This window comes from Poromitra crassiceps, assembly GCF_964638095.1.
Source record: "Poromitra crassiceps genome assembly, chromosome: 25".
NCBI classification, from domain to species: domain Eukaryota; kingdom Metazoa; phylum Chordata; class Actinopteri; order Beryciformes; family Melamphaidae; genus Poromitra; species Poromitra crassiceps.
In genome coordinates, this window is record NC_139649.1 from 129,990 (window position 1) to 202,078 (window position 72,089).

At 44.2% G+C, this 72,089-nt stretch overlaps 1 protein-coding gene across 1 annotated transcript; it reads right to left on the minus strand.

Moving 5' to 3' along the window:
• Positions 1–16,914: 16,914 nt before the first annotated feature.
• Positions 16,915–34,018, minus strand: LOC310798220 (ubiquitin-conjugating enzyme E2 variant 1-like). The gene is made up of 4 exons (XM_083660700.1): positions 33,977–34,018; positions 30,700–30,848; positions 26,002–26,127; positions 16,915–18,353 (listed from the first exon to the last, which is right to left on the minus strand). The coding sequence occupies exons 1-4, from the start codon at positions 33,996–33,998 to the stop codon at positions 18,207–18,209; spliced, it is 444 nt and encodes a 147-aa protein (XP_083516826.1). The 5' UTR covers positions 33,999–34,018; the 3' UTR covers positions 16,915–18,206.
• Positions 34,019–72,089: the final 38,071 nt, after the last annotated feature.

Consider the following 72,089-nt stretch of genomic DNA (forward strand, 5'->3'; position numbering starts at 1 on the left):
AATTCTTTTACATTATTTCATCTGAAGGTTAGGAGTTTACCAAAACACTTTGAGCTGTTAATTGACTATTTTGCCTCTCTACCCTTACATCTTTCTGTTGTGGGTCTTACTGAAACTTGGCTAAATGACTCTAATGTGTCTCTCTACTCCCTGAATGGCTACAATCATGTTTTTAGTCACAGAAAAGAAAGACCGGGTGGTGGTGTATCCCTCTTTGTCAAAGAGTCTATCAGGTACACTCTGCGAAAAGATTTAATCATTGGAAATCCCAATACTGATAGTCATGTTGAATCAATTTTTATTGAGATATTGGGTGCAGCTTGTTTTCCAGGTCACGCTGTCATTGGTTGTGTATATAGACCTCCAAGCAATAATGCAAATTCTTTTGTTGACGATCTTGATAAACTTATGAACATAATTGACAAGGAGAACAAACCCTCTTTTATTTTAGGTGATTTCAATATTAATTTACTGCATACCAATTCAGATACATTTGTGAATCAATTATTTGCAAATGCCTTCTACCCCCTTATATCACAAGCCACCAGAATCACTTTATCTAGCAAGTCATTGATAGACAACATTATTACCAACTGCACAAACAAACATGGTATATCAGGTATACTCTCTACTGATATATCAGACCACCTTCCCATTTTTGTTACTTATCATTCTAGTGAAACTAAGCATGTTGTTTCTAGTGGTCTCTTTAGAAATTTCAAGATGTCTAATGTGGAAAGCTTTGTTGACAAACTTGCTAGTATTGAATGGGACAGCATCATGATGGCTAGTGATGCATCCAAGGCATATGACCTTTTCAGTGACGAATTCTTTGGCACCTCAATGAATCCTTTCCACATGAAAATCGAGCAATCAAACCTAAAGCTCGTAAATCATGGTTGACTAAAGAGTTAAAAAAAGGTATCTCCAAGAAACACAAACTACAGTATATAAAGGTTATTTAACCAATCCCTCTCCATTAAATTACAATAATTATTCCAAATACAGAAACAAACTTAATCATTTGCTGAGAAAATCAAAAAATCAACATTATCAAGAGAAATTTAATTTGTTTAAAAATGACATGAAAAGTACATGGAATGTCATTAATGAAATTATAAATAAGCCCTCTTCTGTAAAATTGCCACAAAACAAGTTTAATATTAATAGTAAAATCATAGAGGACCCCATTGAGATTGCCAAGGAATTCAACAACTATTTTGTTAGCATAGGTCCTGCTTTGGCTTCAAAGATTCCCACTATTCCCTTTAGTTGTTTGAAAGCAGAGTCTGTCTCTCCCTCATCATCATTTACTTTTTCTTCTGTTAGCGAACAAGAAATATGTAATGTTATATCAACTATGAAGTTAACAGGCGCTGGTCATGACAAGCTTAAAATGAAGCTATTGAAACAGTGCCTCCCTGCTATTGTACAACCACTGTGTCACATCTTCAATTGTTCTCTTCAATCAGGTGTTGTTCCAGATCAACTGAAATGGGCCAAGGTCATCCCTCTATTTAAAGCTGACGATCCATCATTATTTTCAAATTACAGACCAATTTCTTTATTACCATGTTTCTCGAAAATTCTTGAAAAAATTGTGTACAATAGACTAATCAAATACTTAAATGATAACAAGTTATTATATGACTATCAATTTGGATTTCGTGAAAAGCATTCCACCGCTATGGCTTTGGTTCAATTAGTTGACAGAATAGCTTCAGCTTTGGACAACAAAGAAACTACATTAGGAGTTTTTATTGATTTGTCCAAAGCCTTTGACACCGTGGACCACAACATATTATTAAACAAGTTACAAGCTCATGGTGTTACCGGAACTGAACTCAATTGGTTTAAAAACTACCTGCTTAACAGGAAACAATGTGTCATTTGGAATGGAGCGAATTCATCATACAGTCCCTTACAGTGTGGTTTTCCACAAGGATCAATTTTAGGTCCTCTTTTTTTTCTTTTATATGTTAATGATTTACATTTGATTTCTAAAGAAGCACTCTTTATTTTGTATGCCGATGATACAAACATCTTTCTCACAGACAAAAATGAGCATAGGTTGATTACTCGTATGAACACTATCTTAGAAAAAATGGATATCTGGTTCAAATGCAATAAGTTATCACTTAATGTTAAAAAGAGTGCTTATATGATCTTCAAACCTAAAAATATAACTCTATCCAATCAACTTTCTCCCATTCTTATAGCCAACAATACACTTGAATATGTTTCTTCTGTTAAGTTTTTAGGTGTAAAGATTGATGATCAACTCAATTGGAAAAAACACATCTCTTATGTGTCCAATAAAGTTGCAAAAAACTGTGGTATTTTACGGAGAGTAAAACATGTTTTGTCAAGAAAAAACTTCATGGACCTATACTATTCTATGATTTATCCCTTCATTTCTTATGGAAATATAGTCTGGGCAAGCACGTACAAAACCAGTCTTTCTCCCATTTTTCTATTACAAAAAAAAATTGTTAGATTGATCACAAACTCTCCCTGGAATGCTCACACTGTCCCATTATTTCAAACTCTGGAGCTGTTAAACATATTTGACATTAATAGATTTCAGATGTGTCTTTTTGTGTTTCAATTTGTCAATAATTTACTTCCCATTTCTTTCGACAGATTCTTTATTAGTAGGTCTCTTATTCACTGTTATCACACCAGATCTGCTGATCTTCTACACAGTCAGTTTTTCAGAACTAACCTTGGCCAATTCTCAATCAAATACAGAGGTCCAATCATGTGGAACAGTCTTTCTGCTGCACTCCGTAGTCACTCCTCATTTCCACTTTTCAAAAAAAAACTTAAACAACTTCTCTTAAAAGAGCACAGTACCTGATTTTTTTAACCCCTGTATCTTATTGATTGATTTAATTTGTTTAGCCGCTGGTGCACCTGTTTGCTTTTTCTTTTCTTTTCCTTCTTTTCTTTTTTTTTTTTTCTCTCTTTTTTTGTATATATATATATTTTTTTTAACTTTTTATATTGTTTTAAATATATTGTCCTGATTGTGTTTTTTTTTCATTATTAGTCTTTAATTTGTTTTTAAATAAGGTGAGACTCTATAAGCCCTTCCGGGTTTCTTTCCCTCACCTGCACAATTTCTTTGTATTAAGATACTTGTACTATCTGTTATTCTTTTTTTTTCTCTCTGTGCAAAAAAATAAACAATCAAGTGTTTACCGTGAATACGAGACCGGAAGTTGTGTACACGACATGCTTTGGCATTCAAGCGGTCACGTCGTGAACATGCGCAGTTGACTAGAAGCCACCGAGGCTAACAATGTAGCTACCACACTAGCTAGCGAGTGGCTAGCTACGACGTTAATGCAGGAAATGCAAAGGCATAATGACAGAGGAAACAAGATGAGACTGTTGAGGTTGAGAATATCAACATGTTCCTCAGACATTATAAAACGACTATGAAAAGCTCTATACAGATAAAATGTCAATATATTTACTTTCCATCAACTCCATGGCGTCCACCATTTTGTGAAGATGTCACAAGACACGTCACAAGTCGTGAGCTTCGAAGCTTTCAGAAAGATTCCACATACCAAGTCGTGAACACCTCAGGGGGCCGTTCAAGTGGATTTATGTCGTATTCACGGTAAACACGAGCGCACCTGAACACAGCATAATAATGACTGCTAATGTCACAAAGCAATATTACAGTAGCAGAATACACAGCCGTGAATCTGTAGTCGGTATCAGCTACAGTCATACAGACTGAGTGCATGAATAAAGACATGTGGAGCTGGACAGAATGCATCAGAGATGGTCTATGGAGGGCCAGGCCTGTTTAGCTGTGATAAGTGAGATAATTTGTGCTAATCACATCCAGTCATTAGAGGAACCATCTGAAAAACAAACGCAGGTCCTTTTCACTGGAGCGTCTTTTCAGCACCTCCACGAAACCCCTCGCACTCCACCGTCCCACAATGAGGCAGCTGCACGCCACTGAATGAGAGTGATTGTCTCTTTTCTTTTAATCAGCAGTGAGAAGTGAGTGAGAAGGAAACCCCCCCCCCCCCCCCCTCTTCAATCTGCATGTTTTTTCAGGGTTAATTATGGTTGGTTGTGGGGAGTAAGACTCGTGATTTATGTTCCAACACATTCTCGATTTTTTTTTTGGCTGGCCAGCTTTGTGTGAACGGTTACGAGCGCTGGAGCGCTGGAGAGCGGGGCCGCTGAGATTTGTCTCGCGTGCCGCGTTGCAGCAGCAAAAGTGACAAAGCCTCAAAGTCAATTTGGAGGTGATTGGTTAACGTCCGCACCGAGGCCCCTCGAGCGAGGAGGTGCGATGGGAGGTCCGCACCGAGGCCCCTCGAGCGAGGAGGTGCGATGGGAGGTCAGTGGAGGAGATGAGGGCTAAAAAGTCCCAGCTATCAGGTGAGCTGAGTGACAGACAGGGAATGGAGGGGGATGCTGGGGGAAGGGGGGGCAGGGGGGGGGGGGGGGTTGTACAACTACATTTTAATCTAGTCAGGCCTCAATCCTGATAAAAGGGATCTGTCCATCTCTCTCTTTTCCATTTTGGGGGTCATCAATCAAACGTGTCACTGGCCTCTGCTCGGGTGGAGGCCGGGGTCTCGGGGGAGTGGCCACGCCGCGCGCTGCAGATGCTGCCCAGAATGGAAACCCGGGGAGGGGGAGGGGGTGATAGTGGAGAGAATGAGGACATGCCGGATGCTGTGGAAGATGCTATTATGAGATCATGGAACTACAGGTGTATTATATTCACCGCCCACAAGTAGCCGGTCTAAAATCTGTGAAGCTCATCTCTACTGCGTAATATGTGGTGCAACCACCAAGCAATACTCCCTCATATGTCACCTTCATATACGCTCGGTGCTTAAAGGAATACTTCACCCAAAAATGAAAATGATGTCATCGTCCAGCGTTATTCAGCCTCATGCCAAATGAAACACAGGTGGAAGGGTGCATCAGAGCCGGTGACTCTGGAAACTGAACAAACTGATAAAGAGGGCTGGCTCTGTGCTGGGGACTACTCTGGAGCCCCTGGAGGTGGCTCTGTGCTGGGGACTACTCTGGAGCTCCTGGAGGTGGCTCTGTGCTGGGGACTACTCTGGAGCCCCTGGAGGTGGCTCTGTGCTGGGGACTGCTCTGAAGCCCCTGGAGGTGGCTCTGTGCTGGGGACTACTCTGGAGCCCCTGGAGGTGGCTCTGTGCTGGGGACCACTCTGGAGCCCCTGGAGGTGGCTCTGTGCTGAGGACCACTCTGGAACCCCTGGAGGTGGCTCTGTGCTGGGTACTACTATGAATCCCCTGAAGGTGGCTCTGTGCTGGGGACCACTCTGGAGCCCCTGGAGGTGGCTCTGTGCTGGGGACTACTCTGGAGCCCCTGGAGGTGGCTCTGTGCTGGGGACTACTCTGAAGCCCCTGGAGGTGGCTCTGTGCTGGGGACCACTCTGGAGCCCCTGGAGGTGGCTCTGTGCTGGGGACCACTCTGAAGCCCCTGGAGGTGGCTCTGTGCTGGGGACCACTCTGGAGCTCCTGGAGGTGGTTGTGGAGAGAAGGGTGTTGCACAAACTGCTCAAAATAATGGAATGACACGAGACACCTCCTACACAACCTACTGGCTGAACAACAGTGTTTTCAGTCAGAGGCTCCAGCTCCCATGCTGCAAAGACCAGTACAGGTCTTTCATGCCCACCACAATAACCACAAGAACTCCCATAGATTTTTGTAATGCTGAAGAAGGTCTCCACTGACTTCAGTTGTCTTGGAGAAGGCTGCTATGGAGTTGTGCTGGCAACCTTCCTGTGTGTTATATGGACAAACTGCACCTGTGTTTCAACTGGCATGATGAGGTTGTGTAGATACTGCGAGAAGTTTCATTTTTGGGCGAACTACTGCTTTAAATATATGACACAAATCCAAATATAGACCAGCGCATAGTCTACATAGCATGTTTGGGACATTCGGAAACATCCTGACCTAGAATGTGTCCACTACATTGCTGCAGCCTGTGAAAAATGTTCACATTAGTGAAATAAGCCCGTTTATCGCCTAAAAGTCCCCGTCCCGGTGTCCTTGGCACCTGGTATTGATAGAGACCTCCGCTGCACCCAGGTGAATTCACTTTCCCCGGGACACTCGCCCGCCGTGGACTTCGCCACGCCAATATAAGGCTGCACATTTCTGGCCCCGGGCGTACATCACTCCCCCAGTCCTGTTCAATATACAATCAACTGATGGTGTCACCGGGGGTGACATTGTCTCTACAAGTGTCATTCGCCGGCCTTGAGAGCACTTACACTAAATGGCTCTTCGCCAAATAGCCCTTCAGCGACGGGCTCGTTCAATTGCACTGTCAAAAGGAGAATTACCTGCCGAAGGGGGCCGGCCCCAAATGGGAGCTCTCTCCACTGATAAAGGACACTGGGAAGCATTTGGCTAATGTCTGCATTAAAGTGGCTCATTTCGCAGGAGCAAGGCATCGAGGGAGGAATCTGCATAAGCCAGGGAGGGTGGAGGGGCGAGGGGGGGAGGGTGCAGAGAGAGTAAGCTCTTTGCACACACTGTCCGTTTTTTTTTTTCCATAATTATGCGTTTTTTTAATCCGTCATCTGAAAACACAGACGGGTCAAACGGTTCGCAGAAGGCTATTATAGAGACTGATGCAGAAAAAATGCAGAAAATCGAACCTGTTTCCGAAAAACTTTAACGACAGACGAAAGTTTCGGAGTCGGTGTGTAAACGTGACACGACATGAGGTCGTATTTATTACAGTATAAAACGTGCGACAAATTTGGATGAGAAATAGGGAGTTGGTGTGCGAAAAGCCTTTAAGTGCCATTGATTTGAGTTAATTGAGAGGCACGTGGCGAGCCGGGGCAGTGAGAGAGAGGGTTCAGTGGGTGTGATAGCAGACAGCTGTAAAGCTATGACGACTATAGACTGGGTGCTCGTTGTGTGGAGTTGGACGCGGGGGGGGGGGGAGGGGGGTTCACTCACCCTTATGTTGTGGAGTTGGACGCGGGGGGGGTTCTCTCACCCTTACACCCCTTTGTCTCCTGGCCATCTGCTGGGGCTTCATAATGGGTGTGTGTGAGGAGAGGAGAGGAGAGGAGAGCGGGGGTGGGGGTTAGCAGAATGGAAGGGGAGGGTGTGGGAGGGGGTTGGGGGGTTACATTCCGTCACCTTGCTGCACGGCCTCTGCTGCAGACGCTCTGACACACCGCCCGCCCGACCGGGCGAGACATTTACAGCCCCGACCCCGACGCTGACCCCCTCGCTCAAATCACTCTCCATTGCCAAAACAGTCACTTGGCTTTTATCGGCCATTTTGCCTGTGAATAGGACGCGAGGAAGTGGTCCAAGTCGGACTAAACTGAAGCCGACGTGATGTGCCTGGGATTACTGAAGAGGCTTTCACACCAGATCAGATCAGATCAGATCAGATCAGAGTACACTTGACCCCAAAGCCTGCTTCATTTGACTAGTGTGACTATGGACACTACCCGGGCATGGATCAATAAACTGTGCCCGGGTCCAATTGAAAAGCTGGTCTGGAGTATGGTTCATGTGTACTCTGGTATGGTTCACATCAGTTAAAACGACTGTAGCAAAACACTTAGCAAACAAACTGGACTAGGGTCAAGTGTACTGGGATCTGGCCCCGCCTCCCTCATGTGAAAGCCTCTTAAGTGTACTTGGGTACGGAGCAACATTACTAATGTGAGAGCTGAGCAGCGGGGGAGTAGCTACAAAGCCATCGCACCCAATATGAAAATAGCCAAAGGGACGTGTGGGGAGTGCAGCAGCGGTAGACTCCCTACCTACCAACACGAGGGTCGCAGATTCAAACCCCCGTGTTACTGTACCTCCGGCTCAATCTGGGCAGCCAGAGTCTATCAGTCTGACGACTCATATGACTCTGGGACAGACGGACGTAGAGCGGACGTCCCGCCCCTTCCGTCATTGTTTCACATGCAGCTATTTTCTATTACTATTCGCCAAAATGTCGTGTGGACCTACAATCGATCAGCTCCAACTCCATTCTCCCATCAATTAGACTGTAAACAAGAACCATGGCGCACGGAAGTGGAAGTCTTAGCACAGACATCCACTATTCGGCCGTCTGTCTCAGAGTCATATTAGTCGTTAGACTGAGAGACTCTGGGTTCCCAGATTGCCTCCAGCTTGGTCGGTCGTCCATACAGGCACATTTGGCCGTGTCTGCGGGTGGGAAGCTGGATTAAGGGGATGTGTCCTGGTTGCTACTAGTCTGACAGTACCCAGATGTCGATAGATACTATCTCCGTCTGGTGCACAACTCTTGAAAAGTGCTTAAGGACCGCCCCCTAAGACCAAAACAAAATGTGTGACAGGCATATGAATTGACCAACCATGGACCTCCTTATTTGCGTGACGCAACCCGTGGGCGGTACATTTTGAACGATGCACCAATGCACACAGAGAGCCGGACTTCCACCACGACACTATTGGAGCCGGGGAATTTCCTCTGGCAAAACCCGGAAATGCTGACGTGTGATTCAGACCCTGCGTCGCTGGAAGCGCGCTGACATAAGACTTTGGGTCTGACCACGTGAGACTAGGTTAGCCTGGGTAAACCCAGCCTTCAACGTGACGTCACAGGCTATGCCTGTAGCGTACGTTTCTTCGGGACTGATAGCACATAGAGGTCACGTGGAGGCTGGGTTTACCCAGGCCAAGACTAGGTTGCTACACTAGCGCCTCCTCTGGTCAGTCGGGGCGCCTGTTGGGGAATAGCATGATCCTCAGACGCTACGTCCTGCTAGTGAAACTACTCGCTGTCAGGTGAAAAGAAGCGGGAGGCGACTGTGCTCATGTGTCGGAGGAAGCATGTGCTAGTCTCCAACTCTCCCCAGATCGGCAGAGGGAGCTGAGCAATGACATCAGGTACAACTGGGGAGAAAACAGGCGGAAATCCGGAAAAAAATCGAATCGAAGCTATCGGAGCGCCGTTGCTGAAATGGATTTACCGTGTCACGCATTTAAATAACATTTGCTATTCTAGTGGATTAGGGAGAGACGGGACAGTATTTCCCATGTAGCCTAGACCCTCTTTTACATTCTGCATGTGCCTCATATAGTGTAAGATAAGATGAAACTTGATCGATCCCCACGGGGAAATTGGGTGGTTAATAAAATATATAAAAAGATATATTTATAAAATAAGCAATAAGAACAGTAAAGAATGATAATTGGATGAGGAACATGGATTACTAACATCATCATGATTGCTTGCTTAATTAAAGATTAGAATGACACTATGTTACATAAATACAAGTATGTATAAGCATAACGCAGCCTAATTAAATGACTGACAATAATGGGAGAACAGAAAATCAGCAAAGTGATATAATGCTTTGTGTGCTCGTGTATCTATTTGACTACAACCATTCTCCTTCTGTTGAATATGCGAGTCGCATTTCTCATTTCCTACGGTGAACATGAGTCTCAAAACCATGTGCTCACCATAAACAATGCAAATCAACAGAGTCAGAATCTGTCTCATTTAGCTAATTGCCACTCTGGCCATGGTGTGTGTCTGACCCTGTGTGTGTGTGTGTGTGTGTGTGTGTGTGTGTGTGTGTGTGTGTGTGTGTGTGTGTGTGTGTGTGTGTGTGTGTGTGTGTGTGTGTGTGTGTGTGTGTGTGTGTGTGTGTGTGTGTGTGTGTGTGTGTGTGTGTGTGTGTGTGTGAGTGTGTAGTATATTGACCCCCAGGAGCAGATGGGCCCGTCCACAGCGCTCCGCTCGGGCCTGAACACACAGCGGGCCGTGCAGGAGAATGGTGGGAGTGTGTGTGTGTGTGTGTATGTATGTGTGTGTGTGTGTGTGTGTGTGTGTGTCAGTGACCATCTGACACCTCCCACAACTGGTCTGCACTCGCCCCCCAGCCGTGCTTTGCTTTCCATCTGAATGTAACAAATGGAGGCAATCAGGCAAAGGAGTTCATTATGGAGCCGGCGTGTGTACACAGATACTTCACGTGATAATCAGGGCCTGTCTCGGCCTGTGTGGGCGGGAACAAACACACCAGGTGATCAGCTTCACTTCCTACATCAGCAACAAAATAACTCACAGAATACAAGGCGGTCAAATGTCAGCGCATAAAAGGAAAAGTCCACACGTAGATTCTCTCACATTGTGATCGATATTTGATGTTCAAGACATTCCAGTTTTCCAGGAGTTCCAATTTCCTTTTTTGGTGTCCCCACTTTCCCTCAATCTTTCTCTACATTTCTCTGAATGACATTACATTACATTACATTACGTCATTTGGCAGACGCTTTTATCCAAAGCGACTTACAATAACACATTTTTTGTCAGCAATAGAACAATCAACTATGGAGCACAGTCTATGACAACTACAGCTTCTGAAGGAACAGTGGTACAAGTTTAGGTTAGTGGTACAAGGTTGGTTAGGTTTTTTTTTTTTTTTTTTTTTTTATATAAGGAAAGAGAGAGACGAAGTTAGATCAAGAAGGGCCCAGATGGAGCCTGAATTTCAACGACTGAATGACTTTCACCCCTTACTCAAAATAGAGAGCCAAAGTGGAACGTCACTTCCTGCTTCAGCACTGTACCAGAGATTTTCATCCGCCATTTATTTTCCCATAGACATTTTGTAAAATGCTTATCAAAAGAGTTTTACTTGTTCAAACCAAACGGTACAGATATATTTAGAAACAGGAGAGATCGCATAACATTTCACTCGGACCAAAATGTAAAAAAAATCGGGTTTAAAGAAAATATTTTTTCGATGTTTTTTGTTTTGGTCTCTCCCGATTCTAAATATAGCTGAACCGTTTGGTTTGACCAAGTACAACTCTTTTTATAAGCATTTTACAAAATCTCTATGGGAAAATAAATTGTGGAAGAAAATCTCTGGTACAGTGCTGAAGCAGGAAGTGACGTTCAATTTGCCTCTCTATACAACCTGTCCTGTGGCTGCATTGCATTCTGGTCTTTTGAGGCTACTACTGTCAGTGGAGAACATTTTGGTCTCTCTGCCTCTTCTAGGATGGGTTTCTCTCTGTATGATTGTTGAGCAGCTCTAGAAAGAAAGAAGCCGTTGCTCTTGGATTCTGAGGGACTGACACCAGAACCATCAGAACCATTTTCAGAGATGGGAAGTAACGAAGTACAAATACTTCGTTACTGTACTTAAGTAGATTTTTCGAGTATCTGTACTTTACTTGAGTATTTAATTTTCTGACGACTTTTTACTTTTACTCGTTACATTTTAACACAAGTATCTGTACTTTTACTTGTGTACATTTTCAAAACAGGTTCGTTACTTTTGTTTAAATGCACGAGAATGTAATTTAAAAACGAGTAGAAACGGGAGAACGGAGCAGAAGTAATAGACGAGTTTCCCAGCGCTGCTGATAAAAGCTCATTCCAGCTCCGCCAATAGTATGACTTGGCAATCCTCCGGGGCGTGGACAAAGAAGAGAAACACGAATTTTCTCTGAGGGGAGACACACGCAGACATTAGGAGCCGTGCAGACAGCCAGCACTTATTAGCGCTCCTCTTTTTGCAATTCATTATCTATAAGTACGCGCTTAGCGCGCATCTCTTTCAAGAAGCATTTCATCGCGTTTAAAAGCTGGTGGTGTTTTTTTTAGCGCAGCGCTCTGGGCGCTGAAAGCTGAGGAAAGTTTAACAGGAAAAGCGCCCTGCTCCTCTTCACTCCTCCCACCTCGAGTCTTCTCCCAGGAGAGGAGGATTTTCATCTCGCTGCTTCCAGAGTTGGCAATAATCTGGCTTTTCCAAGCGTTCTTTTTTAAATAACCGCATGGCCCCTTATGGTGTTGTTCTAACACATACATTCAGTTTGTGCACTGTCAACATTCAGCTAATATGGAATATGGTGGTGTTCTAACACCAGAGACAGTTCTGTCTTAATAATAAACGTTGAATTTGTGAATGTGATCAACCTGTGGACATTCAGTTCCTTATCCATTAGGTATCAGTATCATATCAGTCTCGAGTATTGTGATTCTGCACTTTGTAAGGGACACCTTGTATCCAGCAGTTAAACTTGTCTAACTATTTGCACATTCATATATCATGGAAATATTAATGAGGGAGGACTAGATATGATTTTAATGGGGTTTTTTTGTGTGGAAAAACCATAGCACACTATGGTTTTAGTAGAGTTTTAAGATGTGTAAAACATTTGTAGGGGATCTTTTATCCTCAAATTATATTCTATGATGTGAGGTTCAGTCATTGGGTACATTTCAGAGCCTGTACTTTTTTACTTTTACTTGAGTAAAATAATTGAATCAGTACTTCTACTTTTACCGGAGTAGTTTTTTACACAAGTAACTGTACTTCTACTCAAGTACAGAATGTCAGTACCGTACTTTTCCCATCTCTGACCATTTTCCAGATGTTTTAGATCCTGAAATGTCAAACTCCCACTTATCCACAGGCATAAGAAAGATACACCACTAAACAACAAACATTGACCAAGAAAGGCAAGCTACATGACCAAATTTTTTTTTATACAGTGTTTAAGTGTTTGTTTGTTGTCGTTTATTGGTTGTATTTTTCCTTTAGTGCCCCAAATATTCCTGAACACAGAAGGTAATTGGGAGAGCGAGGACAAGAAACAGAACACAAACTTAGGAGTGGTAGAACAGGGAAACCCAGGGAATGGGTTAGGCAGGAAAAGCAAAGCACCAGTTGTTGGGTATATACAGTATGTTTCTGTATACTTGTGCTAGTTGTTGGTGTTCCTGTGGTAAACCAGCGGAGAGCCAGGTGGGCCCCAAGGATGATTGGGGGCGGTTCACTTACAATGCAATACAATTAATTGTGATGGAGTGGTCGGCCGTGTTCCATCTTCCCTCTCATTCTTTGATACAGTCGCACTAATAGAGCCTGTCCATCACAGCAGATACAATTACACTGATTGAAGGCTTGTCCGCTTCTCTCTGCCTCGGCCGCGCACGCGTCTGTCAGGCCCCTGCTCAGGCTGTGCGATGGGCAGTGTTGGGCAGCAACTAAGTTACTGTAATCTGATTATGTTTCCAGTAACTAAGTAATGTAAGGCATTACAATCTCCAAAACAGTAATCAGATTACAGTTACTAATCCAAAGTAACGCCGAGTTACTTTTTTTTGTTTTTTGGCCTTATTTATGCAGAAAAACAAAAGTAAAAAAGTAGCTGGTCACAAGCCAAAAAAGGTTGGGAACCCGTGAGCTAAGTGGTCCGTGGTCCAGAGACGAGGGTTCAAGACCCACCGTGGGAACAATGGTGGGAAGAACCCTCCTTTGTGAAATAGTTTATTGAACTGCATTTATTTTAATACTTTAATATCTTAAAATTAGAAGTGTAATAAAAAGGATTGTTACGCCTATTTCCATTTATTAGAACACAAATACAAATCCTACAAATACGGTTGCAGCCTCAACAAATACAGATACAGATACAAATCCCAGGATTTCTAACAGTTAGAGAGCACAGGATTTCTAACGGTTAGATCATATATTGGCTGAGAAGAATTTATAATGAAAGGCCAATATATCAGCTAACTGCCACCTCTCATCAGCCATGTTGAATATTTATTCTTGATACATTTTCTACAACATTATACACGTCATCTTAGAAGTCATGATTGATTGACAGATGAATGATTTGTGCCCGGTTCAGCTGTACATCTAGTTGATCTTGGTGTTCCTCTGAAGTCCATAAGAGCTTCTGTGTGTGTGTTGTGTAGGGTCCTGAGGTCTGTAAGAGCTTCTGTGTGTGTGTGTTGTGTAGGGTCCTGAGTGGCACCCAGCTGTATCGCTGGCTGTGATTGATTGGCTAGTTTTTTCTCTCTCAGGCCCGGTCATGTGCCAGCCTTTGTCCTGTGTCCCCGTGGCAGAGCCTCTGTCCTGTGTCCCTGTGGCAGAGCCTCTGTCCTGTGTCCCCGTGGCAGAGCCTCTGTCCTGTGTCCCCGTGGCAGAGCCTCTGTCCTGTGTCCCCGTGGCAGAGCCTTTGTCCTGTGTCCCCATGGCAGAGCCTCTGTCCTGTGTCCCCGTGGCAGAGCTTCTGTCCTGTGTCCCCGTGGCAGAGCCTTTGTCCTGTGTCCCCGTGGCAGAGCCTTTGTCCTGTGTCCCCGTGGCAGAGCCTTTGTCCTGTGTCCCCGTGGCAGAGCCTTTGTCCTGTGTCCCCGTGGCAGAGCCTTTGTCCTGTGTCCCCGTGGCAGAGCCTCTGTCCTGTGTCCCCGTGGCAGAGCCTTTGTCCCCGTGGCAGAGCCTTTGTCCTGTGTCCTCGTGGCAGAGCCTTTGTCCTGTGTCAGAGCCTCTGTCCTGTGTCAGAGCGGAGGCAAGTCGAGGCAAAGGAAAGCAACAGCAGCTGCTGAATGGCCATGCTGCGCCTGGCTCCCCACAGAGCAGCATCTTGCTGTCAGTCTGCCAAGACGGACGACAAGACCGGCTTCCAGCTCAGATCCAGACCTTACTGCTCTCACTGAATGAGATGGATGGGTCTTCTGCTGGGGGCTTGACTTCCTCTCACTTTGGCTTGCAACATGAATAGGTGTGCTCAGATAAATGCATTGCATCTAGACTCCACCGTGTCACGGCCTACTGTAAATAAATGATCTTTTCTCTCAGGTTTGAACGGACATAGGAGCTGGGTATTTATTTAAGTTGACAAGAGCATGTGAGTTTGTTACGTTACCAATTAGGACATTCACAACTACTGCATTTTACTCGTCATCGACTACTTAGGTCTCAAAAACAGTAAAGCAGGGGTTCCCAACCTTTTTAGGCTTGTGACCCACTTTGAGGTCACAAAAATCTAGAGACCCAAGACATTCAAATTCCGCTACACCATCAATATCATCAGTGACATCATCAGTGATGTCACATGTATGCTTCTTTTTCCCTGCAGAATTCTGACTTTAATCTGAGAATTTTGACTTCAATCCCAAAATTCTGACTTTTTTCTAAAGGTTCTGACAGTAACTCGGAATTCTGACTTTAATCTCAGAATTCTGATGTCTGTTTTTATAATTCTGACAATAAACTCAGAATTCTAACTTTATTCTAAGAATCCTGATTTAAAGTCAGATTTTCATCTAAATAATAAAATAAAATAAAACAAAAGTCCATCTATCTGATAGTGACTTAACACAATGTTAATTGAGGCTAATTGGTGGAAGCCTTTGCAGTATGGTGACATTATGTGAGCCAAACACTGTTTGGATCTCACCTGCAATTACCACTCATTGCCATAGGTGTCACCCAAGAGAACTAAACTGCAGAACTAAACTTTAAAAAAAGAAAAAAAAGTGACCCTAATCCTCTTGGGTAGTAGGGGAGAGTGGGGTGAGTTGTGCCAGTGGGGAAGTTGTGCCACCCCTTGTATCTAGAAAACCATAGAAGAAATTGGTCATGTGACCACACATTTTTGAAGAGGCATCCATTTTACTCACTCTGCAAAGAAGGGAGGCAAGAGCTAAGCACATTTAAGTTCAAAAAACTGTTTTTTGCCTCTCAAAGTACATTTTTTATGATCAAGGTTTATTGATTGTTGTGTCTGAACAATTATAGACAAGCTTGAAAACATTTCACACATGTGTTAGTGTTTTAGTAAGCTACAATATGAGGCTATACTGTTAGCATGATGTTAGCTCCAAACCAGCTATATGATACAAGTTTGTTAAAATGGTGGGGATGGGGTGATTTGTGCCAAAAGGCCTGGGTTAAGTTGTGCCAGTGCAGTTGCAGTTGATTTAGTGAAATTTTATTTCATTTTGTTCTTAAATGTTTAAATAGACCTTGTTGAAGAATATTGCAGTATTGGCAAGTGTAGCCTGGCTCTGTGATAGTTGATTTTGTTCATTTTGAACATAATTTTTATTTCTGAAAATGTTAAATATGTAGGTCAACTGCTGCTACCGTTTAGCCTTGTTTAACCCTGTTATAGTACACTGGACTTTAGTGTTATCTTTATTTTGTCTTGCTTTGATATAGCATTACAGTATATGAGATGAAAATGTTCTGTTTTACTTCAGTAATCAATGGCACAATTTACCCCAACGTATTCTCTCCAAAGGCACAACTTACCCCGCACCGGGGGCAAGTTGTGCCAAGAGACCACTTTTTTAAGAATAGCCATATTTTTTTAACAGTTCATTTAAGATCCAAAGGGAGTGTTCCCAGTGGTGCACATCATCCTGAAATATATTTACATATTGTAGTTGGAGGCATTACTGTCATGCCCTCACTTTAAAGACACCTCAAGTAAAAAGTGGCACAACTCACCCCACTCTCCCCTATTCAATTGTGTTTTTTTTTTCTTTTTCAGGTGACCCTATTTGAATTCCACTGGGAACCACTGCAGTAAAGGGTTAACTAATGTAGGTGGGACCAACCTCTGCATATATAAAATAGCAGAGTCCTGATTGGCTCCTGAGAGGCTGTTTACAAATGAGCCACTAAACCCCAGCAACTTGTCTGAGCTGGAGATACTATTTGACTGCAGTAACAACAGACTTCCCGTCTCTAAATACCTAACATTCTGTTTAACATGGCATATTGTAGAAAATGATTGTTCAGACAAATCTATGTTCAATTTATTTATTTTATTCATCATTCCTAAAACCACAGATGACCAATTAGTCGACTATGATGCGGTGTCACTAGTGCTTTTGATCTACTACCAATATTGTGATGAGCATGGACTTCCTGGGGACTATTATACTGCACACTCTGAACCTCCTGTCCTGAACCATCCTTTCCCAGCATGATGGACTTCATGTGGACCATTAATTACACTGCACTCTGAACCTCCTGTCCCACCATTTTGGAACGATGCGTTGTGTTTGTAGTGTCCCACAGTGCCGGAGAATCACGAGACGAACACGTGCAAAAGTAATGACGTTTAATCCAAAACGAAACCATGCGACAGGTCACCATCACCCTGACTAGGATTCACACCCATTATAAAATAAACATCTAAAGCCAATAGCCATACATTGCATTCAGTGGGCATTCACTGTACAAGAAGATGGCTCCATGGAATTAACACAGGTCAGCCTTAGGATCAAACAAACCCAAACAAGAACCAAAAGTACAAAAAAGAAAAACGGGTGGGTCCTCCCTCTCCACACAGGCCACAGTACAGTGGTGATCCTGAAAAAGGTGCCGAGCACACCAAACCAAACGAGCGTTTTCATCATGTGAACAGAAAAGCATGTAGTAGCCCCCCCCCCTCACCCACTCCCCCTGGCTTTCTAAGAATCAATCAGCATCACAAAGCGCTATGAACCATATGGCACACAGAGGACACGTCTGAGAACATGAGTGATGGAGGCCGGGAGTGCCCTTGTTGCTGCTCAATGTCTTGTAGCGGTTTTATTCCCATGTACCGTACATGTGCTCGCTTTTTAAGAGAAAAAGGCCCGGCAAATTCACATCATCGGGATTGTGGAGACCGGATACTTGATTTGAGATCCGGGCAGCCTGGGGGAAACGAAAGCCAAAAAAACCATGTCGGGGGATAGCTTTTATTTTTTACAGCATACTGAGAGATGCCGAGGTCTTCTCGTTAGTTGGGGGGGGGGGGGGGGGGGGCGTTAAGAACTCAACAAGCAGAATGTGCTGAACATTTAACATCCATATCTCATCGGGTGGGTGGGGGCTTACGGAAGTATATTTCCGCCACGATGACACATAGTATAGTAAGGAGTAACTGTCACCGCCCTATGGAAGAATCTGGCACACACATACGATAGGTACACTCGGTACGATCATTTATGTTATTTTACAATCTGGATGCAGAACACAAAAGAGAATAAAAAATAAGTTCAGTAACATCATGATGTACAGTATTTTTTTCTCTCCATATTGTAATGTCTGGTCTGCATGGTGAGCGTTAAGGGACAGGCAGGGAGCGGGCTCACCTGGGCTTTCCTTCTCTGTCCAATGGGAAGCTCCCGAGGGACGAAGTGGGGGCGTGGTTTGAGATGAAGGTGAAGGAGGGTTGGGGGGAGGGGACTGAAAGTGGAAAAGTCAGCGTTAAGTTTGATCGTGTGCGGTGCTGTGTGTGTGTGTGTGGGGTGTGTTTGTGTGCGCGCGCAAGTTCATGATGGTGGGGTAGCAGCGGGTAGCCTCAGATGCTGTACACCTGGCCCTCCGGTGGCTGGGGCAGCAGGTAGCCTCAGATGCTGAACACCTGGCCCTCCGGTGGCTGGGGCAGCTTCATGTTCTCTTTGCACATCATGAGCCTCCTGAGCTCCTGCAGCACCATGCGGATGCTGTACGAGTTCTGCCACTTGGACAGCGTCGTCACCGCCCGCGTGTCCACCTGTGACGGCACAAACAACGTGCAAGAACAAACACAAAACAGATTGAGCGACGCAGGCTTCTCATGTTTCTCTGATGAATATGGTCAGAAGAAAGGTTAATCTATGCTTCCATCAGGCTTATATTCTGTTGGTAATGCATCATAACCCGAAATAAAGTGCAACCAGACTTCTCTAAGTGTCATTGACAGGGTTCCCTCTATATACATTTATACTATATATATATATATATATATATATATATATATATATATATATATATATATATATACATATTAGGGATGGGCATTTTAAGCAATTTAAATACTCGAGTACTCTCCTTCTATTATGAACGAGTACTCGAGTACTCGTGTGTGCGCGCGCGCGGGGGGGGTCTGTGTGATTACTATGGTAATGACGGAGCAGGGGTAATCTGCTGTGTGTGGGGCTGTTCACACATAACGTTTACATTTTTGCATGGAGAAAGCGCTACCTGGAGCATGTGAGGAGAGGGACTGACTGACTGTGATATTAGGTGAGGTGACGCTAAGCTAACGTCTAAAGCCTACCTCAGACAGCATCTCCGATGGTTGGATGGATGGCATTAGCGCTTCGGAGCGGACAATATTGTTGTGAAACAAGCGAAGGCTCAATTCCAATACATGTCCATTGTCCAGTATCATCCATTTTACTTCATGATCACTGTTACACTAACGTAAATCCACGGATTACAAGGTCCGGTGTTCTGCCAAAAAGTGAAAACTGACCACTGACCAGTGTGATTAACGTTACAGCTGCAGCTAAATAGTGATCACCATGAAACGATTGTCTCCCAAAAAGCGATTTTCTCCACATTTCTTGTGACTAACGTTATGGGAAACGACAGTGTAGTCAGTAAACTACTGCAAAGTTTTGAATCAGCCACCATTTTCGGGATGAGCTGGAAAACTTCTGGTTAAAACTTTCAAAATAATGTTACAAAAAAAAAAAAAAAAAGTGAATAGCTTAATTATGCACATTGGAGGAGAAAAGGGTATTTCAACGAACGAAGCAGGAAACCTTGTATCAAAATACTCATTGTGATGTTATATGGAGTGAAACTATGGCTGTAACGCATTACTAAAAATAAATAAGGTTACAACTTACGTTACAATAAGCATTTTATTTTTAAATCAACAAAGCGGATGACGTACGTGTACATTCTGGCTGACTTGACGCCCGTGCAGTTCATGCTGCCAGATCCACATAACGATGCATGCGTAGATTTAGACCATTTTTAAAGGGGTGGGGAGTTACTCGAGTACTGACGTTATGAGTAGGGCTGTGGCGATTCACTTATCTCCCGATTCGATACTATCACGATTCTTGGGTGCCGATTCGATTTATATTGCGATTCTTAACACGTTCACTGCCAATGACGAGTTGACTCGTCAAACACAATCCAACCGTTCACTGCCAATGACGAGTTGACTCGTCAAAAAATATATATATTTTTTTTGACGGTGCTACGTGGATCAATGCCCCCCACGTCTCCTATAAAAATATTGGAAGTATTGAATTAGTATAATCTATTTTACCGACCAACTAAGTGGCGACAGTGCTCTCCCGACAGAGAGAATGCCAACCAAAAACAGCCGCGGGAGAAAGCCATTCTCAAGGAAATGGCTTGGCGATTTTACAGTCATCAGTCACCAGACTCGCCGAGAGCGGCCGCGCCAGCAGAGCAGCACACCGAGAGCGGAGAGCGGTGCTGGCGTGGGGGATTGCAAATTTGCATAATAGATTATGGGTGAAACACACTTTGAAACACCCGCAGAAAGGCCAGAATCGCACGCATTCCGAAAACCCAGAAACGAACGAGCCTCATTCTCATACTGTAGGGGAAAACGCTTTCACGCTGCTGCACACGGGCGCACAAGGGTGGGGGGTTCCAAAAATAGATTGGGTGGGCAGCATAAAGCCTAGAATCACACAAAGCTTCATCAAAGCTCTCAACCGAAAATCCAAGAAACGATTGAGTCCCATCCACAGTCCACACTCGCCCCACTCGCCGACGAGGGGCCGCCAGAGAGGGAGGCTGCTCACTGCTCAGACAGGCAGGAGAAACTGGCTTGTGACAAACGCCACCAGACACGCCCACGGAGGGAGGAGTTTAAGGGAGAGGGTGTTCAGAACTATATTGTTCAGATGTCTGATCTCTCACTGATGCCAAAAATAAATGGTTAAAGTGACTGTTCTGCCTGTTTAATTGAATTTCACAAAACTGCGATTATCTCAGCTTCCTGTCTCAGACACTGAAACCATGCTGTACTCAACGGCTAATATCTACATAACTACTAACTCTACAAACTAACTCTTTTAGACAGAGAAAGCACACATTCTATTAGTACTTTTGTGAACTTCGTGTTCACAAAGTCCAAGCAGAAAATTATCCTCGGCTCTTGTAAAATGAGCCAGAATCCTCAAAAAACGGCTTGGCAGAAGCTACCTACAGTAAAAAAAAAATGGCTGGCAGTGAATGTGTTAAGTATTGCGATTCTACGATTATTGCGATTCGATATTACGATTTATTGCGATTTTTGTTTATTTTTTTCTTTTCTTTTTTCAGTTTGTTTGCTTTTTTACACTAGATTAGAACATGGGAAAAGTTGAATCATACACTAGAGACTGTATATTATATATCATGAGTAGGGCTGGGCGATATAGTTAAAAACAGGGGCGGACTGGGATCATAATTCAGGCCGGGCATTAGATACCAAGCAGGCCAGGCCGATATGGGCCAACGCGCGTGAAATTTGGGCCGTTTGAAGCCAGATTTGGGCCGTTTGAAGTCCAATTTTACAATGAGATGCACCCACTTTAACCCTGAAGTGTAATTATTACTTCAGACTAACTAATAAAGTAATAAAACCACTAGTAAACCAGTAGGCGGCGCCTGGCCTGCTGTTCAGTGAGTGGCCTGACTGCAAGCACCCAAAAAAAAAAAAAAAAAAAAAAAAAAAATTTTTTTTTTGCGATTATCGATTCTGGAATAAAAGATCGATCCAAAAAATCGTGACATTAAAAATCGCGATACTTAGGTGAATCGATTTTTTCCCCCACCCCTAGTTATGAGTACTCGAGTACCCGCGCCCATCCCTAATACATATATACAAATAGTGCTGCACGATTAATCTAATCGCAATGTCAGCACGTGCGATTACATAACCGCAAAAGTATGCGATTATTATTATTTTTTCACGTCTTTTTGAGTGTGTGTGTGTGTGAGCCTCCTAAACTAACGTTACACGCGACGCAGCAAACACACATTTCTCTGCCATCACACTGGGCATCAACACTAGCGGGAGACTTCTCCCATGCACTCCCGCAAATAAGTAATGTTATGCGCAGCAAGGTTACATAACATCTTACCGAGAGGGAGAGAGAGAACATCCATGATCGCTAACAGCGAGCTATGCTAATAACTAGCTAGCCGTGCAGAAACGCATGTAAACAGCCGTGTGATTAGTGAGAACATCAGTAAAATAAGGAGGGAGCTGCAGGTGCTTATGCAGAACTAGTGCACGATTAAGTGCACAGTGGGTAATGACCCGCTGTGATGAAGAACATAGCGAGATTAACAAGGTTGATAGCAAAACACTGTCGCAGCTGCCATCAGCAGCACCTCCAGGCTTCAACTAGCATTAGCCTGTCACATGACGCCTTCATGGTCCCTCGATAAAGTCTGCAGATGCATGTTACCTCACCACACTCTCAAGAAGCGTCACGTGAGTGTGGCGTTTAAGGCCATCTGTCGCTACAAAATAAATAAACGGGGTGTATCATTGTATTACTCGACAGACATGTAACTAACTTTGCCAGTCTGAGCCATCTTCTATGTGCTGTAACACAGTGCAGTTTCTATTTTTCTGGTGTTTCTTTTTTACATGTTTGGGACAGGCAAATGTCTCAAAATTTTTTATTTTTTTGTAAAGATAATTTTATTTCAAATTGTTTTATTTATTTAGTTTTAATATATTTTAAATTGTACCATATTTCATGTATTTTAGTCTGTGATACGTGAAACCGTGGTATTTTTGTCCAAGGTTATCATACCATCAAAAACTCATGCCGGCACATCCCTAGATACCTCTTCTTTATTATATCGCAATCACAATCGCAAATCGCAATATTGTCCACCATAATCGCTAATCGCACCTTTCCCCCAAATCATGCAGCACTATATACAAATGCAGGTATCTATTTTGTTGTTTGTAGATGTAGGTCTGCATGCCTGGGCCATTTGAAGGAGCAGTTTCTGCACCTGCTGACAGCCTGAAGGCTGCTTTATGCTCACCCTGCCGTGAAGGGGTGGAGCGAGGGCCGGGCGCGTCAAATGACGTAAATTTGTTGGGTGTGGTTATTCGCTACCTCCGTCGGGCGCTCGCCGTGTGCCTGATTTTTTTTCTCACAGCGCGTCCAACGCACGGCTTCTCTCCAAACATGGCCGCATTCAAGCCACTGAGCCCTGAACACTGAGCTGTGTTTTCCCCACATTTCTTGACCCATGTGGTAGGCTATAAACTTTGATTTGCAACTGTTCGTTTTTAGTCATTTCACCAAGTAAATGTGTTGTGTTGAGAGCATGATTTGAGAGAGATTAAAAGCAGCACAGAGTAGGCTATCAGGGCTGAGAAGTGAAACGGCTTTCAGTAAAAACAAGTTTGGTGATTTCATTCATGTGCTGATGTACGGTCGTTTGAGTGTGAAAGCGCACTCAGTACTGCACATAATAGCGTTTCATTGCGACTTTTCACGGGCTGTTCTCACTATTACCATTGTACAATACATGCTGATCACTTGGCTGATCACTTCTGATAGTATAATAGCATCTGCCCCAGCGCGAGGTCTGCACGGTGACTCGCGGAGCTCCACCCCCACGGAGCTTGCTCGAGTATAATGAGCCCTTGAGGATGAGGAGGAGCAGCACCTGCTGACAGCCTGAGGGTGAGGACGAGTATGGGCAGCCCTTCTGCTCTCATGCTTTCTTTTTCTTTCTTTCTTTGCAATTCCAGAAGCTTCCCATACTCGTCCTGACTCCTTTAGGACTTTCAAAATAAAACCCTTATAGAGAGCCGAAGGAATGAGTCGGGAAAACATCGATGCTAACACTCCCGGTTCTTCACTGTTTTCGCCTATGGGATTTTTGAATGGGTTTTTGGCGCGATGCTTCAAATCAGGTCTGTGGTTAACACAAGCTTATTCAAACGCGAACCAGTGTTCAGCAGGATAATCTTCACACATGAGGACCACTCTTGTGAGTTTTTAAGCTTTTACGTGCCGTTAAAAGGGCGGCTAGCTAGCAAACGGCTAAATGAGACTACACTGTTGAGTCGACGGGGATATTATACGTCAATAACTTCATCACTTCAAAGGACGAACGGAAATTCTCTTTCCCTCACCTGGTTCAGCCCGGGGTAATCAGTGCACAGCAGCGCACACATCAACAACACTCCAGGTTGAGTGGTGACGTGACGGGGAAGCCTATGCGACACTGTGTGTACCGTAAATTCCGGACTATAAGACGCACCGGTCTATAAGCCGCACCTTCAAAGGTGACTATTTTTTTCTTCTATAAGCCGCACCGGTCTATAAGCCGCGGGTGTTTTGATGTTTAATTACCATATGTAAGGCTTCGTGCACAGAGGGGATTGTCGGGAACAGATGGCTGTTTGGGGAAGCTCCCATTTATTAACATTTCAACAAAACAAAAGTCAGGTCACTAATCCCCAGACAAAATCACACATTGTGGTATTTTTTGTTTTTTTTACAGTGCACACAGTGTCCGCGGTGTGGTGAAAAGAGGGCAAGAGAGGAAATTAAAACAGAAGTTGGATTTATAGTTAGAAAGAGTGCTAAAGAAGAGAGAATTCCGTTTTTTATTTTTTTATTTTAGTTACTCACAGTACTATTGACCAGTCCAACTCAAAAGATATTCGGCAGTTTCACTTTGAGCTCTTGTTCCGCCGCTGGGCACACAGTGTCCGCGGTGTGGTGAAAAGAGGGCAAGAGAGGAAATTAAAACAGAAGTGGATTTATAGTTAGAAAGAGTGCTAAAGATAGTCCGGTCTGGTTATGACGAGTCTCGCTGGGTACAGTACGCCAAAGCGATATCCATTGACTCGATGATGCTGTTGTATGTTGCGCGTTTCTGTTGCACCAACGCGGAGAGGTCCTGCGGACGAAAAAGCGCGTACCCTCCCAGGTGAGGGGCTTCTTCCCCGCAGCCTGGAGGATGAGTTGACGGTCGGGCCAGCGGAGTAGGCAGATGAAGATGGCCCTCGGTGGCAGGCCGGGGTCTGGACGTGGCCGAGGCGCCCGGTGTGCGGGAGAAAGGAGGAGGAGGAGAAACCGCCACCTCCACAGCCAGCCACCTCACACACCCCAACTGTTTAATAGTGCCCGGCTCGCATGCCTCTCGGTCGGCTGGCCGGACAATATGCACCCCGCTGCAGCAGCAGCTTCGGGAGGTTTTCTCACTGTGTTCGGGACTTCGGCTCTAACTCGGCCAGATGGCTGGACACGAGTGAAACTCTTCACGGTTGCATTATTTTCTTTAGTGAGTGAGTGGATGGACTTCTGCACGTTTTCAAACTTGTTTTCAAGCTGCTCAAAACCTCTGAGCGATGTCGGACTTAATCGATAGTGTTTCACGGAGTAAAAGTTTAGCCCAAGCGGTGTATCTCCAGCCTCCAGCAGGTGAGTCATTTCCTCATTCATGGCGTGATTGCTTCGTCTTTTTCTTTCTGCTTACCTGTGTTGTGTTATGTTATGTTATGTTATGTTGTTAAAAGAGGGCAAGAGAGGAAATTAAAACAGAAGTGGATTTATAGTTAGAAAGAGTGCTAAAAAAGAGAGATTTTTTTTTTTTTTTGGAAAAAATCCATAGATAAGACGCACCGTTATATAAGCCGCAGGGGGCAAAAAAGGCCAAAAAACGGGAAAAAAGCCGCGGCTTATAGTCCGGAATTTACGGTAGTTCTGGATTAGCTTAGCACAAGCTTTTTACTTCTAGGGCTCGCATTTACGCTTCAAAACTCATGAAAGTGGTCCTCATGTGTGAAGATTATCCCGCTGAACACTGGTTCGCGTTTGATTAAGCTTGCGTTGCCCAGAGACCTTATTTGAAGCATCGCACCAAAAACCCATTCAAAAATCCCATAGGCAGAAACAGTGAAGAACCACCAAAAATACATCATCCCTACGGCTCTCTATGGTAACGTTATTCATTTTTGAGTAATGCTTTAGAACCAGTTTCACTCCATATGCAACAAGTATTTTGATACAAGGTTTGCTGCTTTGTTCGTTGAAATACCTTTTTCTCCTCCAACGTGCATCAATAGGCTATTTATAGAGTATTTTCGTTTAAATGACATTATTTTGAACGTTTTAAGCGGAGGTTTCCATTTTGTTTTGGCTGGCCTGACGCTGGGCAGCCGTGTGGAGGAGGGAAGGGGAAGAGAGCGCGCTGCAAGGAGCAACTGAACGCATTGAGATGCGACCTAAGAGTGTAAAAGCCGATCAGCCCATGCTGCTTTCCTGGGTCAAAGAAAACATGGTGAAAATGGTACTTTTGATATAAAAGCCTAGAATGTTGATGTTGACATTTAGTTGGGCAACTTGGAGACTTACCAGTCCATTTGAGTTGTGCACGCCATTCAGGTTGACCTTGGTCACAAAGCGGACAAAGGGGGGGATCTCCGGGTATCTGGGCCCACATTCTACCTTCAGACTGTATATCCTGTTTTCATAGATTGTCTGCAATAACAAAAGGAGGAGTTAGCGCACAGAGATCAAGTCACAAAGCAACAGCATTTAGATGGGCTCTTGCGTCCGTAATTCAGCGCATTTCCGGTTGAAACGGGATGTTGGGGTGGGACATAGACCAGACCTGCACATCCAAAGCGTCAAGGCCGCGCCCCTTTTTGGGGGATAGAAAGAATGAATAGCGTTGTTGTGATGGTATTTTTGCCATGTTTTTAGCTAGCATAGACAAAATACCAATTCATTAATTTCGGGTTCAAGTGTTTTTTTTTGTTTGATAAACATGTCTACTAATTATTTTGCGACCTTGCCCGAACCTGAACGGTCGAGATATATGAATAAATTAAGGTTGACTGGACTGTCGTCATGTCCGTTCAGCCTGAGTCAAAGAGGATTTCCGCATTCCCCCAAAAAGGGGCGTGGTGCAGTGCAGTGTTTCCCATACATAAAGGAATTTGTGGCGGGCCGCCACAATAATATTTTGACCGCCACAATAAGATGTTGACCAAAATTTTTTTTTTTTTTTTTTTTTTTACAGTGCACCTGAACGCAACATGCAAGATATCCGCTGAATAAGTGTCCAATAAATGTTCATGTCATTCTGGCCAATACTTCTGTTATAGCATTTCAGTCTGGAATATGGAATATCTTTCAATAATCTATGATTTAGCTGCTAAATTGTCAAATACCGCCATCTGCTCGCTACCCAGGCACTTATGTATGTACTTAACCTAACTAAATTAACCTAACTAACTATCCGGTGTGCACAACACTGTCAGCCTAAACTCCGGCTGACACCCCAAAAAAATTACAATCCGCTACAGAAAAATGTATATTGTTTGTTTATTAACACGTTCACTGCCAATGACGTATTAATCCATCAAAAAAAATCCAACGGTTCACTGCCAATGACGTATTAATACGTTAAAAAAAAATCGATTTTTTTTTTTTGACGGTGGGACGTTGATCTAACCCTTTTACATCTCTTATATAAGTATTGGACGTGTACAACGTGTACAACCCATTCCACCGACCCACTAAGTGGCGACAGTGCTTTCCTGACTAGAGGAAGGCAAGCAAAAAGCAGTGTGACGAAGCCATTCTCATGAAAATGGATTGGCGAAAACGCTTTCGTTTTCGCGCTGATTGCTGGCGGTGCGGGATTGTACATTTGCATAATAGATTACGGGTGGAACACACTTTGAAACACGCAGCATAAATATGACCAGAATCGCAAAAGCTTCATCAAAGCTCTCAACCAAAACTCCAAGAAGCGAGCGAGTCCATCCAGACTTCCTCAAAGAGCGGCCGCGCAGACAGGCACAGGACAGCAGCAGCAAAGCAGTGAGACTGGTGACAAGCTTGTGACATGGCCGCTGCAGCCAAGAAGAACGCCCACGGAGGGAGGAGTTGGAAGCAGAGGGGGGTTTCCTGCTGTTATGGAGGAAATTACTGTTCAAAACTATTGTTTAGATGTCTGACGTCTTACTGATGCCAAAAATGAATGGTTAAAGTGACTGTTCTATCGAATTTCACAAAAAGCCGTTTATCTCAAAATAATTTTTCTGACGCTGAAACCATGCTGTATTCAACTGCTAATGCTTACATAACTACTAACTCTACAAACTAACTCTTTTAGACAGAGAAAGCACACATTCTATTAGTTCTTTTGAGATATTGTGTGTTCACAAAACCTTAGCAGAAAAGAATCCTCGGGTCTTGAAAGATGAGCCAGAATCCTCAAAAAAACCCTCTGGCAGAACCTACCTACAGTAAAAAAAAATGGCTGGCAGTGAATGTGTTAACTGGCCCCTCGCCTTCTATCATTTCACAGCACAGTAATGATGACATGTTCTTCATAGATCTAGCCTTTTAATTTTGCTCTTAAGCTTTCTCAAAGTACACCAAATTCATGCATTTTACTTTAAAATGTTTAAAAAAAATCTCAAGGGGGGGCATGCCCCCGCACCCCCCTAGGGGGTCTGTGGTCCCCCACCACAAATACTCAAAATCCTGTGGGAAACACTGCACTGCGATGACGCGTTGCAGTTCTGGTCTATAATGTGGGGAGGGGCTTGTGTAAAAGTGGGCGGTGCTTGGACCACTATGAACGGTGAAATGCTTTGTGCATCAATTTCAGCTGTGAGGTAAAGAGAAGTTACAACATGGAAGGGTCAAGAATCCTAGTTGATTGGTTTGTAGCACAACACAAAACTAATATGCAACAGAGGGGTCATCCCAAGTCAAAACTAATATGCAACAGAGGGGTCATCCCAAGTCAAAACTAATATGCAACAGAGGGGTCATCCCAAGTCAAAACTAATATGCAACAGAGGGGTCATCCCAAGTCAAAACTAATATGCAACAGCGGGGTCACTGTCATCCCAAGTTGGCCAGCAGCAATATGAGCTGTTCATGGGGGTAAATATAGACACTCATGATGCACCTGCTTGGCATGTGTGTGCAGATATTATGTTCCCAGGTCATGTAATGCGCATGTTGCACGTCACGGCTTGATGAGATGATGAGATATACTTTATTGTCCCGAGGGAAATTTGTCTTGGGCAAAGTGCAATAGTTAAGTCAAGTCAAGTCAAGTCAAATTTTATTTATATAGCACCTTTCATACACAAGGCAATTCAAGGTGCTTTACAAAAAAAATAATCGAAAAAACAAGCAGCAAAGCAATGCACATATAAAAAACACATAAAAAACACAGCCGACAGTTTTAGTTAAAATATATACTCAAATTAACAAACATGAAACATTATTTCTGTTTTAAATAAGTTACAAGGCACTCTTCAGTATTATTATTACATGTACAGTCCATTTGTTGGAAATGTACAGGAATCTTTTTTTAAATTACAGGCCGAGAGAGGCAGTAGTTTAGTAGCAGTTAAAAGCAAGAGTAAACATAAAGGTCTTTAGCTTGGATTTAAAAATAGGCAGAGTAGGGGCAGATCTAATGTGTTCAGGGAGTTTGTTCCAGTTATGAGAGGCATAGTGGGAGAACGCGGCTTCACCATGTTTTGATTTGGTCCTCGGGACAATTAGTAGACATAAGCGTTTTAAAACAGATACAGACGACACATATTAGCAGCGTTTGTACATTCAATTGAAGCAACAGTCACTCACACTGTAGGTATAGCTGACCTAGAGTCAGCTTAACCATAGTAGGGAGAGAATTCAATGAATTAGAAAATAAATACAAGTAGAAACATATTCATCATGAGGCTTCCATTTCCAAGAGTACTACACTACCACAACAGCACCGTTACACTACCACAACAGCAATGTTACACTACCACAACAGCAACGTTACACTACCACAACAGCAACGTTACACTACCACAACAGCAATGTTACACTACCACAACAGCAACGTTACACTACCACAACGGCACCATTACACTACCACAACAGCAACGTTACACTGCCAGGACAGCACCGTTACACTGCCACAACAGCACCGTTACACTACCACAACAGCACCGTTACACTACCACAACAGCAACGTTACACTACCACAACAGCACCGTTACACTACCACAACAGCAACGTTACACTACCACAACAGCAACGTTACACTACCACAACAGCACCGTTACACTACCACAACAGCACCGTTACACTGCCACAACAGCAACGTTACACTGCCACAACAGCACCGTTACACTGCCACAACAGCACCGTTACACTACCACAACAGCACTGTTACACTACCACAACAGCACCGTTACACTGCCACAACAGCACCGTTACACTACCACAACAGCAACATTACACTACCACAACAGCAACGTTACACTACCACAACAGCACCATTGTCATCCAGAGGTAAATTCATGTCAGTCGGGGAGAGACACTCCAGAAGATTTTCTACAAAACATGATGGTAATTTATGACCATCTAAACGTGTTTTTCTTGAGTTGTGAGTTTAGATGGCCCTCCTTGCGACAAAAAAAAACGAATAATGAAAAGAATACTTACTTCATTTGATGGCCATGTATTTAGTTTTTAATAAATGGGCTGTATAAATACTTCATTCCTGAAATGCCTGGATAGATATGTGGGTATTAGATCTCTGAAATGCTTACCATTTTCATCATTAAAATTGAAATAGGAAAAGGGGAAATTAATGCAATATTCTAAATTCTAACATTTTGGCCCTGCAGATGAATGCCATTATGCCAAATTGGGATTTCAGACTTTCTTCTGTTTTCTGTTTCGTTTTTTCATTTGGCTTGTAAAATGATGATAATAATAATAAACATTTGGACAGCAATGGACACTAAACTGGGGTATTGAGCACAAATAATTAGGTGGGACGTCAGGCTCCACTGACCGATGACTCCGCCCTTACGCCAACCCACCAGATTCCCCAGTTTACTGTTCCAGTCTGCGATTGTGAATAAGAACATTGAACTGCTTAGTGTGACCTGGGCCCTGTGGTCTTAAAACGCTGATATTTTTTTCAAAACAAGAATATCCCCCCCTCCCCCCTTGTGTTGCTGGTGGTCTCACTCACCCCCCCCTACTCCCCCCTTGTGTTGCTGGTGGTCTCACCCTGGACGGGCCGAGGATCATGCCATTCCAGCGGGTTAGTGTCATGTCGTCGTCGTCCTCCAGGCCCCAGCTCACCGTACCGTCTCCCACTCCTTTCTGACCTTCCTCCAGTTCCTCCAGCAGCCGGAAGCTGCGGGGAACTTTAATGCCTTCGCACACACGCACGCACACGCACACACAAAACACACACACACACACACACACACACAAAACACAAGTTCAGATGATTTATTAATGTTATGTTGGCTAGGCTTGGGCGGTATACCCGGGTATTTAGATCATACGTATGATTTTCAATACCGTCAAAAATACTGATGCTCCTCTTTCTATTAAATTGAATGATGCAGAATGAGATGCTGCATTGGGGTGACGTTGCAGTGCACAGCACGTCAGGTGACGTTGCAGTGCACAGCACGTCAGGTGACGTTGCAGTGCACAGCACGTCAGGTGACGTTGCAGTGCACAGCACATGTCAGAGGGCAGTCTCTCTCTACTGGTGGAACAGGCAGAGGCAGCACTGTGCGCAGGCGCAGCTGAGCTGAAAGCTGAGAGAAAGATGCTGACTGAAGGTGCCATCTGATCTCTGGGAAGTGTGGTGCAAAGACACTACAGCAATGAGCCCCAAAGATGGAGACAGAAGAAAAATAATCTCTTAGATAACTACTCTACTCGTTAGAAGAATAGTCAACAGGGTGGTCGGTGTACTGGTAGAAACCACACACCAGTAGAAATCTGTGCTTTAGAATTGCCTAGCAGATGAGTCAAAGTAGTCTGGCCGAGAAGAATCTTTGGTTGCACGTCAGCCATCTGGACGCGTTAACATTCACACAAAGGCACCTGTGTGTGAATGTTGACGTAGCCAAAGCAGAGACAGTGAAAGTAAAACAGTGAAAGTAAAACAAGCACACTTCATCTCTGACCAAGCTACAGCCAATAGAGATGAAGAAGACGATGATGATGATGATGATGGGGTTTGTTTCCCTCAGGTTCCGAGATGTGAAGGACAGTTCTGTTGTTATTATTATTATTATTATTATTATTACAGTTCTGTTCTGGCCACAAGTACTAGAGATCCAAAGTCCCTCCCCTTCTGGGCGGGGCCTACACGCACCAGCGTACTGAAAAATATGAATGGTGGTGTGAAAGGCGACAGACAACAATTTTTTCGATCCTGTTGAATTGTGCCATGAGGTACACGTATATTATGTTTGTCAGTTTAAAAGATCACTTTGCAAGTCAAGGAAGTCACAGTTATAGACGGTTTTAACTTGACAACAAAAACATTCTACATGTAAATTGAACCCCCGCTCACTTCCTGTTGCAGTGTTTGCTATGGACATAAAAGAAAAAAAAACATTCAAGTGCAGGACTGACCATTCCGTGAAAACCGTCTATACAGCTGAGCAGCGAAAACAAAAGTAACGATGTCGAGTGAATATTTCTGCAGTTTGCCGAATGCTGAGAAAAAGGAAGTGCTGTGGGGTTGCGCTCTGGTGAAAACAGTCTATAAATCAGAAAGACGACAAACAACGAGTCGCATAAGTGACGTCCCTCCCGCCAGGCCATGTTGGTGTTGGTGTGACGTATATTGTGCGAGACGAGAGATGTTGTTGATTGAGCGGTTTCATACAAAACTAAACATTACGTTTCAGTTTTATGACAAGCTGCGGCTTTCTTGACATGCAAAGTTTTCTTTTAAATTGAGGGGGCAAAATCACGTGTACTTTATGGCACAATTCAAACGGGATAAAAAAACTTTCGTCGTTTCGAACTATCGTTCACCAACATTCATATTTTTTCAGATGCTGGTTCGTATGCCGATTGCTGAAGCAGGAAGTGCCGACATTGGCTCTCTATAGATTAGATGCTAGTGAGCAGTGTGTGGGGCGGGGCCATGTAGGCCTATAGGTTTTGTTCCAGCACATGCATAAGGATGCGTCAGCAAGCACTACTTGATGATGGGAGTATTGGGGCAGGCAAGCCAACTGGATTAACCCTGAGAGCTAACATAACACTGCATTCACGCCAGGGCGATGCTAAAAAACTAAAAGCCAAGCATTGAAATTGAATTGGCTGCCAAATGGATGTGAACAATGCAACCCCAAAGACAATCGTGTAAAGGGAATTTGCAAAAGTTTTGTGAGGTAACAAATAGAGCCCGACGGATATATCAGTCAGGCGGGCCTATATAACAAACACATGCAGCTTGTAGATTAGACAATATAGCGGGGACGTTTTTGGACATGATTGCTTGGGGAAACTCCTTTGTGCTATTTGAGCTGGGCTCATTAAATGCTGTCTGATTCCTGTTCTCTCTGTGGAGAACACATCTGGACAGGCAGACATGTTCTAGGCCTATGTGGAGTTGTGGACAACACATATGGCTGACCACCTGAATCATCTCCTTCCATCTGTGTAGTGTCTGTGAGGCGGAATGCACAGGTCACAGACCACATGTGACTCTCTGCCCGCACACATATGAGCCGTGACATATTGAAGACACAAGCTGACCTTTACAGTCAGCTAGAGAACATTTCATTTACAGACAATCTCAGTATTCTCTCGTTACAATGTCAGTCTAAAAAGACAGCGGCGGGCGGGGACAAAGTGTTTTGAGCAGTCTGCACCCACCATTAGCTCTAAGCTATTTGAAGGTTTGAGACATCAGGGTGTAGGTTCTGCTAGTTGCCTACTAAACTGTGTGAAGACGATAGTTCGGTTTCTCAAACACCGCCTGAACTACAGCTGCGCCTTGTATGAGTTCAACGAGCTCATTTTGTGCAATCATTCTGACATTCTCGAATGCCATGACTCTGCAGTTGTTGTTGGGCAGGGCTGTTCACTGCAGCCAACTAACGTTAACGATATCTAAGTTAGCCCAATTACTTCTAGATCCACCAAGCTCACCACAGCTGACAATGCTTTAAGAACTAGCTAACTAGCTAACCAACCGGCCCCCCTGAATAAACGTGAGCTGAAATCATATAAAAACTAGTGAGGTGAGCTGAGCTCTCCCCTCTGTTCTGCTAGCTTAGCTAGCTAACGATACATGGCTGTGTGCGGGACTGTGGGCCAGCCAGCTCAGCTACCAAGCTAACTTGTCGTTTTAATGGTAGCATGTGATTTCGAACAGCATGCTCTTCTAAGTTACAGTCAATGCTACGCCGTGGCTTGTCTGTTACACTATTTGTTACCAACAGCAGCGTTTCGGATGTTCTGCAAATCGTACACCATGAAATCAACGAGTACTGTCAGTACAAATGTGAAATTGGTTTACCTTCTCCGGCGGCGGCCGCCATATTTGTCACTGATCAGCGGGAGCGCGCACGTACGTACGTCGTTCTCTCTGCGACGCACTCCACCACGACACACCTGGTACAGCTATTTTCATGTTCTGTTCACTGGAAACCTGGCAAAATACATTTTGTCGAACCTGAACTCAACTCACATCAGTTATTAAGCCCGTCAGTTCTATTATGAGGACGCAGAGCAAAATGTGACATGGGGATTTCAAAACCCCATTGGTTAAAGCCAATACACTTGTGCCACCTACTGGACAATTTGAAGAGTGACTGCCTGGTCTCTCTGATCATGGTTAGTTTCAGGTATGGTTTGCTGCTGCCTGCTGGTCAGTGATCTGAGCATGCTCGGCCCTTGACGCGATGTGACGGGTGTGAGTGTGACGTCATAGAGGCGGCAGTTTAAACCACTGAGCTATATTAAATATTTGAGAAGAAAACCATTTATTTTTAACCAATTTATTCCCAGATTGATATGGTCAACAAACAGTTATACACAAAGTGGTAACATGCAGGTAATAAGGCAGACTTAATAATGTGGTGGACAAAGCCCGGAACCCTGTCTTTATTGTCACACAAACACACTACAACACATGCATGCGGCCACAACACACACTCATGCTGACGGTGGCCGGTGAATATGTCCTCTGCATTTGACCCATCCAGGCTTGTCCTTTCCTCCAGGGGGCAGGCCAGGAGCAGTGGTCGCTTTTTCTTTCCAGCGCCCGGGGACCAACTTCAGATGTTGTCGTCACTGGTCGGATGACGATCTTCTGCATGTTTTTAGTGGGGGGTTATGTACGGAGGAACCCCCTGGGGGGTACGGGGAGAACATGCAAACTCCACACAGAAAGGCCCTTTCGACGAGATAGCCCACCTGGGCAGTAGGCACTGAAGATATGGGGGGGTCACAACTCCAGCGCCCACAGGCGAGAATCGAACTCAGGACCTTCTAGCTGTGAGGCGACAGCGCTACCGACTGCACCACCGTACCCGAAATACCCGTACCCGACAACGAAATGTACAGCCCAAAAGTCAGATTTAACTAGCAACTCCCAAATGTATCAATTAACCATTGCTAATCATGTTATACACAATATTGAGACAAATTACAGACAACTTTTTGATATGATCTATTTTGTTAACAGTCCATTATTATAAAAACAAATCTGATCAAATGATGGAAATGATGATGATGATGATGATGGTGGTCTTTCTGCTCACAAAATCAGACGTCAAAGTGCCTAATGTGTTCATCCATTATAAGAATAGCACCAGAGGAGAGACAAGTAGATTTGTGAGTGAGACACTGACCATGTTTTAACCACTGATTTACAATCAAGGTTGTAACTGACAAACATGATAGTGGTATAGTAAAAGCCTGCATTAACTGTTCTTTACCAGCAGGTGGTAGTAAAGTCAAGGCTAAGCCATACTTCATCAAACTAGAGTACCGGTAGTGGTATTTCCCATTAGATGAGAAGCTCAAGTCAATACTGTACTTGATTAATAATACACCCAAAGCATAGTAATAGAAAGGTTGCGCTGCGCCACCGTGCATGGGTAGAGTTATCAGTTTCAAAAAGACGAGACTCTAGATTTGTCTTTTTTTGGTTGATTTTTCACAATAAAAAAAAACTAAATGTCTAAGAAAGTCAATAGTCTGTAAATTTAGCAAGAAGACAATTAAAAGGGTATATCTTAAAATTTTAAATGTAGCCTACTTCCTTTCTTGTCTGAAATACAATTATGTTATGCAGGGGTGAAAGTGGATTTAAGGTATTTCCGGTACTACCCCAACCTTCATCGCATCATTGACAACACAGCCCGCCAGATTCATGCATCCCTGAACACATTTTTGGGGGGCTTTTTATTAGATGACCAGGCCCCGTTGCACAAAGCACCTTATGTTAAGATTTCCCTTAGAGTCAGAGTTAAGGTGTCCATAAAATAGAATCGGCTGCACAAAACACCCTTAAATCTTCTCCATAAGGTGAAACATTTTAAGGAAAACATAAGCACAAGATTTAAGGGTGTTTTGTGCAGCCGCTTCTATTTTATGGACACCTTAACTCTGACTCTAAGGGAAATCTTAACCTAAGGTGCTTTGTGCAACTGGGCACAGGCCTTTTTAATGGGGATTTTGTTAAATCAGACACTGCACAAAAACTAAAAAATGATCAAAATCAATGTGGCTGCCAATCTTTGACATATCCCATGCTCTGATAATAAAACAACAACAACAACAACAACAAACAAAAGACAAAAAAACTACTTGCATTTATTATTTTGGAAAATAATCCATGTTTGGTTTTTTTGCACTATAGAAAACAGTGGCATTATGTAAACAAACTGGCACCAAAGTACACCACGTGAGTCCATCTGCCCCGCCCAGACACAGCAGACGGGCTAAGCTGGATGTGAATTACCCCAGTGACCTATTAACCACAGAGGCACCAGACAACACAAACCCCACAGTTCACACAGTCATCTCTGAGATCTGAATGGAGGGTTTAGCCAAAATCCACTCATAAACCATCTACTGTACATCATCCAGCCCCGCCCACCTCAATCACCAGATGTGTGTCTCAGACACTTGAAATTGAATAAGAAGTGAATTTGAAATCATACAGAGGGTTAGATTTTTTTTTTTTTGAAAAGAAATGAAGAAAATTAGGAACCTGCAGATTAACACACATAACCTGTTTTGTTTTTTGAAATGTGTGATCGTTTAACAGGCTTGGCACCTTGTATATATTCACTCCCACCAGTCAAGTGCATAATAATGCAGAGAGTGGAACGTTTGTCGGTGTGTGTGTGTGTGTATGTGTGTGTGTGTGTGTGTGTGTGTGTATGTGTGTGTGTGTGTGTGTGTGTGTGTGTGTGTGTGTGAATCATAGGAAGGGGGTTGCCCCTTGACCCCGCACCCCCCTCCGCCTGGCTTCCCTCTCTCTGCTCTCTGAAAGGCATGGGATGGTCTTCAGAAGAGTGGTGTATGGGAGTTGTGTGTGTGCGTGTGTGTGTGTATGTGTGTGTGTGTGTGTGTGTGTGTGTGTGTGTGCGTGTATGTGTGTGTGTGTGTGTGTGTGTGTGTGTGTGTGTGTGTGTGTGTGTCTGTGTGTGTGTGTGTGCGCGTGTGTGTGTGTGTGTGTGTGTACGTGTGTGTGTGTGTGTTGCTGGGGGATGAATGTGCTCAGTGTTCTCGGGGGGCAGCGTGTTGCCCCTGACAGACAGGCGTGCTCATTCACACACCCTGCCGGCTTTTCCCACTTTTCCAACGCACCTCTCTGTCGCCTCGCCATGAATACCAGCCTGTGCTCACACACACACACACACACACACACACACACACACAAACACACACTCACACACACACACACACACACACACACACACAATCTCACTTTTGTTTTAAACTTTTTAATATATATTTTAAAAGTGGGAATCTGTGAGATGCGCTTCTTTTCCGACGCTCTTTGTTGCTGCGGTGTTTCTGCACGCCACTTCTCAGAGGTCACTGTCAATCAAACTGTGTGAGCGCAGCTTGGATTTTCTGTTGCTGCAGTTTGAGCTGCTGTAGGTAGTTGGCGCTCTGCTCTTCGTCTGCTGCCATGGCGGGCTATGGACGGATTATCATGACGACAGACCCTGGACACAAACGTGCCATGTATACCTACAGTACACACACAAATAATACATGTGCACTCCCCAAGCACACATACAGAGAGTACTAGCACATTAGTATAACCCACAACCACACAGCATTGAAATGATATTCATTATCAGCATTCATTATATTTGATTAAATGACTGTCTGCCATATACTGTAGGTCTATTTTGTTCTATACGTGCCATGTTCTATATAATGTTACATCTAACATGATCACAAAATCAAAAGAGAATCAATCTTAAAGGAACACTCTGCCCATTTTCAACCAGCTTTGTATCATTAGAACATCAGTAGTATATCAGAAAGCTGTAAACTGTTTTGAAGTCTGTCATTTAATTTTACAGTTATTGAGTGTTAAAGTGTGGACCAGTGACATCACTGGTCCACACTAACTCAAATTAATAACTCATGAACTCAAATCAACTCTCAATAACTGTCAAACTAGATGACGGTTTTGAAGTCATTCATCTAGTTTGACAGTTATTGAGAGTTGATTTGAGTTAATGAGTTATTAATTTGAGTTAGTGTGGACCAGTGATGTCACTGGTCCACACTTTAACACTCAATAACTGTCAAATTAAATGACAGACTTCAAAACAGTTTACAGTTTTCTGATATACTACTGATGTTCTAATGATACAAAGCTGGTTGAAAATGGGCAGAGTGTTCCTTTAAGGCCAAGGGCCTCTGTTGGCTCCAGGGCCCTGGGCACATGTCCACTTTGCCATAATCCTTCTATGATGGAGGCTAATGCTGCCCATGGCTCATGCTAAGTACACTGTTCTTCTTCTGTTTATTCCAAACAAACCCAAACAAATCACTTCTTGTGTGTGTTCTCCTGGGAAAAGTGCTACCAGACACTGGGGTTGAGTTCAGCCCCGACAAAACACATAGCAAAGTGTTTATTTATTTTCAACGGAAACTGCGGTGCTGTGGTGCCCTGTTGTGTGACGCAAGCATTGCACCTATCTGCTGGATCAACTGTGCACACTGCCTCTGTGAATGGTGGCTGTGCACACTGCCTCTGTGAATGGTGGGGAGTAGCCTACATGTCGCTGCTGATTGGGGAACACCTCTCACACATCCACCAAACGAGAGACAATGTCCCTCACAGACTGCTACACACCGTTTTGAGGAAACATTCAACCCGGAAACCGTACCACACCGTTTTGCAGATTGAACACACCCCGGCTGTTTAGGAGAGCAAATGGAAAAGCTTTCATCACTGGATATAGGCTGGATCACTGCAGTGTTGTACCAGTCAGTATTCAACAGCAGCCAAACAGGGGTGGGGGCGCGTGTGGGGGGTGGGGGCATCACCTCTCTGTGTTTTGTCTTTATAAAAGCATCTTTGAAGTGAGTGTAACCTCTCTGTGTTTTGTCTTTATAAAAGCATATTTGAAGTGAGTGTAACCTCTCTGTGTTTTGTCTTTATAAAAGCATCTTTGAAGTGCGTGTAACCTCTCTGTGTTTTGTCTTTATAAAAGCATCTTTGAAGTGAGTGTAACCTCTCTGTGTTTTGTCTTTATAAAAGCATCTTTGAAGTGAGTGTAACCTCTCTGTGTTTTGTCTTTATAAAGGCATCTTTGAAGTGAGTGTAACCTCTCTGTGTTTTGTCTTTATAAAAGCATCTTTGAAGTGAGTGTAACCTCTCTGTGTTTTGTCTTTATAAAAGCATCTTTGAAGTGCGTGTAACCTCTCTGTGTTTTGTCTTTATAAAAGCATCTTTGAAGTGAGTGTAACCTCTCTGTGTTTTGTCTTTATAAAAGCATATTTGAAGTGAGTGTAACCTCTCTGTGTTTTGTCTTTATAAAAGCATCTTTGAAGTGAGTGTAACCTCTCTGTGTTTTGTCTTTATAAAAGCAGAATTAAGAGCAGAAAGATAAAAGGCTTGTTTTCAATGAGGGCGGAGGACAGAGCTGCACAGAGACAGAGAAAGCCCCTTCTTAAAGATGATGAGTGTGGGCAACAGGTTTTGTGATCTGTGTGTGGTCTCTCTTGGCCAGGGACTACGGGTGGAAAATAGCATTTTGCTAAAACCTGGTACACTACATCTCTCCTTGTTCAAATAAATACATTCAAATATGCATCTGAAAGAGCCTTTACCATGTGTGCTGAAGACAAGCTACTGTCCCACATGTCATTCAGAATGTAAGACAAACACTGTCCCCCATGTCATGTAAGCTTTCATGCGCTTTCATGCCTAAACACGAACAGGAAATATTTGCTATCCATTTTAATTACAGCTCCAGTCCTGCCTCCAGTCCTGGTTTTATGTGGTTGTTAGTGATGCTTGTTTCATGGTCCATTTATAACTGGAGGCTTCTGCCAAGATTAAAACTAAAATATCTCTCTTTGTTTATTTCTTTCATTCTAATATAATCATAATGCATATTAGGGTTCTACAACGTCCTCAGCAACACGAGAAATACTTTCTACATGAAGTTTTAAAATAGCTCTCATGGTTTTCACTCTCCCAGCTGCCCACCTACAGTAAACCATCTAACTGCTAAATAAAATTAAAACAAATAAATACTACTACTACTACTACTCCTACTACAACAACAACAAATATAAACAAATAAATAAAAAAAATAAAAAAATAAACAAATAAAATAAATAAATAAATAAATAAATAAATAAATAAATAAATAAATAAATAAATATGCACAGAATAACTTCGTGGGATCAAATCTTGTCAGCTGAGGCAAGCATGTCTGCAGTTGGCCAGTAGGGGTCCGCCACTGTCCAGCCTTTCACCAATAAGTAATGCTGCCTTCAGGTACTTGCGGAAATATTTCAATAATGATATTACATGCACACGAAAGACCCAACAAAGCGGCAAATACGACTGGGAATGAGAAGCGAATGTACTATATATAACACTTAAAAAGCAGACACATCTGATGCTAAAAGAGGTGTGTAGAAGAGTTCGGGTTCGGGTTAACCTCACACAGCACTGAGGAGCACCTGAAGGCAGCATCAAAAACCTATTGCCATTTGCCAAACCCCTTTTTACGCTGGCTGTGGAGTGGAGGGCTGGGCAGCACTGCTCCTGCTGCTCATCCCAGAGCGGGTACATGTGGTGGAGGAGTGCAGTCAGTGCAGTGCAACCTCAGCAGCGGAGAACAACACGACACTACGCATCACTTTACGTCGGAATCAATGCACTCACAAAAGCCACCAAACCGTGCGCGTGAGGTGTGAAAGTAACCGGTGAAGCTGCTGGACGCAAATCTGCAAGTCTGAACGACAATGGAATTTGTTTTCTCGTAACCTCGGGGAATACTTTACTTGTCTCGGCTCTTTTGACTGGATGTAAAAACATAACAAAACAAAACAGTTGCGAAGAAATTGGATAATCTAGATGATCAAAGATACCCTGCTTGGTTCTTTGGCACGAGGAGTAAACGAGTAACGTTATATTTGGACCACAGCCAAGAAAGAGTTGTAACAGAGCAAGGTGAGTGGCTTCTACTTAGCGTTACTTTTCTTATGTTCATATCAATTGAAATGACTTGCGTAGCTTTTTGCAGTTAGTTTTATTTTTTAGAGCCTCGTTGTTCGCCGGGCAGTATCCTCGTGGTAAAACAAATGACCATAACTTACTGAAGCGTTTTGAACAAGTTTCCAACTTCTGGAAGTGCTATGTGCTTAACGCTATTATATCTTTCGGCACTTGTTGATAGTTTGTATTAATATTATTGCAATTAAACCTACATAATAATATAGTCTTGTCTTAACCAGTAACTTCTGAAACGAAACCAGGAGCCGTGTCTGAAAACAACTGAAAAAGTTAAAGTCATGAAGTAGTTTAGGATGAAAGTTTCTAATTGCCTACATTGAATGAGGTGGTTTAACGTTGTGTCCTCTAGGCGTCGTCGACGGTCGCTCACAGACAATTTCCACTCATTTTCAGTAGAAACTTGTTAGAAAATTTTATGACAGATGAAGAGATCAAACCAAATCTTAATCGCTGGTATGTAGACTATTCATAAAGTCGTGCTCTTCAGAGAGAGGTCATCTATGTTCCCGCTAATGTTCCCTCAGCCCTAAGTATGTTCCATCAGCCCTAAGTATGTTCCATTAGTCCTAAGTATGTTCCCTCAGTCCTAAGTATGTTCCATCAGCCCTAAGTATGTTCCATCAGTCCTAAGTATGTTCCATCAGTCCTAAGTATGTTCCATCAGTCCTCAGTCCTAAGTATGTTCCCTCAGTCCTAAGTATGTTCCCTCAGTCCTAAGTATGTTCCATCAGCCCTAAGTATGTTCCATCAGTCCTAAGTATGTTCCCTCAGTCCTAAGTATGTTCCATCAGTCCTAAGTATGTTCCATCAGTCCTCAGTCCTAAGTATGTTCCCTCAGTCCTAAGTATGTTCCATCAGTCCTCAGTCCTAAGTATGTTCCCTCAGTCCTAAGTATGTTCCATCAGTCCTAAGTATGTTCCATCAGCCCTAAGTATGTTCCATCAGTCCTAAGTATGTTCCCTCAGTCCTAAGTATGTTCCATCAGTCCTAAGTATGTTCCATCAGTCCTCAGTCCTAAGTATGTTCCCTCAGTCCTAAGTATGTTCCATCAGTCCTCAGTCCTAAGTATGTTCCCTCAGTCCTAAGTATGTTCCATCAGTCCTAAGTATGTTCCCTCAGCCCTAAGTATGTTCCATCAGTCCTAAGTATGTTCCATCAGTCCTAAGTATGTTCCATCAGTCCTAAGTATGTTCCATCAGCCCTAAGTATGTTCCATCAGTCCTAAGTATGTTCCATCAGCCCTAAGTATGTTCCATCAGTCCTAAGTATGTTCCCTCAGCCCTAAGTATGTTCCATCAGTCCTAAGTATGTTCCATCAGCCCTAAGTATGTTCCATCAGTCCTAAGTATGTTCCCTCAGCCCTAAGTATGTTCCCTCAGCCCTAAGTATGTTCCATCAGCCCTAAGTATGTTCCATCAGTCCTAAGTATGTTCCCTCAGCCCTAAGTATGTTCCCTCAGCCCTAAGTATGTTCCATCAGTCCTAAGTATGTTCCATCAGTCCTAAGTATGTTCCATCAGTCCTAAGTATGTTCCATCAGTCCTAAGTATGTTCCATCAGTCCTCAGTCCTAAGTATGTTCCATCAGCCCTAAGTATGTTCCCTCAGTCCTAAGTATGTTCCATCAGCCCTAAGTATGTTCCATCAGTCCTCAGTCCTAAGTATGTTCCCTCAGCCCTAAGTATGTTCCATCAGTCCTAAGTATGTTCCCTCAGTCCTAAGTATGTTCCATCAGTCCTAAGTATGTTCCATCAGTCCTAAGTATGTTCCATCAGTCCTCAGTCCTAAGTATGTTCCCTCAGCCCTAAGTATGTTCCATCAGTCCTAAGTATGTTCCATCAGCCCTAAGTATGTTCCATCAGTCCTAAGTATGTTCCCTCAGTCCTAAGTATGTTCCATCAATCCTAAGTATGTTCCATCAGCCCTAAGTATGTTCCATCAGTCCTCAGTCCTAAGTATGTTCCCTCAGCCCTAAGTATGTTCCATCAGTCCTAAGTATGTTCCATCAGTCCTCAGTCCTAAGTATGTTCCATCAGCCCTAAGTATGTTCCATCAGTCCTCAGTCCTAAGTATGTTCCCTCAGCCCTAAGTATGTTCCATCAGTCCTAAGTATGTTCCCTCAGTCCTAAGTACGGTATGTTCCATCAGTACTCAGTCCTAAGTATGTTCCCTCAGCCCTAAGTATGTTCCATCAGTCCTAAGTATGTTCCCTCAGTCCTAAGTATGTTCCATCAGTCCTAAGTATGTTCCCTCAGTCCTAAGTATGTTCCATCAGTCCTAAGTATGTTCCCTCAGTCCTAAGTACGGTATGTTCCATCAGTCCTCAGTCCTAAGTATGTTCCCTCAGCCCTAAGTATGTTCCATCAGTCCTAAGTATGTTCCCTCAGTCCTAAGTACGGTATGTTCCATCAGTCCTAAGTATGTTCCCTCAGCCCTAAGTATGTTCCATCAGTCCTAAGTATGTTCCCTCAGTCCTAAGTACGGTATGTTCCATCAGTCCTCAGTCCTAAGTATGTTCCCTCAGCCCTAAGTATGTTCCATCAGTCCTAAGTATGTTCCCTCAGTCCTAAGTATGTTCCATCAGTCCTAAGTATGTTCCCTCAGTCCTAAGTATGTTCCATCAGTCCTCAGTCCTAAGTATGTTCCCTCAGTCCTAAGTATGTTCCATCAGTCCTCAGTCCTAAGTATGTTCCCTCAGCCCTAAGTATGTTCCATCAGTCCTAAGTATGTTCCCTCAGTCCTAAGTATGTTCCATCAGTCCTAAGTATGTTCCCTCAGTCCTAAGTATGTTCCATCAGTCCTCAGTCCTAAGTATGTTCCATCAGTCCTAAGTATGTTCCATCAGTCCTAAGTATGTTCCCTCAGTCCTAAGTATGTTCCATCAGTCCTAAGTATGTTCCCTCAGTCATAAGTATGTTCCATCAGTCCTAAGTATGTTCCCTCAGTCCTAAGTATGTTCCCTCAGTCCTAAGAATGTTGTCTTTTTCCCAAATGAGGCCCTATGTTCCCTCAGTCCTATGAATGTTTTTCTCCCCAAATGAAGTCCTATATGTTCCCATAGCCATATGTTCCCTCGGCCCTATGTTCCCTCAGCCCTATGTTCCCTCAGCAGCAGGGTTAGAAGATAGGATTACGTTACACAAAATTAATTTCCCCTGGATGGTGAAGGCATGATGACCCACCTTACTCTACCTCTGATCTTAGGTTTAGGGAGTGATTGGTTAGGTAGGCATGGGGAGTGATGATTGGTTAGGTTTAGGCATAAGGAGTGATGATTGGTTAATGTTAGTGTAAAATATCAGGGGAAGCCAATCAGAGGCGGGAGTAGGTGGGGTCATGCCTTTGTCATTGTGGGAAAATAAATGTTAGGTACTGATCTGAGGGAACATAGAGCTTTACAATGACTGCATTGAATTTCTGGCATAAAGACGTGTGCTATGAACGAGTTAGGCAAACTGATTATGTGGGTTTAACCTCCACTGCATCATGAAGGAGAGAGAAGACTAACTCAAATGCGTTCATATTAAACAAGTTTGTATTTTAAAATGATGAGCAATACAATACTGTGTGTGCAATAAAATACAGTGTTGCTCATTGCCTTCTGATGGAAAGGAGAGCCATGAGAAGTGGCAGTAAGAGATGACTTCTATGATGTTTATCTTGAACACGCCCGCTGTATATTTGATTGTGCGTGTGGATATTGTCTTGACTGCACTTGTCCTGGGTGACAGTGCAACGCAAGGCCGTCAGTGAGACTATGTGAGCGTAGTGTTTGCGTGGCCCATGGGAGACATGCTGTTCCTCAGTCACACCACCACAGCCATCTGCTCTTGTTGCCTCTCTACTTAATTGATGGCTTAGTATAAGCCAGGAAATGACATGTAATATCCCCCTTCCTAATGATGATGCTGAGGATGGTGATTTGCTTATGTAACTCAGATTGCTTCTTTGCTTGTAGCATTGGTGGCATAACTAGAACATTCATTTTTTTTTGCAGGGCGAGTGATTGTTTTAGTTCAAATATTATATGACATGAAACACAACAGTCCATCGTCTCTGTTGAAGCTCTTTTTACTTGGTTAATCTCTAGTAGTTTTGGTGATGACAGCATAATTGTGAGCATTCGGTCAGGACGTCCGAATCACTGCCTAAAAAAACACTTTTTCAGGCTCCACCTGGGCCCGTCTTCAACTAACATCTTTCTCCCATATTAGGGGTTTTCAAAGTCTGAGTCTGTGAGCCTCCCCTCAGATGCTGGCAGCCTGGCACTAGTCTAGACTTGAGTGGGGCATGTTGTCTTTGCCTGTGCAGTGAATGACTGTGGATTAGCAGCACTAGTAGCTGGCAGCCTGGCACCTTCTTGTACTTGTTGCACCTGGATCAAGTCAGACACTTAAGACCCAGAGGTGTCTGGACTTGTAAAATGACCTTTGTCCTTGTGTATAAATGCTGTCATTGTGGTGTGTGCACAGTTTGACCTTTAACAGCCTGACCTGGAATGACCTGAGAGATGGGGTGGTGATGGTGAAGGGAGGGGGGGGGGGGGGGGGGGGGGGGTTCACAGGGGTGCCAGATTAAGAGGTGGACTAGGATTTTTAATTTGTGGAAACCCTGAGGGAAAAGAGCTGACTGGCATTTCAGGGATTATGATGAAATAGAAAGCAACTTCGACACAGTTGATTATGTGTGTTCTCTTATGTTTTGTGTTGTATAAAAGCAGGGAAACCATTCTTTTTTTTTGCTCTATGTGCAAATACTTTATAAACTCTTAAATGCTTCCATTTTCCAGTTTCTTGCATCGTGAACTGTCTCATGCACATTTTTGATGGATTGCCTTCTTTAGACGAGTCGCTGATTTCCCTTTCGAGGAATTAGGAGCAGCTGACTGACTTCACTCACGTCAGCATTTGACAGAGAACTTCTCCTCACCACACGGCTCACCTCACACATTCTGTCACTGTCAAGGTGCCAAAGGTCAAAGGGGGATGGGTGTCGACTGCTCTTGTTTTGCGTGTCTGGCAGCTGGAGGGAACACAGGCAACATGTGGCTGCGTCAAAACCTTTCATCATGCCCCCCCCCCCCCCTTCTGACGACCAAATGTCCTTAACGCGAGCTCGAGTCAACCGCTGTCCTCTGCTGGGTGAGGATGGGAGGGCAGACATTCCCATTATGATTTGTCTTGTTTAGCATCGGCCGTGACATTTATGCTGCCAGTCTGCTCATTAACAGGTGGGGAGATCTCAAGGTCGGCGTGAGGCTTTGATCAAGTGCAGCTGGCGTGTTGAGTGTCTCTGAACGAGGTGTGTTGAGTGTTTCTGAATGAGGTGTGTTGAGTGTCTCTGAATGAGGTGTGTTGAGTGTCCCTGAATGAGGTGTGTTGAGTGTCTCTGAATGAGGTGTGTTGAGTGTCTCTGAATGAGGTGTGTTGAGTGTTTCTGAATGAGGTGTGTTGAGTGTCTCTGAATGAGGTGTGTTGAGTGTCTCTGAATGAGGTGTGTTGAGTGTCTCTGAATGAGGTGTGTTGAGTGTCTCTGAATGAGGTGTGTTGAGTGTCTCTGAATGAGGTGTGTTGAGTGTTTCTGAATGAGGTGTGTTGAGTGTTTCTGAATGAGGTGTGTTGAGTGTCTCTGAACGAGGTGTGTTGAGTGTTTCTGAATGAGGTGTCTTGAGTGTTTCTGAATGAGGTGTGTTGAGTGTTTCTGAATGAGGTGTGTTGAGTGTTTCTGAATGAGGTGTGTTGAGTGTCTCTGAACGAGCCGTGTTGAGTGTCTCTGAACGCACCGCTCAGGCCAGCACTGCAAGGTGCCAGTCACATGTGATATACGAGGGATCAGCCGAGCAGCATTTTGGTAAACAAACCGCGTCACTGGGTGGCAACGGCAATGGAACCCTATGGAGCCCAAGTGGCGCGAGGCTTGTGTGTCTGACTCTAGCCGACTAATGCCTACCCCACACTACAGGATAATTTGCAAGATTATGGCCAAGATTCCCCCCTCCCGATTTTCTCGGGGGTGCTCCCGACTTGAGGCGCGTCGGGCAGATAATCTTCCCAAATGATCCTGTAGTGTGTGGGGTTCAAAGATTCATTTGTGAATCGGGCATATCTAACATGTTAGATACCGTAATTTCCGTACTATATGCCGCACCGGAGTATAAGCCGTAGCAGCAAAATTGCCTGTTTGTTACATATCGCTGCTGTCGTTCCAGGACCTCGAATCTCCAAAACAGAAACTTTTCAGGAAGTAAAAAAAACCTGTTTGCTCTTAAACTACTGAACCAAATGTCGTCAAAGTTGGCACATGTCTTAACACATTGACTGCCAGCCGTTTTTTTTTGCTGTAGGTAGCTTCTGCCAAGCCGTTTTTTGAGGATTCTGGCTCATTTTACAAGAGCCGAGGATTATTTTCTGCTTGGAGTTTGTGAACATACAATATCTCAAAAGTACTAATAGAATGTGTACTTTCTCTGTCTAAAAGAGTTAGTTTGTAGAGTTAGTAGTTATGTAAGCATTAGCAATTGAATACAGCATGGTTTTAGCGTCAGAAAAAATATTCAGAGATAAACGGCTTTTTGTGAAATTCGATCACTTTAACCATTCATTTTTGGCATCAGTAAGACCTAAACAATAGTTTTGAACAGTAATTTCCTCCATAACAGCAGGAAACTCCCCTCTGCTCAACTCCTCCCTCCGTGGGCGTTATTCTTGGCTGCAGCGCCCTGTCACAAGCACTTTCCTACCTGTGCAAATGCACTTTCTCATACTCTCGACCTCTCAAATAAATTTCTGAATAGAAATTAAATTACTCTAAATTAGAGCGAAAAAGAAACAAAAAAGAATGGGTTGAAAATCCCATTCTAAAAGCCTTTTATGGCTGTTTCCAATTTGCAAAATAGCCTGCTGCACCACAAGCGTGTCACCAGTCTCACTGCCCCGCTGCCGCTGTGCGGCTGTGCCTGGCTGTGCCTGTCTGCGTGGCCGCTCCCCGAGGAAGCCCGGCTGGACTCGCCCGCCTCCCGGAGCCCTGGCCGAGAGCTCCGATGAAGCCCCTGCGACTCTGGTCATATTTACGCTGCGTGCCTCAAAGTGTGCTCCATCCGCAATCCACCATGCACGTTTGCAATCCCGCACCGCCAGCAATCAGCGCGGAAACGAAAGCGCCTCCGCCAATCCATTTTCATGAGAATGGAATCCATTTTCATGAGATGGAAATGGATCACACTGCTTTTTGCTTGCCTTCCTACTTCCTTGTCGCCACTTAGTGGGTCGGTGGAATGGGTTGTACACGTTGTACACGTCCAATACTTATATAAGATATGTAAAAGGGTTAGATGCACAACCCCCCGTTAAAAAAAAAAAATCGATGCCAAAAACGTGTTTACACGTTGTTGGCAGTCAACAGCTGGATTCTGAAAACGTGTTTACACGTTGTTGGCAGTGAATGTGTTAATTATAGTTAGTTTCCCGCTGAATGTGTCATTACTTTATAAATATCTGACCTGGATAAGCTCAAATGATGTTGTTTATATTATCAGTCCGACTTGGAAGCGCTTTCTCATGGCCAGTCAAGCGGGAGGCAGCCGCATCCTCATGCACGAGCCCCCAAGCTCCAGGCCGCGGGCGCGCGCGCAGGAGCAGCAGGATTGCCCCTCGCCTCTCATGGCCGATTTGGGGCTTTCGCATGGGGTGAGAAATAGTCTGACATAACGTAACGTTAACGTTACTTTATTCTCGTCAGAAAGCACTCCGATTTGCATGTTAAAACAAGTTTGCAGCCTAGGAATAACTGGAAAACATTTGATTGATATATTAACGTCAGAGGAAGCCAGGATGAGTCAAAACGATATGAGAAATACACAGCGCGTCTGCCGTGTGTCTTTTCCGGGTTTAGTGTCCTGCGTGGGGGGGTACACACGGAGGTAGGGGGGGGATTTCGAGGTTTGACTGACAGATTGAGGGCGAATGGCGTTACGAGATTTACTCACAAGCTCGTTTTAATGCTTTTCCATTGGTTGCATTTGTTAAAAACCACACAGAGACGTGAAGGGTGACCAATGGCATTGATTCATGACAAAAAGTAAGAAAGTGAAAAAAGTGACATTCGAGGTCCTGGCCCGACACCGACGATATATAAGCCGCACCGGACTATAAGCTGCAGGTGTTTTAATGTTTTTTTTTTTTTTTTTTTTTTTTTTTTTTTTAATTGTGTTTTAATGTTTAATTACCATATGTAAGGGTTCGTGCACAGAGGGGATTGTCGGGAAAGAGATGGCTGTTTGAGGAAGCTCCCATTTATTAACATTTCAACAAAACAACATAACACAACACCACCTGTGTTTTTTTTTACAGTGCACACAGTGTCCGCGGTGTGGTGAAAAGAGGGCAAGAGAGGAAATTAAAACAGAAGTGGATTTATAGTTAGAAAGAGTGCTAAAGAAGAGAGAATTCCGTTTTTTATTTTTTTATTTTAGTTACTCACAGTACTATTGACCAGTCCAACTCAAAAGATATTCGGCAGTTTCACTTTGAGCTCTTGTTCCGCCGCTGTCCATCAATGGTTATGACGAGTCTCGCTGGGTACAGTAGGCTACGCCAAAGCGATATCCATTGACTTTAACCTTTTCGATGATGTTGCACCAACGCGGAGAGGTCCTGCCGGACGAAAAAGCGCGTACCCTTCTGCGGGGAAGTTGACGGTCGGGCCAGCGGAGTAGGCGGATGAAGATGGCCCTCGGTGTCAGGCCGGGGTCTGGACGTGGCCGAGGCGCCCGGTGTGCCCTGTCCACTGTGGTTTCTCGCCTTCCTTCAGGTCCAGGATGTAACACAGGATTTTGCCAAGGAAAGCGTCCATGTCACCAATCTCAGCTCCTCTTTTACATTGATCAGGCGAATGTTATTTCTTTTACTCCTGCTGATTAAGTCATCAACCTGCGTGTGCAGGATTTCGATTTGTTTTTGCATTTTATCCATTTTCGGACTCACTGTGTTGTTTTTGTCCTCCAGTGCGCTGATGCGCTTTTCCGCATTAGAAACTCTGTTCACGGTTGCCTTATTTTCTTTAGTGAGTGAGTGGATGGACTTCTGCACGTTTTCAAACTTGTTTTCAAGCTGCTCAAAACCTCTGAGCGATGTCGGACTTAATCGATAGTGTTTCACGGAGTAAAAGTTAAGCCCAAGCCGTGTATCTCCAGCCTCCAGCAGGTGAGTCATTTCCTCATTCATGGCGGTGATTGCTTCGTCTCTTTTCTTTCTGCTTACTGGTTTTCAGTCTTGTGCTTCTTCCAGCAGACATTCGCCCCACTCTTTAAAGTTATTCAGTTGGTTCTGGTCACCTTATTCATTTTAGATTAGATCGCTAAAACATATTGTTTGGTCTGGTGTAGCAGCTGTCTAGCTGAGCGCCATGTTCACCGTGATGCCGGTTGATTTCCGCCAAATGATGTCAAGTCAAGTCAAATTTTATTTATATAGCACCTTTCATACACAAAGGCAATTCAAGGTGCAAAGCAATGCACATAAAATGTGCAGATGAAGCTGTGTAACCTGTAAAATCCATCGATTTTGGAGGTCACCGAGTGGCCGTTTGCTGAAAAAATCCATAGATAAGCCGCACCGTTATATAAGCCGCAGGGGCCAAAAAACGGGGAAAAAGCCGCGGCTTATAGTCCGAAATTTACGGTATTTACAACCCGACAGGCGATTGCATCTTGAGCAGAGAGCCAGTAGTAGCTGCGTTTCCATTACAGTTTTTCGCAAAATAATCTGGCCCGCGTCCGCCCGCAGCCCCGCACAGAAACAAAGAACGAGGAAATTGTCATCGAGGTGAAATAACCGTGCGTCTTTGAACGGGACGGAAAACTAATGCTATACTGCAAAGCATGTAGCCTACAACAAGCGCTTAGGTCTCATATGCTTCCCGCACCGGCGAGTGTCCGCACGGAAAAGTGAGTCAAATCAGCAGACGCGCCCCTCCACAAGGCACCTGTGCAGACGGTTTTCGCCTGGCCGTGCACAGTAGGCCTACACCCCGAATGGACGCGGCTGTCCGCGCAAATATTAGTTAAACAAATCCTTTCAGTGCAAATGCATTATAAAAACAAAAAATAAGATTTGTTTAGAAAACGAAATGACACAAATGTATTATTATTATTATTATTATTATTATCATTATTACTACTACTACACCGGGTGCGCACACTGAATAGGCATTTTAAAAGTTAACGCCGAGCCCTGCTTCCAAGGTGAATCTTCGGCATAATCTTCTAGTGTGTGGGGTTGCGTTTGAACAGATGCGATTGTGTGTGTGTCCCAAGATTGAAATGTTAAAAAATCGGCTCTCTCTGTCCTGTAGTGTGTGGGCTCTCAAGATTTGAAAATCCTGTAGTGTGGGGTAGGCATAACTCTGTTTACATTTTAAAAACTGCGACAGTTCACACAACTTTAACACGACATGCATACAGTATATTACACATCAAACTCTTGAGCTACTTCTGAGGCCTGTACTACGTAGCTAGTTTAATGCCTTATCCGAGTAAGTTTGAGTTTGAACCTGGTTTAGCCGTACTACAAAGCAAGTTAACTTCTAATCACCATGGCAACTCATGCTGCAAAGCTAACCTGGTCCCGACCAGGTTAGCTTCAGAGGATAAGATCAAAATCCATGACAGACCCATATAATCGGCTCTCTGGAGTCACTCACCATTCATATAAGATCGCCATATGAAAAATAGATTGCAGTCAACTGAGAATAGAACAAGAAAAACATTCGTGGCTCTGTAGGCTACATAATTAAATTAAGCCTACTTACCACTTTATGTCTTAACAGCTGAACGATGCGTGGAGAAATATGATCACTATTAATCACCGCAGCGCATATCCTAAACGGAGCCTCAAATGGAGTGAGGGTGATATTCTCCTACATGCCAGAAAAGCCTATAGCCTACATATAATATAGATATGGGATAAATATGGGATAGCCCCAATACTAAATATGCAGGCTACTCTTGCATGTTTCAGCTGGAACTGTGTCCTGTAGGCTGTATGCCAATATATGAGCAAAAATAGGCTAGTTTTTATAAATGAAAACTATGCCCGCATCGTCTCAATTCAGTTCAGCAGTTTTCTCTTTTATAGCCTATTAGGCTATAAAAAAAAATATTATCATTATTTTATATATAAATTATTCGATCAGTGCAATCACACACATAATGAGTGATAGAGATCATTATTCATTGAGCATGCGTTTCTAAATCTATGGTCTAAATAGACTTACAGATTGTGGAAATTTATAGACTGAGATTACAGGTTTACATTTACACTCGCACAAAAGCTGCTGTAGGAGACTGAAATCGCTGATCAAAGTAAATCAAATGACTGATGTGAATACAAGCGGCAGCTTTAGACAGTCCTTCAGCGGATTTTCATTCTGACATGGCTACATTAAATATCCGCTAAAACTCTGATCACTGCGCTTTCATTGAACGAGGAAATGGGTGTGGAAATGGGTGTGGGCGTGGATCAACTCAGCTGTTCATAATGTGATTGGCTAGCGCACCTCTTTCGCGTGGACGCGCGCCTGTGCACGAGCGAAAAACGTGCGCGTGCACAGGCAGATCCCAGATAAAGCCGGCTTCAGTTATCGAGTAGAAAACCAGCGTCGTAGTATCGTTAAACTAGATAGCTTTGATCCTGTTCAGTCAAACCAGATCAAAGTGACAGATCGCGGGTCTGTTAAGATAGCTTCGTAGTATAGGGCAGTGTTTCCCAACCTTTTCTGGCTTATGTACCCCTTGAGCTGTTTCGCCATGCCAATAGTACCCCCTCACTCAGGCGTGTTGATGATTCTCTAAATTTGTTCTATTAAACTCATGTTAAAACTTTTAGTATCTAACACGACTGATTATTACATGAAATTAGCCTGACAGTTTTACTTGTTTAACAAGCTGAAGCATATGCTCTGCCTGTAATTCAAGAGAAGTCTGCCTTTTCATTTCATATTTAATTTTAGTTCAATTCAGATGATTGAAACTGGATTAGCATGGCCCCAGTTTAATTAAAAGTTATGACCAGTTTAACTAAAAAGCATATAGCCTGCCTGTGATTCCTTTTTATTTCATATTAGTTAAATTCAGACTACTGAAACTGGATTAGCATGACCAGGTTAACTTGTTTTATTATTATTATTATTATTATTAACTTGTTTAAATCATATAGGCATGTAATTCAAGATAAGTCTGCCTTTTATTTCATATTTCATAGAGTTCAAATAAGACTTTCTGAGCATGACCAGTTTGACTTGTTTAAATTTAAAAACATATAGGCCTGTAATTCAAGTCTGCCTTATTTCAATTGGTTTTTAGCCCTAGTTGCACTTCTGTTGCACTTTTTTGTTCATTTGAGGTTTATAACAGTGCATGAAGGCATTGTGTATTAAATTAATGCGCTATTTCTTGTGCAATAAATTTGAGTGGTTTAAAAAAAAATCTGAAATTTGGGTCGCGACTTCATGACAAGGAAAATAGTGGGTCCTGAGGCTACACCAGTTGAGAACCACTGCTATAGAGAGCTATAAGCTACTTTCCCCTGAGATTATGTACCCCCCGAGTGCATCTTTATTCAAGGAAAATTCCACCCATACTTTCAGATATCAACAATTGTAATGTTCAGTGCATTTCAGACATTACTTATACTTAGTGATGCAGGTTTTACTCATTTAGTTTGGCTCTGCCCGCTTTCTGTCAACTTGACGCGTCTACTGCTAACTTCTGCTTCAGTGAGTGATTTCCTACGTTCCCCAGAATGACTTTCACCCCCTTACTAAAAAAACACATGTCTTGTGTCTCGCTGGCTGCTGCACATGCTGCTCTATTGAGGCTACTGTCAGTGGAGACATTCTTTCTGCCTCAAACAAGTATCAAACAATTACCCGACATGCAAACTCGGGACCATGTGGGCCGGGGGCCTTTGGTCCTGATCAGAACCACTGGACCATGTGGGCCGGGGGGCCTCTGGTCCTGATCAGAACCCCTACTGATATGAAACGATTGTTGTGATTTACTGATTGATGTGGACCGGAAATCCAACAGGAGAGGTCAGCTGACGGGACATATTGTGGTCAGATATCCTCTGCCACTAGTCTCTTATCTGGTGTGGTGGAGAGGATCATCGGCCCAACATAGGTCAAAGCACAAGTTATTTGGACCTTGGAAAGGGCAGCCAAGGCTGGACATGTCACATGTGAACGCTTCCCCTGCCCAGCAGGGGTCTAGTGCCCCTCCATGGTCAGATTAAATACTCAATTTAATTATGTCACTGAGCATGAAGTCAGTAACCTTATCACAGTGGCCTGGCTGCTTAATGGCCTCTGCAGGCCAGCAGATGCAAACAGATTAGGGACAATGAGCTGCTGGTGCAAACCCAGAGCAGAGGGCCAAAGGATGGATGAGATCTGAAGGTCTGTCTCGATGGCACACGTTAAATTAAATACAGCCTCACCTGAAGACATAAATACTGTAGATCCAAAAGTATTTAGAAGTCAGCTAAAGAGCTTCAGATGTGTGCCATCCAATGCACGAAGCAAATTAATTGTGTACAGGCTCTTGTAATAAATAGGTTATTTCATGATGAGTCACAACATACATTGTCTCTGAGCTGTAGCAGAGTGGATTTCCGTGACAAAGTCACACAATAATTAGTAAATGTAAATGTATGCACATTTATAAATAAAGGCCTTGATAAAATAAAAATGAATCCCAGAAGGGACAAAGTATTTTATACGTGTAGATTTAGATTTTCAGGCTAATAAAAAAAAAACTGATGCGACACGATCATGGAGATCTTATCATCTTAATTCCCATCTTTCCTCATCAATGATCTGGCCCGCATCAGGAGCGCTGCTGTGCCTGGAACCCCAGTCTCTCCTCCCCAATTCCTGCTCGTCACATTTGGAATCACACAGATTTCTGTCACATTTGGAATCACACAGATTTTTGTCATATTTTGGATTCACACAGATTTTTGTCACATTTTGGATTCACACAGATTTTGGATTCACACAGATTTTTGTCACATCTGGAATCACACAGATTTTTTGCATTTTGCAACAGAGCGGCTCAGAAGCCGTAGCTGGACGGCCTGCAGCAGCTCCCGCCTTTCCAGGTCCATGATGATTAAATCAGTGAGAATCAGAAGTGTGATCACACTAAGGATTCTCTTAGGATTTAATTAGGAAGGATAGCATGATAGCCTGTTTATTATTCAGATATGTAAATGCAGACCCAGATATGAATGTAAAATAGATTCAGAACAGTGTTGGAATTCCTTTGAAGCAGCGAGCGAAGTCAAGTGCTCCATAAGAGTGTGAATTATTAACTCATCAGGACACCCTGCATGCATGCTTCCACCACATGTGGCTTACGGTGTGTGTGTGTGTGAGTGAGACTGTGTGTGTCTGTGTGTGTGCGCCTGCCTGTGTGTGTGAATGAATGGACTTGTGTGTTTGCCTAAGATCAGTGTTGAAACAGCAGAGCACACATGACGCACAGTCTGCCTGAAGGTGAAGTTGGCCTGAACTGACAAGAGTAAAAAAGCCAAACTCTTTTCCTCAGTCATGGTGTTATTGAGGTGCACGATGCCAGGTGAGATATCTGCTTTTTAAACAATGTAGTCCAACAGGAATGATTTGCTGTGTAAATGATACAGCAGACCGTGCAATAAGGAAGGTGGTGTGGTTGAAAGAACAGTGGTCTAGTCTTTAAAGTTCACCGAGCGGTCAGTGTATATAAGCATGATGATCTACAGAGTATTTCCTCTCTTCTGTCTGCCTCCACATCGCTCTTCCTCAGAAGAAGTCGGTCAGATGCTCTTCCTCCTAAAACTTCTGCAGATCTTTCTGCGTTGCACCTCAACACTTGACACTTTTAGCCGCTCTCATATTCTCTGTGTTCCCTCGTGCTTGTGTTTGCTGAGACCATAGACATAAATAATATGGACGTAGCTATCCCATTAAATTTCTTCTCCCTGGCGGAGTTCAAACGTTGGCCGTCGCCATCTCTTTTTTTTTCGTCAGCAGAGTGGGAGGGAATGGCTTGAGTCCTTGCGCACCTCACGTGAGATGGGGGTTTCCCAGAGCTGCAGCCCCGCCTGCTATTGGTCCATGATCGGCAAACTGCGCGATCACTGGACAGGTGATCCGTCAATCACCCCCTTTTCTATCATCTATTTTACTCCAAACGGGCGAGTTATATGAGAAATGACCCCCCTACAGTTGTTATGAAAAGGTGAAATTAGATATATAGACCAAAACTGTGTTTTGCCCCTCACTGGAAAGATGTTTAATCATGTTACAAAGTCAGGCATTTTAACATGGGGGGGAATGCCCACTGCACCTGACGCCTAGTGGCCATTCGAGGAACTACACCTTTTCAATTCACTTCTGAGGGCGTTTTCACACTGGAACGTTTTAGGTCGACTTAACTGAGTTTTGGGGCCGAACACGGCGCGACTGGGTCAGTGTGAACATGCCACTCGAACTCGTAGTCGACGTAACTCACTCGCTCTCGGTCCAGCTGGAGAGGGTGGTTTCGGAGCGGCTTGCGTCGCCCTAACCCTAAACCTAATGCGGCGCGAGTGATGTGTGAACGTGCGCCGACTTCAGCTCGTCCTAATGCTGTATTTCTAATGTTAACATCAATGGGGCGTTCACAAACATTGAATAGTTATTGGACAAATTACCACCAAGGGCATAGCAAGCCTAGCGTTACAAACGTTAATGTTTACAACTTACCTGGCTGTTCGCCGATAATATCTGCCTATGGTGAGGGCTTCACGGTTCAGATGCAGCCGTGCCTCGTTTTCAAATTCAACACTTTTCCGATATTGAAAGAGACAAACGATGTAAAATGCTGTTTATTCCCCATCGTTCAGTTCTGTTTACATCCCGGGCTTCCTTTCCGGGTGGAATTACGCTATACGTGCCTACTTCCGTCTGGTTGGCATGGATACATGACGCTCCACTCTGTAGAACGACGGCCTGGGCACGGTGATAAAAATCATATGTGAAACGGAGCCGCTCTAGTTGAAAATTGAAACATTGTATACTTTTCACTGCTGCGGCAGCGCCTGGCTCGACCCAAATATGTGTGAAAACGCCCTGAGTCATCAGAGGGAAGGGGGTGACTGAGACCCACACTCCCATAGAGACAGTCGGCATGTGTGGGAACGCCCACAAAATGTTAAATGGCTGGCGTGCGAGTGGGGTAAAAACGGCGATATATCTCAATGGGCTGACTCACCAAAGGACGGTGCTGTGGCTCTAAACTACAGGTTTAGACTACAGGACGTCTGTTCAGATGTGCGTTTACTGCGGTGGTTAAATCCCCGATCGCGTGGGCCTGGGCTGGGCTATCAGCTAAATTCTAACTTTGCTGAATGGATAGAACGGGGGATTTAGCCCACCCGGGCCACGCCCTCAGCCAGCCTGACCACGCCCCCAGCCAGGCTGAGCCAGCTAACCCAGCGTCTATGACTTGACGAGACATCGCCTCAACCTATATCATCCTCTCTGTATTCCCTACATTCACACAGACAAACACTCAGATCCTCTCTGTATTCCCTACATTCACACAGACAAACACTCATATCCTCTCTGTATTCCCTACATTCACACAGACAAACACTCTCATATCCTCTCTGTATTCCCTACATTCACACAGACAAACACTCTCATATCCTCTCTGTATTCCCTACATTCACACAGACAAACACTCTCATATCATTCCCCGTCTTCGCGTCACGTTGAACAGAGAAAGAGGCCCTGCTAGTGAGATAGGATGACATGGCTGAGAGGGGCTTTGTCATAGATGAGACCTCCACCTGGCGTAGGTGAGGGTGGAGACTTTGAACACACACACACACACACACACACACACACACACTTGTGCTTGTACCCTTACGAGGACCCTTCCTCGAACACATTCATTCCCTAACCCCTAACATTAGTCCTTTACACTACATGCTTAACTTAAAAACTAAACTAAATTGAACCCTGACCTCATTTTAATCTTAACCCGAACACAACCAATTAAAGAAGTGAGGAGCTGTCCAAACAACCTCACTTCACTAAAACATCATCACTCCAAGGTCTAAACTCAAACTGATTGGCTGCATCTTGGGTTTTGAATCTGGTTTGTTGCAGGTCATCCCCTCTCTTTTCACCCATCTGTTCCATCTTTCTTCACTATCTAATAATCTACTGCAAAAAAAGACAAAAAATGGGGGGGGGACTCAATCTGGCACACACACACACACACACACACACACACACACACACACACACACACACACCAACACCAACTATACAGAGGAGGAGAAAGTCAACCTAATTCTGAGAAATCTAGGTCTATTTCTGTCCTCAACAACGCATTGCCCTGTGACCCTGTCTTGTCTAAGGTCAAATGCAAATGAACTAGAGTCACATGATCAAATGTTTCATTTGCGCTTTAAGGTCAAGGTGCATGATGTGAGTTTTGGAAAAGGGCTTCAGGTGTTTGGTGATGACCAGAGCCGTTTATATAGAAGAGTTGCGACTGCGCCATTCACTCCAATGGACCAGTTTTTTACTCTCAAGACTAGAGTTCCAGGAAGTAAGGTCCTGGATTAAGCAGCACTGTCGAGTTGCAGCAAAATAGACAGTTTGTGTTGTACTCAGAAAGTTTTTTTTTTAAATCAAATTGTACATTATCAGCTTTATTTCAGCATTCAAAAGTAGCGCGAGACCTTCCTGGCTGTTCATTGGCTAATGAGTCACGCATTTTGGTCCTCCGCTGACGCCACTCTCTCTCTAGAGCAGTGGTTCCCAACCTACGGTACCCGTACCGTAGGTGGTACTTGCGCCCCCTGCTGGTGGTACTTGGAAGGCTCTGTGAATTTTTTTTTTTTTTTTTTTTTTGTGTGTGCAAAATCCATGGTGGTCATTAGTAGTAGTTTTCAAACATGTGAAAGTGAAATAATAATAATTATTATTAATATTATTGGCAGTGTTTCTCAATGTAGGTGGTACTTGCGCCCCCCCCTGCTGGTGGTACTTGATCCCTGGAATCCCAATGTTTAAATTATGAAATAAACCCAACTTTAAAATCAATTGTAAAACATGTTTATCTATCAAAATAATACTACGAATGAAAATAAACTTGTGATCATTGAAATTGAGGTTTATTTTGTTGTCTTGAGATTTAGAAACAAATATTTGTTTCTGACGGACACTATACCTGTTGCGCATGCACAATTACCTGCCCACCCCGCATGGTTACACAAGTGGTGAACAAAAACGAGGAGGGATGCTAAAGTGGATCAAAACGGGAGGGAATCGTAAAAGAGCTGTAGTAGAGGAGAGCAGCAACGATGAAGCACAAGGAGGTGAAGACAGCAGTCAACCCAGCACAAGTGCAGCTGCTGCAGGTTGCACACATAGGCTGCAGGTTGGAATAAATTTGCCTCCTGCATGAACTGTGCATAGCTGAATAGACTGTATTTTAACGTCGGTCATATGGTGGTACTTGGAGAGCCAACTACTTTCTCAGGTGGTACTTGGTGTAAAAAGGTTGGGAACCACTGCTCTAGAGGACACTAGTGATGACTGTCGTTGCCTTGTTGTTGCGGTCTGCAGTGCACAGGCTTGAGCCTACACCACTGAGATGCTGTGAAAATGCATGAATGGTCTTTGCATGCACTTGACATGTCTGTATGTGTTGGTATAGGCTGCATGCCTGACAGTAGGCTGCATGCCTGACAGTAGGCTGCATGCCTGACAGTAGGCTGCATGCCTGACAGTAGGCTATCTTCTCTATCCAAGCACAGTAGGCTGCTGTCTGTGTGGAGTTTGCATGTTCTCCCCGTGCTCCCCCAGGGGGGTTCCTCCGTATATAACCCCCCCGCCCCCCCCCATTAAAAACATGCAGAAGATCAGATCATCATCGTCATCCGACCAGTGACGACAACATCCGAAGTCGGTCCCCGGGCGCTGTACGAGAAAGCGACCACTGCTCCTGGCCTGCCCCCCGGAGGAAAGGACAAAGCCAGGATGGGTTAAATGCAGAGGACAAATTTCACCGGCCACCGTCAGCATGTGTGTGTTGTGGCCCTCCGTGCATGTGTTGATTGTAATCGTGTGACAATAAAGACGGGCTTGTCCGTCTGAAATCGTGTGCTTGGCCTCTGAAGCTTGGAAAGGCTGGTCTAGTCTCCACAGCTCTAGTATCTCTCTCTCTCCCTCCCTCCCTCTCTCTGCAGGGGGCAAGAGAGAGGGAAAGTGGCCCCGCCTCCTTTGTGTCTTTTGTTGAAGAGCTGAAAAGGGCAGCCAACAAGAGGAGGGGGGGCGGAGGCTGGGAAGAGAAGGCGGGTGTAGAGAGGTAAAGTCCTAACTTGGGGTGAATGGGGGAAGGGGAGAGGACAGGAAAAGGATAGAGAGAGAGTGTGTGTGTGTGTGTGTGTGTGTGTGTATCCCCTCCTGTCAGTTGGAGAACAGCTGGCGTTGACTGCAGGCTCCTCCTCTTCCTCCTCAGAGATGAAGGACAGGTGAGTGGGTGTGGCTGGAGAGGGAGTGTCTTACCATCTGGAAGCCACAACCACCACCAGCATCCAAACGCCAACATCCAAACAGCATCTGAGAAAACACGTTCCTTGTGAAAGAAATCTCACAGGTGTTTAACTTTTCTCTCTCTCAAGTCTGTGCTGGCGACATGCCAGCGGGCTTAGGTCAGATGTAGGGATCTGGAGAAGGTCTTGAGGGCCTGAGATGTTCAGTGTGAACTCTGTCTTTGTTCTTGTTCAATGCTGCTTTGCTGTGCATGGCTGCGGTCAGACAGGTGGCCATTCAGCCTGGCTTATGATTGGAAGTGAATGGATTTGAAATGGAATATGATCTACGTGACGTCAGGCAGCAGCTAGCTGTGCCTTTTGACTCCAGAGGCAACAATACCAGAAGCATCTGCTCTGGTGACACTAGTCAGGTTTGTTCGTGTGCTTTTTCCAGGGCACGCAGACGCAGGGCGTGAAAAGCAGCATTTTGGAATACCGACAGCAGCCCGTTGCCAAGTGGCAACCATGAAGGGAGTGCTCAGTTTCCCCAGAAACGCCCTTTTTCTTAAGACAGCTGCCCCTAAAGCCACCCCCCCCCCTAAACACCCCAGGGGGAGGGCCCCTCTGTCCTGGGAAAAGGGGGTTGCTATGGAGCACCAAGGACCAATGTTGGACAGGCGTGTTAAAAGTTCAGGACCTTGGCTGGCTGCTGGTGGACTCCACAAGCACAGGACATTATCTCCCTGGGGTTCCTGAAACCTACCTTCCCTAACTTGACGTCTACAAATTGTCTGTCCAGTGTCAGTGAATATGGCTGACGGCCATACCTTTTGAAATTCTACGATGTGTTTTGAAAGTTGCTCATACATTTCTCTCACTCCATAGAGGACCATGTAATCCTGTTATTTAGATTAGCATAACTAACTTGCATTATTGGAAGTAAAGAAATATGTTCAGATATTCCTTGGCGGGGGGCAGCAGTGCAGCACATGTCTTTCGGTTTATGGTAAATGGCCTGCATTTACTTTTGATTTCGCATTTGTCCCCCAGACCCAGACCATGCTGCCCCCGGGGGAGAAACGCACACACAGCAGTTCTCCTATAGTCAATGACTGAAAGATGTCAGAAATAATTTATATTATAGGCAGTGTGACTGTGTGCTGTGTGCATGTGATTTGCCTGCAAATGCTAACGTTAAACAGTATGTGGATGGACAATGCTAACGCCATTAGCGTCATGTTCTGGGATGTACAGTAAAATAAAAACACAGATTTGGGTGGTCTAACCTAACCAAACCAAAAATGTCCGCCTTGTAAAAAAAAAAAAAAACGAGGGGGCCACACTGAGTGAGGTCGGGGGCTGCATGCGGCCCGCGGGCCACCAGTTGCCTGCCCCTGCCAGTAACCTGATGTGATCCTTTGTAAAGACTCACTTAACATACAGCAGACATGTGCACTGCCAGGGCAACCTGCCAACCTGCATGTGTCCCTCCTCTTAACATGACACTTCCTGTTGGTTCACACTCCCTAAGGGTCAGGGGTCAGGGGTCGGGGGGGGGGGGGGGGGGTCATCTGTTATCTCTCCATAGACATGATACTATGGCTTTCCCCCGCCGAGCTTTTTAACACCCCTGAGTTACCAAGACTTGAGTTAATATGTGTGCGACTATGTGAATGCAGTGTGTGTGTGTGTGTGTGTGTGTGTGAACACCCTAACAGACCAAAGTGTTTCCTAGCGACCTTTCACCCCTTGATGGTAAGCTGAGCTGAGGCACACAGTCTTGCAGTATACAAGCTGCACTGTGGCTCTCCCTGTGTTGGATTACTATGCTTTGATTTAGACATTCCTTAAGCCGAGCTGAAATCTAGCTTCTATTCCTCATTTACTCTGTAACCCTGTGGAAGATGCTGCTCTGCTGTAACCCTGTGGAATAACCCGAGAAGCATAATGTGTGACTAATGCTTCATTCTACTAAAGTCCAAAATGTAGAAAATCAATGAGTGTTGAACATGCCTGGTGAGGGAGGCCGCCCGCAGAAAGTGCTGGTGTAAAAGTAGTAATGTAATGACTTAACATGTTGGGCTTAGAATAAACTAGATGAGTGTGTTTATACCAGCCAGCCTCCAGGCAGTGAGGCAGCCTGCATCAATACAAGAAGTCTCTCTTTGTGTCATGAATGGAGAATTACCAAGAATAATCTTTTCCACCCGCTCCACCTCACTAGCTTTAATCTGGCTGCACATGAACTAGGCCTCTGTTTCCACACGGTTATGGACCACTCTGAGGGCTGTGTGTGTGTGTGTGTGTGTTTTCGCACACGCACACATACACACACTCCAACAGTGGTGCAATACTGATATTTGTAGTTGTTCTGTGAGACCCAATAGGCGGTTTGTTGAGAGGTGTGTGTGTGTGTGTGTGTGTCAGTCAATCAGTCACACAAAAGTCCCTCTGTACTTCTAGATATCACATTAAACTCTCTGCAGTGACTAAATAAATGTGTGTGAAATGTTTCAAATTACAAATTGCCCCAAATTAAACTGTGACAGCAGCAATTAACTATAAACTCAAGCATAATAAAGGGTTATTATCACTGATAGTGCACCCAAAAAGCTATTGTTGTCTCTTATCTTTATTGCCTGCCCCTCCCCATACACTTATTTATTATCCTATATGGTGTTTGTTTTCCCTTGCGGTCTTTCTTTGTTCAAGCTAGCTAGCATGTTATTAGCATAGAATAGCTACAGAGGGGTCATGGAGGTTGGCTTGGCTAGCATATTTTCTGTTCCTTTCATTCATACACAGCATTGAAACAGCATTATTTTTCAATACACGACCTCCATGTTTTTCTTGACTGTATCCTCTTGCTATTTTCCACTGCTAGGACCACATTTCCCTCTGAGGATGATGAAGCCAGAAGGGCTCATGGGAGTAAGCTAGCATAATAACATGATAGCATGGAGTAGCCAGAGGTGGAGGTGTTGTGAGAGTCAGCTAGCGTATTAGCATGGAAGGTGTTAGTGGACTGTGGATGCCAGGCTAAGGACAGGGCTTTATTAAGTGTGTTTACATCCCATTCTTAGGTGGTTAGTTGGGAGTAGCTCTGTCAGAGCCGGGCTCCTGTGTTTGTTGGTTCAGAGATTCAGATTCAGAGATTGTTAGTTCCAAGTGACAACTCTGTGCTACCACAGCACGTTGGTGTGAACAGGTGGACTTTCTAAAGTCAACTCAGTCATGCATACCTCATCCCCACTGCTGGAAGTGTGTCTTTTTTCTTTTTTGTGTGTGAACCTTTCAGAAGTTCAGAGAGGCTGCTCCTCTACAGGGTTCCACAAACAGCGGCCCGCAGGCTGCGCCCCCTGTGTGGCCTGCGCTGGAATTGCATTTTTCCCCCTTTTTTTTTTACAGTGCACCTGAACGCAACATGCAAGGTACCCGCTGAATAAGTGTCCAAATGTTCATGTCATTCTGACCAATACTCCACTTCTGTTATAACATTTCAGTCTGGAATATGGAATATCTTTCAATAATCTTTATGACTAAAAGGCTAAAAGTAATCTCATGTGTAAGAAATTACTGTTCTACATTGAAGTAAAATTTGTAATAATTAACTCATTGGTTTTGGATTTATTTAGCTTCAAGAGTGCATTTTTGTTCTTGTGTTACCCTCAACACAGGCTTTGAGAATCCCGGGCCACTTACTGATACTTATGCTTAAATTAACCCTCATAATCATATTCTGGTTTATTTAAAGAAAAACATTTTGGTGAGTGGAAATTCTAATTGGCTGGTAACTTAAAAATCTAGCAGCCATATTGGCAGGTGGTCAAAAAAGCTAATTTCAAGCCGTGCAGGGAGAGCGGGTAGTGACATAGGAGTGAGAAAAGGATCAAATATTGGTGGTTAAGAGTTAAGACTGAATAATGACATCACAACTTTTAAAATGAGTTATTCCTCTAAATCTGGCTTCAAATGCCCCAAATTTGTCGGCCCCCAGGCCTCGGCCCTCAGCAAAATGTGGCCCTTATGGCTCATTTCCACCACATTTTACTGCCCTGCACAGCTCGTCACCACTCGGCTCTAATCGTATCGGCTCGATGGACGTTTTGCTTCCACCGCGGATCATCTGCCCCCACCCACCCCCGCCCACAGCTGGTCGTCATAGCGGCCGCATATCTGTCCTTCGCTTATAGCCGAAGTAGGCTATAACATAACATTACAATTAAATCCATCCACAGAACTTTTAAACTGTTTATGAAATACTGGTGCCTCTAAATGACCTACAGTGTACATGGGCGAATGTGACAATCGACCAGGAGAATGGATATCACTTTGTAGTTAGTCAAACTCACAGGCATGCACCTCGCTTTGCGGGGACGGGAGAGGCGCAACAGAGTGAAGCCTCTACCCCGCGGCCTCTCACCAGGCAAGACCGCGGCTTCACCAAACACCCGCTGCGGCCTAGCGGAGCGCTGCAGCCTCCACTCAGCTACAGAGCTCCCTGAGCGAGCAGCGGACTTTTTTCTCAGACAATTGCCACGATTTTATTTCACCAGAGGCGAAGGCAGCAACACAAAAGACTGATGGAAATAAACATAACAGAAGAGAAGGTAAGCCCACTAAACTGGTATGCAGCCGCCAGCATTGCATATGACAGTCAGTAGACAGAGTAAACACGATTCTGCATGACCAATCAGTCGTCATCAATGTTTTCACGTCACCGTATGAACCCGGGTTCACAGAATAGAACCACGACGAGGCAGGTACTAAAAGTAGCACGACTCGACCCCAATACAACCAGGGCTGGGATAGTTTTTAGTGGTGGAATGAGACCATTTGGGGACAGCTTTAGCTCAGGAGGTAGAGCGGGTCGGCCAATGACGCAAGGGTTGGCGGTTCGTTCCCGCTCCCTCCCAGCTGCTGTCGTTGTGTCCTTGGGCAAGACACTTAACCCCAAATTGCTCCCGATGGTGTGTAGGCACCCTGCGTGGCAGCCTGCCGCCATCGGTGTATGAATGGGTGAATGTAGACTACCTACTGATTGTAAAGCGCTTTGGATAAAAGCGCTATATAAATGCAGACAAGATTCAAGATTCAAGATTTTTATTGTCACTCCATGGTACAAGTATCACGTGTGAAATTCTTGTGCTGTGGACTCCGTTTACAACATAGTACAAATGTAGGCATATGAGTGCAAAAACAACAAGAGACACAACAAGCAATAAGGCAGTATAGTGATAAGACAAGTCAGAGACAGTGGCATATTCACTGCACATAGGTGCTGTGCATACTTTAGCCGTGCTTAAACATTTTAAATTCGGCGTATTTGACATATAGGTGCAAATAGCATATTCCTTATTAAACATACAATTAAACTCTGCGTTTTAAGTCAAGTCAAGTCAAGTCAAGTTTATTTGTATAGCACATTTCATACACAGAGGCAATTCAAAGTGCTTCACATAAAATGGTTGACAGGAAAATAAAATAAAAGAAGAGAGTAAAACGGACATTTAAAAGCATCACAACAAAACTTAAAAAAAAGAGTATAAAAAGTGTATTACAGGAAAATAAACCAAAAGAAGAAATAAAATGGACATTTAAAAGCATCACAACAAAACTTTAAAAAAAAGAGTATAAAAAAGTGCAATAGGCAGCAGGCGCAGCAGTTGCAGAAAGAGCTAAAACTTATAGAGGACTCATTGGGTTTGCATAGTAGCTGTCAGCAGTTAAACGCGACGGTAAACATAAAAGTCTTTAGTCTATTTTTAAAAGTAAGTAAGGTTGGGGCAGATCTGACATATAGGTGCAAATAGATTTGGCGTATTTGACATACGGGTGCAAATAGCATATTCCTTATTAAACATACAATTAAACGTTAGACATACGTAATGGTAGCAGCTACAGTACGGCTACTACACTATTTGTGTATGTTAAGGAGTCTCGTGGCCTGCGGGAAGAAACTGTTCCTCAAGCGATTTGTGCGTGCTTTTGGAACCCTGTATCTTCTCCCTGAGGGTAGCAGGGAGAACAGGCTGTTGTGGGGATGGTTTGTGTCTTTGATGATCTTCAGGGACCTCCTGAGGCACCGCTGTTTATACAGTTCATGCAGATCTGGCAACTCACATCCTGTTACGTGCTGGGCCGCGCGTCTCACTCTCCGTAGCGCCCTGCGGTCCATGGTGGTACAGTTCCCGTACCAGGTGGTGAAGCAGCCAGTCAGCAGGCTTTCAATGGTGCCTCTGTAGAAGTCCGTGAGGATTTCTGGCCTTAGCCCGAATTTCTTCAGGCGCCTGAGTCCATGTATTCGCTGTTGGGCCTTTTTGACAACAGTGGCGGTGTGGCCGGCCCAAGTCAGGTCCTGGTGGATGTTGACTCCCAGGTACTTGAAGCTGTCCACCCTTTCCACCACTGTGCCGTTGATGGTGATTGGGGGGGGTGTGCCCCCCCCCCCCCCTCCTGTAGTCTACAATGATCTCCTTGGTCTTGGAGACGTTCAGAGAGAGGTGGTTTCCTGGCACCATTGTTACAGGGCCCCCACCTCCTCTCTGTAGGCCATCTCGTCGCCCCCCGAGATCAGCCCCACGACCGCTGTGTCGTCTGCAAACTTCACGATGGTGTTCGAAGTTTGAGTCGCCACGCAGTCGTGGGTGTAGAGGTCGTACCAGAAGGGGCTGGAGACGCACCCCTGGGGCGCTCCTATGCTGATGGTCAGTGGTGAGGAGGTGAGGTTGCCCAGGGGGGGGGGTGATGGGGGGGAGGAGTGGGGGAGAGGGGTGGGAGAGGAGGAGGGGAGGCGCTCTGGCAGAGGGGTCGAACCTAGCGTAGAACGCGTTGAGTTCGTCCGGTAGGGTGGGTGACGTGCTGGGGTTCTGTCGTTTCACCTCTTTGAAGTCTGTGGCAGCATGGAGCCCTCTCCACAGGTGTCTGGGGTTGTTAGTGTCCAATTTTGACTCCAGCTGCCTTCCATAATCTCTCCGTGCTATTTTTATAGTGGTCCGGAGGGCATATTGTGCCTGCTTGTATTGGTCTGTTGTACCATTTACCATTTACCATTTATCGAGTCGAGCGGAGCGGAATCGCGCTACTACCTGCGGTAGTCCATCCTCCATTTGAGTCTTCACGTCCTGTGCTGTCCTGCTTGGATAGTCAGGGCAGGGGACTAGGGCTGTGCGATTAATCGATTTTGAATCGTAATCGAATTAATTAGTTAGGACGATGTTAAAAAAATGAAAATCGTAAAATCGTTTTTTTTTTTTTTTTTTTTTTTAATTTTCACTTTAACTAGGTTAAGTACGTTACGCAGGGCGGCTCTCTATCATGTACGCATGCTGCTACTTGTCCATTCTCACCGCTGTAAAGTCTCTCTAGAGGCTGTGATACTGCTACTAAAAACAGCAGCACAATGGACTTATTTCAACACCTCCGACCAAAAAGCAGCTTGTTGCACTGCCGGCTGTAGCCTACAAGATAACGATTGCCACAACACACTCACGCTCGCACACGAACACAGACATTATCACCGGACGATGAAACGTTGCCTTTACAGTTCACATAATAACAAAACAACACGTGAGGCCACCGAGTACTGATAGATTGGCTGTATTCATGGCTGCCTCAGCTGACTCACCTGTCCCTGTGTGTCTGAATTTCCCCCTAACTGCTATCGCAGTTCCACGCATTCCTGTTGTGACTTTGTGTTATTCTAGTACAGATATAACTCCGAGCACGGGTGGTCGCTTAGACACTAATATAATTATCTCACCGAGGAACACGCAAATCCACCAGTGTCAAGTTAGCAAGCAACAGCCAGGAAGTTAAGCATAGCAGCGGCAAGCTAAAACAGGAAGTTGAGTTGTTCTACCTTCAGAGTAAAAGTGTAAATTGTCAATTATGGAAAAAAGGGGGGAAAAGAGCTCTGCAGGGCAACAAATGTTTAGAGAAGTATAATAGTATAATAAATCGAAATCGAAATCGAAAATCGGGTTTTGAGAGAAAAAATCGTCAATTTTAGTTTTAGGCAAAATCGCACAGCCCTACAGGGGACTACAGTATCTTATGGCTTTGGCCATTAACATTCCTTCCATTAAAACGTCAACACACCCCAACTCCCGGGCCCCGTTCCTCCCGGGCCTCCCGGGCCCTGCACTGCAGGGATCCTGACGATAAAAAGCCGCCCCCCTCTGGGCTGTTGAAGATGACGGGCTCAGCGGGTTGTCTGGGCTCAGGCTCAGCACACGGGTCCATTTTTGGTTTCTGAACATGTCTTGAACTTCAGCGCATAAACAAAATATATTGCAAATGTCAGTTTTTCCCCCAATATCATACAGCCCCCTATGCACACACACACACACACACCTGTACACACACACACACACACACACACACACACACACACGTCGCGCGCACACACACACACACACACTGCATGTGTGTGCTGAAGTGGATGTGTGTGTGGTGGTACTGCAGACACCCTTCACATGTCTGTGTCGCTGCTGCACATGAGTCAAAGAAGGTTGAAGATGAGTTTAGCAGCTATTTTGAGTAGAACATTCAATAGAAGAATAGAACATTGTGGAATGTTTAAAAGCTATTTTTCCTCATATTTTACTTTTAGACACATAAGAGATTAAAATACTGATAAAGTTATATATAGAGGAGACTTTCTAATTTATGGAAATGTCAAAAAATGAAAATGTCAAATTGGCACCATGTGAAGGCTTTCTGCAGACCAGCACACATGTTCAGCACAGATTGTCCTGATGGGATCCAGCTGGAGGAAATTCTGGTAGCAGAAATATGATGTCAGGACCTCCATACGCCACAAGCACGCTTACACCCAACGCAGCGCACACTACCATCATCCAGGCACGCAAGGCGACGGTTTGGGCTGAAACACATTCCCCAGCGTCAGGGGTTAACCCAAAAATATGTTAAGCAGAGTCCAAAACTAAAAACACACATTTGTCAATGCCAAAAAAACATGGGGGATCTCTAGGGACTGTGATGCAATTAAATTGTTTTCTTTTGGCTGCACCACACAAACATCATCTCATGTTTCATCTGACCTCATGATGTCAGCGTGTGAAACCAGTGTGGCCGTGGAAGAGTGGAACATTTGGAAGATGCCAGATAGAAACACCTACAGTATCTCTTCTTCTGCTTGTCATTAGGGCTGCCACAAACAATTATTTTGATAATGATTAGTCGACTAATTGGATCATAAATTGCAGCTTATCGCACAATTACTAAATTTAAAGACAATTAAGATGATAATTTACTAAAACATATATCTTTTAATGAACCAGCAGCAGCTTCGGGAGAACAAAACCAACGAAAAAAAAAAGTTTATTTCAGCTCCCAAAGAACATGCGATGACATCGATTACCAAATATGTCGACGACGATTTTGGTAATCGACATCGTCGCGACTAGTCGACTAATCGTGGCAGCCCTACTTGTCATATGATAGATGAATATTGGACTGTCTGGTCTTGTTGTGGTTTCATTCAGCTGGCTACTTGCTTGGTCTGTATCATAGTGAGGACATCATCACCAGACTATATTGACCCTGGCCTCCACATCCCCGATCGATCGCAGGCGTTCAATCTGCTGCCTATTATTGATCACACCAACTAATTGATTAGAAATGTCCTGCATAGTAGGAGGCAATGGAAAGGCTGTGGTCTAAATTAAGTCTGGTGCTGTTTAGTGCTGCAGCTGCTTTGTGCAACCACTGATCTACGTTAGCAGCACATCAAATTGAATATTTTAATTTCTTCTAATGGAATTTGCTTCAGAAGTCATACGCTTCAAGAAGTGGAATTATTCATGTCAATTGTCCTGGAATTCTTTGCAGAGCACCATAAAAATGTATCCCTTGGATGTTTAGTTATTTAAGTCAGTGACTATTCACTTAACTTCTATTTGCACTTGTTTTAATTGATTTGTTTTATAACTTATATCGCATCTTTTACTAACTGTACTCACAAACATGTTTATTTGATTGTTTCTTTTATCTTGTATCTTTTATTATTATTAACTCATTGAGTGCCAGCCACTTTTGGAGAACGGACGCTCCCAGTGCCAGAGTTTCAGAGCGTTTTCAGTGATTTCTCGAGGCCCACAGAATATTGTGTGATATTACTATGTAAACACTGAACATGCACAAAGAACGATGAGACTCTATTCTATCATCTGCAAAAAAAAGTTTATTGATCCCATTTTCCGTTCTTTAGTTATGAGCCGGAGAAGATAGCTTGATTCATCCAAAAACAGCAATTTTTTTCTAGAAGCTGAGATAATTGGCCTTTTGTGAAATTAAACATTTCAAGCACATCACTGACTCTGAAGCTAATCTTTTCTAATGTAGTCACACCTCAAAAATAATTTCCTTCAATAAAACAGTTTAGGCCAGGGAATTTTGTTTGGCAGAATAATATTTTTAGCTACAACCAGCAGCGCTGGCCCCTGCGTGCGCTGCTGGTTGCAGCTTCTTGCTGGTCTTGATTTGCTGCTGGTGGGCATCGGATATTCTGGCTTGCGTTTGTCAATCCTGTCCTGCTGCCTGGGTCTGTCTGGGTGTTGCGTGCTGCTCTGCGTGCCCCCCCCCCCTCCCCCCCGCCCCGCCCCGCCTCGCCTCGCCTCAACTGCACACTCCTCCTCCTGTCTGTGGTGGCTCTCTGCTGAGTTTGCTGTGCGCACAGTGAAGGGTGCGCAACATCCAGTTTTTTTACAGCGTTCCGCGTGTGTTTGTCACCGGCAACGATGCTTCCAGTTGAGAATAATAACAACTCCACGGTGTGGATGTGCGGATGTGCTGTCGCAACCGACACGGAGCGGCTCAATTGTGGGAGCAGATTGGCTGCTGCAGGCACAGCTGCAGTAACGTGCTTCAGCATATCGATGCATACGGATGCGATGCGATTTCCGTTTCCATAACGACTTCTTCTTTGTTTTTTCCTTGCCTTTCTGTTATGTGGAGAGCACTGTCGCCACCTAAGGGTTCTGTAAAATAGGTTATAGACCTCCAATAGCTACAATAGTTGTACCAGAGATGTATCAGGGATTGATCCACGTCCCACCGTCAAAAAACGCAATTGACGACAATCGTCGTCTTTGGCACTCTACGTCAGTATTTGAATTGACGACAGCTGTCGTCATTGGCATTCAATGAGTTAATATTATTAATATTATTATTATTATTTTTTTAATACTCGACAACATTGTAAATCAGGGCCAGCCCTCAATGATTTATTCAAGTTTAAATAAAGGTAATATAATTGTGTTTCCTGTGGTTATGGTTATGCCGGCTCTGACTGCAGCGA

Coding starts and splice junctions, on each gene's coding strand:
- LOC310798220 (XM_083660700.1), bottom strand. CDS start 33,998: ATGGCGGCCGCCGCCGGAGAAG. Junction 30,849..33,976: donor GGCGGCCGCCGCCGGAGAAG/GTAAACCAATTT, acceptor GTGTGTGCGAAG/GCATTAAAGTTCCCCGCAGC. Junction 26,128..30,699: donor TGATCCTCGGCCCGTCCAGG/GTGAGACCACCA, acceptor TTGTTATTGCAG/ACAATCTATGAAAACAGGAT.